Genomic DNA, 71,811 nt, shown 5'->3' with positions numbered 1-71,811 from the left:
CAGGGGAAGAGAGAGAGAGGGGGCAGAGACAAAAGAATACAGATAATATCCTGGATCCAAAGAAATTCGGGGAGTTCAATGATCATATGTTCAAGCACCGTTGCTAGATTACACTTTAGATGGATTGGTCACGTTCGCCGAATGGATGAAAATACTTACCAAGAATACCTACCAAAAATCCTTTTCTATGATGATTTTACATCTGGGCTGGTCCTATTTGCTGAATGGATGAACATACCTACCAAAAATACCTACCATGAATCCTTTCAACGGTGAATTCACATCTAGGCTTGTCACACAGTAGTATTAATATTAGCTGCAGCATTACTTTAAGTGACAATATTGACTGTAGTATCAATATTAGCTGCAGTAATAGAGAAAGCAGACAAAGACAGACAGACAGATAACAAACAGGGAGAGAGAGGGAGGGAGAGTGGGGGGGGGGGTAGAGACTGGGAGAGAGAGGCGGTGAGAGAGAGACAGGGGAAGAGAGAGAGAGGGGGGCAGAGAGAAAGAACATGGTACAATGCCTCGGGAGTGTCCAAGTTGGGTTAAGGAGGGGGGGGGGCATACCACATTACAGTGTAGAGGGGTTGCAAAAGACCGAGAACACGCTTGGATCTGGAAACAACCGAACAGCAAACGAATACAACGCTTTTCAAAATTTCAAACTCCTGGAGGAAGCGAAAAAGCCTTGAAACAAAGTGAATACACTGGTTGCCATCACATGGAGAGATAACATCCTGGATCCAAAGAAATTCGGGTAGTTCAGTGATCATATGTTCAAGCACCGTTGCTAGATCACACTTTAGATGGATTGGTCATGTTCGCCGAATGGATGAAAATACTTACCAAGAATACCTACCAAAAATCCTTTTCTATGATAAATTTACATCTGGGCTGGTCCTATTTGCTGAATGGATGAACATACCATCAACAATTAGCTGTGAACTCTATGAAAGAATGTTTCACAGATGACTTGGACTGCAGGCCATCTTCACCATAGGCATCCAGGTACCAAAGGATGATATTTCAATTTCACTAGACCAGACCACCCTGTTGAGCTCACAAGCCTCCCGCTGCCAACGAAGTCAAAACACAGTATACCGGACTGTGATAACTGTAATAAGTTTGCAGTACACCTGATTGAAGGCAACATTCTGGTTGTGATATGTAAATGTGATCAATCAGTGTCTGCTTTTCAGTCGTTGCAGTGGAGACAAGCTGGCTATAGCCTCTGGACTGAAACAACTCCTGTATGGCTTTCTTTCCTCTTGAGAGCAGGTCTTCATTGAAGTCTCCACAAACAATGATAGGCTGGCAATTCATCATCTCCAAGGAGTCCAAGAGGCTTTGCATGTTTGGAAGAAACATGTCAAGACTGAAATTTGGTGGTCTGTACACAGTGGCTATCAACACTCTGACTGGAGTCTCAACTTTGACGACTGCAAATTCAAGATTGGGCACATTATGAATGTATCTCCGGGCCTCTGCTTGAAGACTGCTCCTGTAGTACACTGCAACTCCACCTCCATCTTTCCTAGCCATGTCCACTCTGTTTGTGTATGAGACGTGTCTGTTGCACGCAAAGATGTTGTATCCCTCCAACTGGAACTTTGGGGAAATTAATGATCCAGACAAATGGGTTTCAGTTACGCATAAAACGTCGGCAAGTCTGAATTCGTGGTGAGATTTCATGTCCTCAATGTGCGATGGAAGTCCTTGTGCGTTGTGATGGACGATCGTCAACGTTGGACCACTGTGGTCTGCTGATTTCACAAAGTGCAACACCGGTCTCGTACTCTGGAATGAAGCGTGACTCATATTCTCCATTGCTGTTGTGATGTTCGGATCAGCATAAATCTTCTTTTCTTCAAAGTCGATGATCCTTAGTCCTTGAAGTGAGGTCGTTCGGCTTAGGGCAACATAGGCCATTCCAGATTCAAAAACACGCTTCAGACACACCACTGCAGACTTCATAGTCATGCCTTGCACTTTGTGAGCTGTACATCCAAAGGCCAGTTTCATTGGGAACTGCCGTCGAACCAGTCCTCTTTTGCTCATTCTTTCCTCGAACCTTTCGATGTACACCAAGTTATCAGTTGCCCCTTGAATCTTCCTGCGGAATTTCTGACCTGCTGTGGGACTATCCGATTCCAGTCCGATCAGCTTCACGGTCATTGGTCCAGTTTCAGTGGTGGTAACAATGCCGGCGATTGTTCCAAAGGTCCCATTTACAATCCCATCCTCGATATCCAGATTCCTAATCACCATGACCCGTGCTCCTTGAGCAGCTTGTATGTTGTCCGGTAAATCCCTTTTGTTGCCCTTGAGGAAATCCGTCACCAAGACCATCCGTCCTGTTCGGGGATCCTTTCTGTAGTCCTCTGCTGGAATGTTTACAACTTGTAATTGCAGGGCAGTTACAGTTGCAGCATTGTGCGCATCAACCTCTTTGTTTGTGGCAAAGATATGAAGGGCATCAGGTGGACAGTCTTTGACTTCAGCGACAGCCTGTGTGAGCAGAGCTTTGTCTCTTTGTCTGCTGTCCATCTGTTGTGTCGGCAGTGGCTTCCATTTCTCCTTCTGGGTTGCTGGGCTCCCCAGGCTGTGCAGCATCTGGGTTTTCCTGTTGTGCATCCTCTTCATCAACTGGCTCATCATCTTGCAGTCTTTCAAATGTAGCGCTCTCATCTATCACTACGTCACTGTATTCTGGATGCGTCTCTTCATCGACTGGCTCATCATCTTGCAGACTTTCAAATGTAGCGCTCTCATCTATCGCTACGTCGCTGTATTCCGAATGCGTCTCCTTCAGTTTCGTGAGTCCTGCTAGCACATTCTTCATGTTCACCGTGTAGAAGTGCTGATGTCCCTTGTACTTGATGTTCCGCTTCAACTTCACCTGCAACAGCTGGGCTTCAGTGCTGGGCCTCGGGAGAGAGTTCACGGTGGCTTCCACCTCTGACGGTACACACACAACTTCACCGTGTACTGCTCTTTGCCGTCCTTTGGGCAACGCGACTATTTTAGCAAACGGCAGGATTTTCGCGATCAACTGCCAGCTCTGGGGGAATGGGTGCTAGCTCCAAGTTATTAGCAACCACGATGGATGGCATCCCTCCTCTGAACAGGCGGTTGTCACAGGTGTGGCAGATCCACTCCTGCATCCTCTCTTGCGGAACGGTACATGGGGCTGAGCATTTACCGTTACATACATGGACATACTTACCTGTCAAGCAAGCAGCCACCACGCAAATGTTTCTGACATACTTGGCTCTGTTGCAATACTTTACCTGATTGGGAAACAGAGCTCTGTGGCACACTGTGCAGACATGTGTAGGCCCATGTCGAATCCTTTCCCGGAACAAAGATATAGCAGCTTCCATTAGAGGGTTGACCACAGGCTGTGGAGTTTCCGGGCAGCGGCTTACGATGTCTAAGTATTTCCTCTTTATTCTCAGTGCACAGTGCAACTTGTGACGAATATGACGTGCAGCATCTGTCGCGAGTCTATCCTTTTTGTTCCGGGTGCAGTGTCGTACATGATGCAGCCTGAATTCTGGGTCGTTGTGATATTTTTCCCTCAGATACTTTTTCTGTTTGGTTTGAAAAGCAGCGTCGGTGCTGTACCTCTCCCTCACGTACGTTTTCTGTTTACTTCGAAAAGCAGGATCCAAGTTGTATCTTCTGGTGATGTATTCCTTCTTTTGTTTTCGGTGATGACAGTCTCGTGCATATTTGGTTTTCATTGCCTGCACATTTTTCAGCCGCAATTTCAAACTGCTGGCATATTTCTGTTTTTGATATTGTCTCCTTTTAATGGTTCTCCGGCCATTGTCTTCAGTTGGTACATGTTGCTTTTTGCACTCACTTGCTCTACGCATAGCTTTTCTTCGCATTTCTTTGCTCAGTTTGGAAAAATCCTGCACCGTTTTTGTTGTGTGATGTGTTATGTTGACTCCCTGATTGTAGTCCAGATTCTTTGGTTGTCGGTCATCAGTTTTTCTCCCTGGGATGTTGGCTTCCACACACATTTGTGCTTCTGGTACTGCTGTTGTTGGTTTTGTGATTGTCAAATGTGCTGACTGTCCAGGGGTCTCACTGGAACTGTGGTGACTCTCAAAGGAGACAGGCATAAACTCATAGCTTGCATAAGGACCGCAGTCTTCAAAAAGCTCATGCAAGTGGTCAACCATGTCACTCAGGTCACAGAAAGTCAGCATAATTGCAGTTCCACTAGGATGTGGCAAACCTATTGCAGATCTTCAGTGGGAATCAAACAATCCATAGCGTCCTGATCTGTCCCGAAACACTGCAATGCACTCGGGAGTTACAATGAGAAAAGCACGGCTGACATCTTGTGACAGGCACTCCAGTTGTGTGGCAAGGGGCAATCCTCTTCTCCTTCGAGGGCTGCCTTCTTCGACTGTCAGGGCACCGACCCTCAGATCCGACATGTGTACACTATAAGTATTTGAATCCGTGAAAACCTGTTTTGGCATCTCCTCTACGGTCAAGTGGTTACTTTGGAATGTTTTGTCCAACAGAAGCTGCCGTTTAATACCTACATAGAGTGCATCTCCCTGTCGAAGCACTTTGTCAAGGGAGTGTGTGTTGAAATGCAACCCCTCATTGTGGTAGGCCAGAAAGGTGAGAGCCATGCAGGTGCACTGATGGTTACGAGAAAAACTTACATACCTCTTATCCCCCTGAGAATGACTCGCCCTCACGGATTGAATGCGCTGACTCGGTCCAATGCTGGAATCCTGAAATTTTATGAAGGAATGTTGTCATTTTTATCATTTTCATTCTGATGCACATATTTCTTTTATAAGTGACAGTTAAATCATTATTAATATCATTAATCACAATTATTTTTATTATAATTATTTTTATGGTTATATTCTGTTATATTCTGTTTATCATACATTACATGCCTCCAACATATGTAACCGGACAAGGCTAAGCAGTATCTTTTCCTATCCATCCTTTGACAATAAATGTCCTACGGACAGTCACCTTTATGAAGAGATTTTCACATGTTATGTGTGTACAGTGTGCATGTAAATTACCTGGCTGGTACGCTCTGTAAAGGTGAACTCCTGTGGCTTGTCAGAGCATGATGCACCGAGCTCCTCCGAGGCGATGGCTTCGAAGACTCCTCCACGGCGCTCGCTGTTGCCTCCACCTAAAAAAAAAAATTTGTATGAACTGCATGAACAAAATGAAGCCATATATTTTTACTTAAATTTTTTGCTAATATTTTATGGATACAGCGCCCCCTTGTGGCGGGAAACTTTGAACTAATGTTTCATTAGCACTCACAATAAGCCAAAATTGGTCACACATGTGTTGGTGCCTGTGTATTTTTATTATTGTGTTTTAACACATACTATATGTGTATGTATTAGTTTTTACATACACATATAGCTATGTATTAGTTTTTACATACACATATAGATATGTATTAGCTTTTACACACTGAGAAGTTAACTGTCGACCTAGCCAATCACGGGCAGGTGTGAGAATTTCTGCCCAGAGACTGAGTCACCAGTTGCTATGGATACAGGGCCTCCCTCCAATAAGCCAAAATTGGTCATCAACAATTCCCTATATCTCGAAAACTAAAACTCGCATCGAAACTGTTTTTTCACTTTGAGCATCCCAAGACTTCACTGGCGATACTGATGTATGACGTGTCCGTATGATTTAAAAAAAAAAGGAGCTGTGATAAAATATAAATCACCTCCTTCTCACTCTGGGTTTGAGCAGTCAAATTACATGGAAGCGGATGGGAGTATTAGACAGCACTCCCTGCCCTTTTGGGCGATTTATTCAAAAACCGTGGGTCCTATTTCAATGGAAGTAACATTGGGTGAGAGAGGACAAAAATGCCTACAACAGTATAAATCTTGCTTGTAGAGTGGAAGCTGTGGGACTAAGATGATAATGTTTGGAAGATTTCTGATAAAACTTGAAGGCGTGGAGCTAGAGTGTGTGATGACATCACGTGCTCTAGGTCTGAACATTCCGCGCAATACACACCCAATATATAATCTGAAACTGTCCAAAAATCTTATAAAACGTAAACTGCGATTGCGTAAAAACCGTAGTAGCTATTGAAAAGTTTCTTTAGACCAACAGAGTTCAAAGTCTTGTGACCCGTGTAAACTTTTAATCATGTTTCTGCAACAAAGTATGACCAAGTGGCGTGGCTCCAAAGAGGGGCCGATTTGATGAATTTCTGCGACTTTACATGCAATCTCTAAGAAAAGTCATAGCACTTGATTCCCGTTCAAGGCGCACGTTTTGATGTATTTTGAGGGGTGTCGCGGCTACGCCGCGAGACTAGTTACACAAGTTTTGCAAGGAAGAATAATAATAAGTATAAGTATGAGCATTGCAAAGCAGGCACACTAATAAAACAAAGGAACATTAATATCCTAAGAAAAATTAAACTGAAAGAGAAGGGGTAGAGGCAACGCACCTACTGTTCTATTTGGGGAATTCCCTCAACTTTTACCACTGCAGACCCTTCAAGGTAAATTTTTACCTTGAAGGGTAGGCAACAGAGAAGCTCACTGAACTTCCCACTCCACAGGTCTTTGGGGATGACCACCTGCTCTCCCTCTTTTGTTATGATGACCAATTACAATTTACAATTTACAATTTCACATTTGGCAGACGCTTTTATCCAAAGCGACTTACACATGAGATTTGCATACAACACAAGCAAGTTTCTAGATAGGAGAGAACAACGAGAGTAAGTGCTATAGAGCTAAGTTCTGGTCCAACAGGACAAAGGTGCTACGAGACAGTGCAACAAGCTAAGTTCTGGTCCAACAGGACATAGGTGCTACGAGGGAGTGCTACAAGGCAGTGCTATGAGGTAATGCATAGAGTGCATCAAAAAAAAATTTTATGTTTTTTTTAATGAAAGGAGGTATTCGCTAAAGAGCTGGGTCTTTAGCCTTTTCTTAAGGATAGAGAGGGATTCTGCGGATCGAATGGAGTTTGGCAACTCGTTCCACCACCGGGGAACCACAGAAGAGAAGAGTCTGGCTAGAGACTTAGGGCCTTGCTGTGGTGGCAGCACCAGGCGCCGCTCCATGGCAGAGCGTAGTGAGCGGGAGGGAGCATAGACCTGAATGAGGGAGTTCAGGTAGGTCGGAGCCGTTTTGGTTATTGTTTTGTAGGCGAGCATCAAGGACTTGAACTTGATGCGGGCAGCAACTGGGAGCCAGTGGAGGGATATGAATAGCGGAGTGACATATGCTCTTTTGGGCTGGTTGAAGACCAGACGCGCCGCCACGTTCTGGATCATCTGCAGAGGTTTGAAAGTACAGGCCGGGAGCCCTGCTAGTAAGGAGTTGCAGTAGTCAAGGCGTGATATTACAAGAGCCTGTACCAGGAGTTGTGCTGCATGCTCAGACAGGTAGGGTCTGATCTTCCTGATATTGTATAGAGCAAATCGGCATAACCGAGCAACAGAAGTCACATGCTCCTTGAAGGTTAGCTGGTCATCAATCATGACACCCAAGTTTCTGGCAGACCTTGTGGGTATGAGCTCAGTTGATTCGAGCTGGATACTGATTTGTTGTTGTATAGAGGGACTGGTTGGGATGACAGGAGCTGAAGGTGGCGTTCCTTCATCCAAGCCGAGATGTCGGCGAGGCATGCCGATATCCGCGCCGAGACTGTGGGGTCGTCTGGCGGGAACAACAGGAGGAGCTGGGTATCGTCAGCATATGAATGATAAGAGAAGCCATGTGAGCGGATCACTGCACCCAATGAGGTGGTGTATAATGAAAAGAGAAGGGGTCCAAGCACTGACCCTTGAGGTACCCCTGTGGACAAGTAGTGGGATTTAGACACTTCCCCTCTCCAAGACACTCTGAAGGATCTCCCTGAGAGGTAGGACTCAAACCAGCAGAGGGTAGATCCTGAGAAGCCGAGCTCAGCGAGTGTGGAGAGGAGGATTTGGTGGTTCACCGTGTCAAAGGTGGCCGATAGGTCAAGTAGCAGTAGGACAGAGGACTGACCGGCAGCTCTAGCTGATCGCAGTGTTTCTACTACAGACAAGAGCGCAGTCTTGGTAGAGTGTCCGCGTTTGAAGCCAGACTGGTTGGGATCATACAGGCGGTTCTCAGAAAGGAATTCAGAGACTTGATTAAGACCAGCGCGCCATTTTCAATACTCATTCCATCTATCTCCAGCTTGGTCACATCTGTAGTCTGGTTTGCCTGTAAGTAGAGAGAGAAAGAGAACGAGAGCGAGAGAACAACAACAATAACAACAATAATAATAATATTCAGGCTCTCTAAAGCACACCACATCCTTCAAATTAGAGGCTCCAAATGGAACGCACATACTGGTCCTGCTGCCATAAGATGGCTGTAGGGATTTAATCAACCAAAAGGGACCCGCATACTTCCAGTTGTTTTACAGACTGTTGTGCAAAGTCTGTCATTCAGGAGAAACTATATATACAGTATATATATGAGAAACTTAGACTAATTTATGTGAAATTAGTTGAAGACCCTTTAACACCATAGTGCTTGTAGTCCTTTACTGTCAGATGGCTGACAGTGATGTTGTCATTAAGGTTAATTTTTGTTAGAGCCGCTTCTCGCCAAAGGGCGAGATTGGCAGAGTGCCCTGTTCTGCAGGTAATGGTTATTTCACGGAGGGGCAGCTGGACCCCTCTGAAAATGACACTGTTGACCTGGGGGAAAAAAAAGATAGACAAGGTCATATGAATTGGCAAATTTGTGACAGTGTGCAAGAACAAAGCAACCATGTAAGAGATGGGAATATAAAATGTAATGTAAAGAATTGATGTTTGGAGCACTCGGTTAGTGTAGTTCTCGACTACGCTAAGCAATCTAAAGCAATCTAAAAGGTCTGAGTTACCAAACCAGCTTTGAATCTGGTTTGTTGCGGCTTCCAAAAACAAACCTTTTTAGCTGTTGAGAGTATGAGGTTGGGTCCTGGGGTTCGCAGATTTGTGACACGTAAGGAGGTTATGGTGACAGATACGCTGAGATCCAAATATGCTTTTGGTGTATTTATTGTAAAAAACCAGCACAGAGCTATCACAGCGCAGCAAGAATGAATGAGTAGCGGTCAACAAAAACTCTCTTCATCTGTGTGACAGGTGAGTGAGCACCTTTACGCACACACTTCCGTACATGCACACGCCTACTCCCACGTGAACCACCACCTCTGCAACACACACACTCAAGCGCACCGTGAACCTCATCTCCACCCTGTATGTCTCCTACATGGTTCATCATGGTTCTGGTACTGACTTGAAACAATGTAATACATAACTTTAATCAATTGAAAACACCCTAAAATAAAGCTGACAGTTAGCACTAAGAATAAACAAAAAAAGTATTTTGTTGTCCAAATAGTATTAAAGCAAACTGTAGAGGAGGCCGTGTCTATGTAAATAATATTAATAATAACTGTATTTGTATAGCAGTTTTCTAAAAACAATGTTTACAAAGTGCATTGCATACAAGAAAACTGCTGGAGTTACTAGTTACTTTGCAGAATAAGGTTTTACATGCAAAACATACGATAAGCTCATAAAATATTTTACATTGTTAGACTTTAAACTCCCCAACAGTATATGGATTAGTAAGACCGACAACATTAAAAAACTCTTACAGGTTAATGCAGCTATAAAGTAACACTCTGAATGTATGTTTTGCATGTAAAACCTTATTTTGCAAAGTAACTAGTAACTCCAGCCGTCAGAAAAATGTAGTGGAGGAAAAAGAACATTTCCCTCTGAAATGTAGTGGAGGAAAACAAAAAAGTCTCACAAGATGGAAATACTTAAGTAAAGTGCCACTCCCACAAAATTGCACTTGAGTAAATGTACTTTACTTCAGTAAAAGTATAGAAGTATTAGCAGCGAAATGTACATCAGCATCAAAAGTAAAAGTCCTCATTCTGAAGAATGGTCCCTTTAAGAGTGTTGAATTGTAGCTGCATTAACCTGTAAGCGTTTTTTTAGTGTTGTAGGTCTAACTGCTCCATAAACTGTTGGAGTTTAAAGTCTAATAATGTAAAATATTTTATGAGCTTATTGTGTGTTATACATATTTATATACATACATACATACATACATACATACGTGCATGCATACATACATATTTACATAAATACGTATTTATTTGATTGATTCATTGTTTGTTTTGCTAACATTCGTAAGTTCATATATTATTAATTAGGCTGTTTCTTATTATTTTATTAATGTGTTTTGCATTTGCTTTACATGGTAATAAATCCATTGATTTGAATCCCTTTGACTATTGTACATTATTGACAATACAGAAGTTACAGTTATGTAGTGACTGCATCCATTTTAGACGTATAGAATATAATAACTATTTTTCCCAAAGGTACTTCAGTTATATCAGTCAGTGTGAAATGGTGTATTTAGTGTGAAGCAATATTTATTGATATACATTAACAATAGGCCTATATAAATAAATTATAGCTAAACATTATATGTCAAATTTGGGGGTTATTTGAGGAGTGGGGGCAGTCAAATGAACTGCAAAATCAGTGTGGGCCCTCTGTGAGCCCAGTGAGGGCAGCCCACACAACATTTGGGCTTCTTGAGGGCCAACAGTGGGTAGCCCACACTTAAGTGAGGGCCGCCTGTGGGCTGCCCGCACACGGCCAGCACTGAGGGGACAACATTTTGTCAGCAAATTCTCAGGGGCCCTGCGTGGGCAGCCCGCTGGGGGCCCTTAGGCCAGCCCTAAGTGGGCCCGTGCAGGGCCAGTGCAGGCTTGTTTGCTGGGATGTGAATATGTGTTTTCCTGTCTGTCAGTATCCACGTCCATCCTCTTTTTCAGAGCCAGAAGTTAAGTCTTTGCAGACTACGAAAAGTGAGTAAGCAACAACAGTTTTAACACACATTTAAATGTCTATTTAACATGGGCTGAGGGTGCATACACATGTGAATATGCGTTTTCCTGTCTGTCAGTATCCACATCCATCCTCTTTTTCAGAGCCAAAAGTTAAGTCTTTGCAGATTACGAACAGTGAGTAAGCAACAATAGTGATTGGAATTTTCAGTGGAGCCAGTAAGCCTAAATGTTTGGATGAATATTTAAACAGTCTTGTTGCAGAGATTAAAACCTTACAATCCAAAGATTTATTTTCAAGGGGAAGAAGTTCCTCTTACAGGTTTCGTCACTCATATGCGATGCCCCTGTGAGGGCATTCATAAAAGGCGTAAAGGGCCACACTGGCTATTTTGGACGTGACAAATGTGTCACTCGTGGCAGCCGAATAAATGGGGCCATTGTGTTTCCAGAATTGGACGCCCAAAGGAGAACCGATCAAAGCTTCAAATCTTCAATTGATGATGAGCACCACATGAAAACGTCCCCACTCACAGAGACATATCTAGGCATGGTATCCCAATTTCCTCATGACTATATGCATTTGGCATGTTTAGGCGTTATGAGGAAGTTAGTTATGTTGTGGTCAAGTGGACCTCTTAGAGTCAGACTGCAGTCGAGACCGAAACAAGGTGTCAGAACTCCTGAAGAAACTCCGGAAAAGTATCCCTGCTGAATTTGCGCGTAAACCTCGTGGACTTGACGAAAGTAACCGATGGAAGGCAACTGAGTGGTGTCAGTTGATGCTGTACACAGGGCCAGTTGTGTTGCGTAACATACTTTCCTCAGCTTTGTTTAATAACTTCATGCTGTTCTCAACTGTCATGTTTATTTTGGCGAGTCCATCTTTGTGTCTGGAAATGAATGATTTTGCAGAGACTTTGCTAGTAACCTTTGTTTCACATTTTGGTGATGCATACGGAATGCAGTATATAACATACAATGTTCATGGACTTGTCTATCTTTCAGATGATGTCCGAGAACATGGTCACTTAGACATGATCTTGGGGTTTCCATTTGAAATTTTTTTATTACAGAGATTACAGAGAAAATGTCAGTCAACTAACATTTCCGTGTTTGAAACAGGAACATAATTGTGGTCCTACTCCCTTTACTAATGTTACTCACCAGTATAAAGATATTTTGTATATTTAGTAAATACCTGGGCCACTTTTCAACTTTGATTGTAAAGACTCCTTACAATTGCCATGCATATTTTGTGTTTTCAATAACTTTGATCAAAAGTGTTTAATAATATTTCAACCATTTACACATGCTATTGATAAATATGGCACATTGTTTATACATTTTCCAAGCATTTCTGTCACTCTTTCAATATTTCATATGCTTTGAAAATTAGAACTAGTTATTGCAGCATACTGCACTTATTATACCTAACATTGTTATGGATTCTAATTCATTCTAATTTATATTAAAGAACAATTATTTTACATGTATACAGATATCGTTATTTGTTTCAGGCAGGCTGGGGTGGGGGGTGCAAATGAATAAAATAAAACACTCGGGCCAGTTCTGGTCCGGGTTTGGCCCAAATCTGGCACGGATGCAGCCCAGGTGTGGCACAGTTACGGCACATGTGGCGCAGATCCAGCCAGCCGGACTCGGGCCACATCACTCGGCCCAGTCTCACGCCGTAATTCACAGCCAAAACTGAGCTGAGTCGGACTGCCGGATGCGGGCCGGATGTGAGCCGGAGGTTTAGCCGTACTCTGGCCAGATCTGGGCCAGACCGATTTTGCTAGCTGGGTGTGTGGCCATCTTTATGGGTTATCAGTCTGTCTCGCTGTGTGTAGGCTGCTTTCAATCTGTGTCTGCCTGTGCATGTCAGCCTCAGTTTGCGTCTGTCTACGACCACTACCCTCAGAGAGGACGACACTGGCTAAAAGCTGATCAATATTTGTGGACTGACTAGTAAAAACACCTGTGAAGCCCTGCTGCTGTGTTATTGTCATTTTGCACATTTGCATAAGGTTGCACTCACAAATAAAGATAAACTTTGAGTGTGGGATGACATCGCCACAAAAATCACTTTTATTCACAGTTGCACACACTGATACATGTACCTGGCGGTCACTCCTGCATGTGTTTGGGTTTGATAAGAAGCACCTAGCCATCTATGAGTGGTCAGAAGTAATCGTAGATCTACAATCATTTTCAAAAGCGTCTTATATTTAAGATGGTTTTGGAAAACACCTCATAAACTTAATAAGCTTCGTAGGATGGATTGTACCATCATCTTAGCCTTAAGAGCCTTTCTGGAAACAAGGCCTTGGTCTGTGTCACATGTAGGCTAAATAAATATTTAGCCTACATGTGACACAGACCAAGGCAATAATCAGATTTTGGCCACTTTAATTTGTAGTGTAAACATACCCATAACATGAGCAGTGTTCAACTGTCTTCATTAACCTCTTTATGATCGAGATGTAACTTTGTTTGTTGGTTTGCATTCAAGCGTTCTTACTGCTCTGGGGAATTCAGTTAATTAAAAGAAACATATCCACAAGCAGCTCACATGATTGGAATTTTATCTTTTCTCTGAACAGAGCCCTATGTCCTGCTGCAATCTGTTGCAGAGACACAGGACAACAAATTTGGGGGAGATGAGTGTTCAAGAATGTTGGTATATATAAGTAGTATGTATGGTATGTATGTCCCCCCACTCATCTCTGCTGTGTGCTGTACTGTATATGGTTGTGATGACAATAAAGCTCTACTTGACTTGATTTGACTTGATATTGAAGGCGACATTTCCCCCATCCCATATTACACTTTGTGTACCAATATGACTATTTTTGTTGAAAATTCTAAATAAGAGTAATGACAGCTTTTCCAAGACAGATCATTAATTTTCAGGGCATTTTGTGCAAATTTCTCATTTTACAGGACTTTTCTCAGACTGGAAAACTAAATGAAGACATTACAGGTATTCCAGGACACATGGAAACCCAGAAAAACATGTTAGTAAATTATGATTAGGTTTAATGAATTGGCAAAAATCCAATTTTTTCTTCTAGTAGGTACGATGTAGTATCACATTGCTATGTACCGACATTACTTACCGACATATGTTACATAACAGGTAATCCCTACCCTAACAACATTTAAGCAAGTACAGAGCTCTTTCTTTCTAAAAATCAAACTGTGGTTTTAAGAGTGTGGTAGGCAGTAGAGTATACTCACTGGTTCTAGACTTAGATCTTTCTGCAAAGGTCTAATGTAGATAGTGGAATTGCCAATTCCAGCTTCTGCTCTGCGAAGGAACATGGGGGAATACCCGTTTTTTGGGCAGGGCACCACCTCAAGCATCTTGCTTCTAGTTGGTCCAACAGTGTGAAGCAGTTCATAACCACCACCGTCCTTGAGTTTGGGATAGTGGTGGACCAACTGTACGGAGAAATCCCCAGCACTGCAAAGTTTATCTTAACAGAAAGAGGTAGAAAGGTTATGAGTGGTGAATTATGTTTGCTTTTTAACTAAAGATTTCCTGATGGACTGGCTTTATTCTAACAGTAGCATGATAAGTAATAAACTTCAATAATGCTGAAAGACACAAAACCAAAACTAAACCAAACCTCTCCTGAACACATACGGTACTTAAGCTTAAAAGTGGCTTATTAAACTTACCTGGGAATACTATTTTGCACTCCCCCATTCCAGCAGCTGTAAGTTCCTCTTTATAAGATGATGAGGGCACTTTGCAATCCTTTCTGGTACTCATACAGAAAAACTTGTGTGTGTATGTGGAGGTACTTGATGCTTTGGTTGACCATGGAGGTGCTGGCCTCTTTTTGGCTGCAGGTCGGCCATCTCTGTATGGTGCAAATACTCTGGACACCTCTTCCAGGTTATGATGCACAACAAGGACACACAGTTAATGTATATTTAGTTATATAGTTAGTTATCATTTGATCACAATAAAGTTTTTTGTGTTTAGACACCATCTTCTAAATTTCAACTCATCAGTCCCTCCTTATTAGTGTTCTGACAGTATCCAATGAAGTACTGTACCAGTAATTATATCATGGCAATAGAAAATAATTGTCAGTAATTGTCCCCCCCCCCCCATATAGATAGATATAGATTACAGTGACTTTTCTAGAAAGTTTACCCATTCTCTCAGTTTGTGAATGCTGTGCTGCTAGCGAAAGCTCATAGTTACATTCCATTCCATTCATTTACTTTATCCAAAGCGACTTACAACACTAGAAATGGGGACCAATCCACTCCAAATGGAACGAAAACGTGCAATGTTTTCAAAAACGAAAACATGCAATGTGAAACACTCCTGAAACATGCTCCTAAACACTGGGGGAATGATATTCCCTTGACACTTAGTGAAATTTAAAAAAATCTAAATCTGCCAGGGTTATGGATACGTAATTTTTAACAGAGACACTTTCTCATAACTCCCAAACCGTGAGTGGTACAGCCACCAAATTTGGTGTGCGTGATCATCTCTTCCAACTGCCCATGTGTGCCAAGTTTGGCGCCCCTAGTGTCTTCCTTTGATATAACTGCCATGGACTCCCATTCAAAAATGTTTCAAAGATTGTAAAAAGTTACAACTTTTTTTTATATATCTCAGGAACGGAAGGTAGTACAACCACCAAATTTGGTGTGTGTGATCATCTCGTCCCACTATTCATGTGTGCCAAGTTTGGCGCCCCTTTACTTTGATATAGCTGCCATAGACTCCCATTCAAAGAAAGTTTTGAATATTTCACAAAGTTTCAACATTTTTTATACCTCGGGAACGGAAAGTCCTAGCAATACAGGACAAAGACCGGCGTGTTCAGTGCATAGGAAAACCCCACCCTAGGAGTTAGTTTCAAGTCTGTATCACTTAACGTTCAGTTATAAAATTAAGTCCTAGAGAAATGTCATGTAGGTTGGCAAAACATCAAGGGGCACACTGGTAGTAAATCTCATGTATAAATTTAACTGCCAGCTTAATGACTCTGTAAATTAAATCATCTTGGTTTTATCAAACAAAAGGTTTAGTACTATACGCTACCAATCCCAGCTGTGGAGACATTGGTACAGTTGTCTCTTTGTAAGACATTAATATATATTTTAAACCATGATCTTTTATTGATCCTTTGTATGTAATTCATTGTATGTTATGTCCTGTTTGTTTGTTCTTTTTTTTTTATCTGGACCCTGAGTCTGAAATAAAGTTTTGAATGAATGAATGGTACATTTGTCAAAAAATCATATGTTGAATAATTTCCATGACACACAAATGAATTAAATGTATGAACTGCCCCCCAATATACCACCATTTTGTAGAAAAACACCTACAATCACATGTAAAGGGCGAGAATGAAATGAATTGTGTGAACATCCTCCCTTTTAAAACAGATAAATAAGGCTTCACTTCAACACTAGCCTCAGTGCAGGAACAGCAACAAGAGACATCCAGACAACATGGCATCCATTCATACACTTAACATCTGTGTTATTGATTTGAATTTATAGGGAAAACCACAACAAAAAAGTACTTTAAAAATTCAGTGCATTATTTAGCTTATAAGAGATGTGCACTATTTCCTGGAAATTGTAGCCATACCTCAAGCATTTTAATTTGAAACTATGAAACTATGTTACAAATTAGCTAAATTCTTGTCATGTCTTGATAGCCTTGACTTTATATGAATGGGTAAAACATTTTTTTTTTAAATAAACAGCCAACAACATCGATCTCCACCTTGACCACCTTGAGAGTCCAGGAGAGAGGACTTAGTTGCCATATTAGGGATTTTGACAGTGGGGGTTTCCTTGGCCTGGGTTAGACCCAGTTGTGGATCCACCGCTTGGATGTTGGGCAGGGGGGATTATCCTCCAAGTCTGCTGAACTCCCCAGGAGCTTGTTTAGGGAAAGGGTAGGCTTTGCGGGTTGAGTTAGTGCAAGAGGACTTGTTTAAATAATCACAAGTACAGTAGTTTCCATATGAATACAAAATAACACCCAAACAAACAGTGAAATGAACAAAGAATCCATCAAGTGCTTTTGTAAGCAAAAATGTTGTCTCAGGGGTGCCCTGGTGGCTCACCGAGTAGGGCGCATACCATTTGGCTCAGGCCTTCCCGCAGCGACACGGGTTCGAATCCAACCCGTGGTCCTTTGCTGCATGTCCTCTCCTTGCTCTCTCTCCCATACCTTCCTGTCTCTCTCTCACTATATCTCTCAAATAAAGCATAAAAAATGCCAAAAATAAATCTTTTAAAAAAAAAAAAATGTTGTTTCACATCTTCAACTGACCGAAATCAACAGCGGTTAATAGAGGCAACAGCAGTGAGAATTTCTCACTGGTTTAGCTTAGTCTTCAAGCTTTGAGCCTTTTTTGACAGTGCACCCCCATCCAATTCCATATTTATCTTTTGAAGCACCTCAAATGTGTAGCGCAGCTTTGTGGAATACCTCATGTTCAGAGCGTAAATGAGCCCAAACATCATTGCAGATGCAAAGGCCTCGTTCTCGAGATCCTGAAGCACTTTCACACCCTCGAGAACAATCTCCACATCGTTGGGTTCATTGCTGGCAGCGTCTTTGATTACAAAGATCCCCATGGTGGTCTTCTCTATGGCCTCATCCATGTTCTAGTGTTAAGAAAAAATTATTAATTAGTCCAAAACAGATTAAAGCAATCGTCAGGGCCAGCATTCAACCTGCAGACCTGCCAACATGTAAGCATTTAGCGTAGCAGCTCCACATTTTGACATCAAATTACGCTGTTAGGAGTTGTTACTTAAAACAACACCAAAGCGTTTGGTTTTTTTACTGCTGTTCGGGTCTGAGAAAGCAGACAAGCCAATCACTATGAAACTGGGTAATTGACAGACAACTGTGTAACCAACCATTCACCAAAAGTCGTGTGCCCCCCCCCTCCCCCCTCCTCTTTTCTTCTAATCTTGGTCTTCTCCTATGGTATTGTCACGTTCCTCTCCCTCCCATTCTGTCATAGTGGTATTGGCTTTGCCAACGTAAAAAGGTAAATGGAGGACGTGTTGAAACATTAACGTGTGATGTTAGCTACAACAGGGCTTGATAGTAAAATACTTCTGTGCTTGAAACTAACGCGGTCCCGCCATAACAATGACTACAAAATCATTTTAGATTTGAACCAACAGGTACTGTACTAGTAGTACGGTAGTACTAGTGTAGTACGGCTTGCTCTTAAAGGGCCAGCGCACCACAACACAAAATTTCTAGAAACCACATACTGTATAGTGGGGGGGGCCAATGTAACACATTAAATTGCCTGTTGGGTTTGCGTGTTTTTTGGCAACCATAATAAATGCATTCTTTGGGTTGTAAGAGTGTTTGACCTTCAGCGACCTTGATCTATTGTCATAGCTGAAATGTTTTCGCTGCAAAAATCCTTTATCACAATTGGCACCTAGGATGTGAAACTGAAAGAGTATGATAATGATACAATGCATACTTAAACTTTATTTTTATTGCACTTTTACATTTTCAGGTCCATGATTTTCTTTTTTCCAGGTTGTTTCTCATAGTAGTATACCAATATATTCAGATATAAAGGTCCACAAGGAAAAAGCATCAATCTGCACACTGAAACAAAACTGACTTCTGGATGTCTAAGATGTTTTCTTTCTTGTCTTCAGGGTATAGGTCAGTGCTGATAGCAATGAAATGCATATATACTTTGTAATTGATAGTTAAGGTCTTAGAGATAAGAATTACACATCTGCACTTACCGTAGGGGACCTATTAACTTTGTGTTTTGCAAACTTGTGATCCCATGGTGTAGAGAGCAGCATCAAAAATGGAGAGTGTTTTTGGTAAATGCCACACACCAACGTTTTTTTAATGGACCTCAACACAGAAAATAAAACATTGTAAGATGGGAATAGAATAGAATATGGGACCTTTAAGCCACGCCAAATTGCTGTGCACAGCCTATTCCCAACTCCGTATTACACTTGAAATCGTTGTAACATTGGCCCACGGGTAGGTGTAGCACCAATGAGCATGTGTTTGCCGTTGGGAAACTGGCCAGTCATCTTCTGGGTGCAAAAACCCCAGCGCTGGCTGCACCGTAAAGCCCATTGCTGGGACTCGCTGGAGGCCTGTGGCAAAAATTAGGACACACTCTAGCATGATGGAGCTGGCTTGTCCACCTGTAGAAAGAAATAAAGAAAGAAAGTAATTCATGTCCATTCAAAGTTTGAGCTTCAGCCTTTGACCTTCCATGTCAAAACGAGTGGCCACTCCTAGTGCAGTCCAAACCAAAGGTTAGAGCATGTTAAAGTATGTGACAGTTGTGAAACTTGCCTTGTCCAGTTTAGTCTGTAGACCATGGTCTACCACTTCCTCTGTGGTTGCTGGTCCCGATGGTAAACCGCAGACTTGGCTGTAAAGCCTTTTTGAGAAAAAGTGCAGTGTCGTCCCTCCCCTGGGTCAGACAAACGGCCAACATTTGGCCCACTATTCTGTAGGTGTTGTTGTGAAAGGCTAAAAAACAATACAAAAAAATCAAACTTAACAACAGGATAATTGATCATTCATAGTGATTTCAAAATAAAGCTGTGTTGGACATAGCCTACATCAACTCAATAATCATTTTCCAAACGTTATTGTAGATATAAAATCCAATTAGTACAGCATTATCAGTGGCTGATAAATCAGTAATGTATATGTTCTTCGTCTTTACACATACCAACACTGTCAAGGGCCAGGCTGGTTTCTTCCAGAGGGCCTTCAAATATGTTGTGTCTTTGGAGTTGTCCCATCAGGAGTCGGCAAAACTCCCTGGTTGGCCCGCCATCATCTATGGCCCCCTCACCTTGACCATCCTCATCAATGAAAATAACATCCAGTTTGGACTCTGGGTCAATGGCTGGCACAATCCATCTCTTCGTTACGCAGAACATTTATGTGATTGGCCTTGGGACCAATCGGCAAACCCTTGACCTCAGAGTCTTAAGTCTGGCAGCAATGTCTACAGGTCTGTATGGAAACAAAAGACACAACTAAGTGTAATTTGTTGTGCTCACACTAATTACATTTCTGAAATCTTACTTAATTCCATATTTTACACTGGCTACTGTAGGCAGAAGTGCGTTTTCCGTATTTTCCCCATTGGCTAGAGAATATTGAATATCTTTTAAATATAATTATACAATTATAGTAGCATTTGATATATAAATACATAATATGTCATCACAAGGCAAATTCAGGTCAGTCAGTTAGCTGTCGCTAAAGGGAAAATTATACTTGTGCGTGTGCGTAGGTATGGCGTAGCCTATGTGCATCTCTCCATAAATTTAACAACAGGTGGGTGACGCAAGACGCAAAGACTCTGATTGGCCTCTTCGCATTTCCTGGGCATCTGCAGGGGGAAAGGAAGGGGCTGTGGTAGGGCGACCTGTCCATCACTGGATAGGCGATCTGTCAATCACTAGAAAAACAACCCTGTTTTATAACTGTTATATCCCATTAATGACACAATTATTTTGAAAATCGCCATAAAGAGACACATTAGAAGAAGTTGTCAAAAAAAATTACTGACTTTATATTTTGAACAAGAAGTTAGGTTGTGGATCCCATTGACTTGCATGGAATTGGGCCAGGTTTGGAGTCTTTGGAGCCAGCAACTAGCGGACGTTAGAGGAATTGCCACCTGCCGCCACTTCCTTATTGGCTTCAAAATTCTTAAAAAGTGTCAATTCCCTTTGTCCAAGTTGTACTATTGAATGACTATCAGGAAGAGGAGGGACTCTGAGCCACAACTCTACAAAATAAAACTGCTGAATGTTTCTTTTTTCTTTCCTTTTTATTTTTACCTTGCTCAATTAATTGTCTATACTCTTATATACATGAAATGTTGGTATGCTATTGTTCATCTAAGAATTTTAATTCAATGTGTTTTACTTTTAATTCATGATTCAAGGTCAGGCGGCATTTTGCATAATTTAATTTGAGTTGTGTGAATTATTTATTTTCCGATTTTTATGGCCAAAAGAGCAAAACGGCTACAATTGCAGGAAATGTGTTTTGAAAAACATTTCTATTCTATTCTATTCTATTTTTTTTTTGTCCATGGGGATAGTTGAGTAGGCGTGTGGCAAGATCTGAGATCGCCATACTGCAGTAACAATAATGGGACACTGACTTTTTGGACCCATGTTGGTTTGAACATTTACACTACCTTTACAAATGAGCCTTATTCATAGTAGTGTTGACTGGAAACAGGAAATAAAATCACCTGATGTCCACAAACCTTCTGTTCACTGTCAGTGGAGCAGCTCTTCACATCCTGACCAGCTCATTCTGTTATTCACAACTCACAAGCAGAACAAACCGGGCCAACACTGGCATCTCTGCAACATCTACAAGCAACCACAAGATGTCACTTCTGTACCTCTTCTCTCCAGGAGGATTTGGTCTGGGTTTTCACATCGATCTGACAGTGTGATTAGAGCAGGATGTCAGAATGTCTCAGGGAGGGCCACACAGTTTAGAGGGAACATTGGTCCTTAAAGGTCCCATATTGTGAAAAACACCAAAATTACATGACCTGCGACAGCTTCAGTTGCTAACCTGGATTAATTTATTCATTCATTCACGGAAAAACCCAGGTCCTATTTGCTGTGAGGCAACTTCAGGTCTGGTGATATATATTGTTATGCAAAAAGTGCCAATTTGTATATTATTTGCAAATAGTCTGCTGTCTCTCAGAACAAGTAAAAAAAAAAAACAGTAAACCTCCTGTCCTCTCGGTGGGTGGTATCTTTCCCTTAAGGTGATGATCAGGGCACAGGGACCAAAATTTATGGGCTAGAAGGAAAAAAATTAGTGACAAAATTATGTTGATTACAATTATTGGCAGGTGTGAAAAGAGAACACAGTTATAGACACACAGTACTTATCACCAGGTGCCTCAAGTGGACTAGATTAAACACTGACGCCTAGTGGCCATTGACAGAACAACAGACAGTGAAATGGTAAATATCCTACAGATACAGATGTACTTTATTAATCCCCATGGGGGGAAATGGGGTGTCACCCAGCAGCATATCCCAAAGCATGCTGAGAGCAGGCTGCTGATGTTCAGTGTTTTCAGGGAGCTTTTGTTTTTGTTCTTTGCTGTCCCTCTCCACGCCCACCAAAACATTTTGTGACTGCGGTTTCGGCCATAAACACATTTTATCGTCTCTAACCTATTATGTAGGCCTCATGAGATTTTCGCATCAGGTCTAGGCCTATATAATTTTGAATATTAATTCCAGAATTGGGAAATAGAAAACAATGTTCATTTTCACACTACAGACAAAAATATAAACCTTTTTTTCTGTTTTTGATGTTACCACATAGGTGGGAATTAAGTAGCCTATAACTAGTAACTAGTCATTTTACATAGGCTACACTGATCCTGTAACTCCAGGGAAATTTAAAAATGTCCGTAAATCAGAGTCAAGAGGAGAGAAGACAGGAAAGACGTACGCTTTTATTTTGAAAACAGATGTCATTTCGGAAGTGTTCTTTTTTCCCCTGTAACTCGGTCAGCGGTCAGGGCTAGAAGGCATTCACAATCTGGCAAACAGCCAGGTCAAGTCTCGCGAGGGGTTTGCGCGCTGTGTCACTTCATACAGCAAAAGTATTGAAGTAGCACCATCAGAACTTAAACTTCACTTGTGTCCAGTGCTAAATTTGTGCCGGATCCTGCCGGAACAGGATCCGGCACCTCGCGGTTTTGGACTACCTGCATTCCGGTACCTATTTGCGTGGACCCAGCACCTGGTGGCATGATATCAAACAATGTAGTGTTGCTAAAGGGCCTTAATGAGAACTTAATGAACTACAGATGATAAACTGAATTGAAAATAGCTGAGTTTCTATTTATGATTTCATTGCAGCACGATTAAATAGGCTTACTGTTCTGTTAAAGGTGTAATAAGTAGCCAACAATTTGTATTGTCTCATATAGCAGAGGTTCCTGGTCCAGCAATGGTTGTTTCACATTTTTCCAGGTCAGTGAGGAATAAGGAATAAAAAAAATAATAAAAAGCTAATGTGGAATGTAAGTCTATTGCTAAACTTGATAGCTTCGCTGCAGTCCCTTGTTGCCACATTAGGGCCACCAGCTGATCTATTTCAAGGCTTCAGTGGTGTGCTGTTTACTCGTCAAATTTGTATAAATATTTGATAAACTAAAGTTTTGGACTGCCTCTAGGCCTCATTGCTGTGGATAAACAACTCCGTGTAACCTGGCAACAGTCCGCAAATATAATGGAAATACTGCTGCCTTCATGTGCTGTCGGAAACATGGTATTACGAATTGAGCGCACATTAACCCAAAGTAGTGAATACTACTGGAAAGTCGCAATTACCCGAGTTGCCGAGATGAGACGTTTAGGGAGTCGGAGTGTTATATATATACATTTGGCCTATATAAAATAAAAATAAAAATATATTGTTCAGCATTTTGTGTAAATATTCCGTACTGTTGTATATCTCCATTTCCACTGTATGTTCAAATATTTTGCCATGCATTTTTGTTTTTAATTAAATTAATAAAACGTCAATTACATGCCTGAGGCACTTTTTCTCCACTTCAATGTAGTTATGTGCCTCTTGATAAATAAAAGGAAACAGTCGTCAAAATCTACTTTTGTTTCGGGAACCATCCTGTTATTTCAAACAAAAGGTAGTTGAAAGCGCAACAAGTCGTATTTACGACATAAATAACTGATTTAGGAGCTTATTAAGAGCACCTGAAGGCAGCATGGGACGTAACATTTGACGAAACGCGGATCCCTTCTAGACCGGAGCCGGCGCCTCCCACTCTCTACTGAGCAGCTGTAGAGTCGCAGACAGCGGAGTCAGGTCCATCTCTACCCGCAGCTAGCTAGCCTCACAGCAAGGCCACTGCGGGAAGATGGCGACGGACAAAACGAAACATGAAGGAAGAGTTAAAATTGGTCATTACATTCTCGGAGACACACTCGGAGTGGGGACGTTTGGAAAGGTTAAAGGTATGTATCGGGATCTTTGTGATTGTGCATTGTGCCAACTCGGAGATGGTGAGAATGAGAGCTTTTAGCCTCGCTGCTAATATAGCCTGCTAAGCATAAAGCTAACTTGTCGCAACGATAGGTAACGTTAACACACTTGTTGTCCCGGCTGTAGCTAGCTTAACTGACGTTAGTTTGCGGCTAACGTTAACGTTGCACAACATGATTTTTGGATGCAACTATAGCTGCAGACGACAGCGACTACAAGACCTTTTACGTAGATAGTTTGTATTTATACTCTTCTAATGTTAGTTGCGTTGTGCGCTAGCCAGCGAGCTAGAAGTCACTTGGCAAGACAGCCACCGGGAAGTAAAGCCTCTGGACTGATGTTAGCTGGCTGATTAGCAAGACCGTAGCCCGATTCGTGCCGTTTCCTCTTTCTCTCTTTATTTTACAAATCAAGTGGGAGTCCCACAGAAAAAAAGGGGAGAGCGGTACGAATCGGGGAAATGCGTTTGGTCTCAATCCTATCACTCCTTCGTATCATGGGGTTGTGTTTGCCTGTCCATTGGTAATCGATTGAGAGAAACTCCAACGGTACTAGGTGTGTGTGTTTTTTGGGTTCAGGGAGTGAGTTCGGCAAACCGGACAGACGCCCGGCCCAGTGTAGCTGGTCCAGAGGGCGGTACGACCAATGTGTCAACGTATTACAATGCCTGTGACTAGATGTATTAGTATAAAATGCGACTAAAGAATGTGCATACGTAAGACCTTCCTAGCTACATATTATCCCAGACGCTTACTAGCCATTGACATACCTTACCTCATTTACCCCTTATACCCGATTTGTAGGCTGCTTTTCACCCTGCAGTGTCATCTACCTTCTCGCCACACATGATAAGGTCCAACATACCTGAATAAAGTGAACCAGCCGGCCTCTCTTAAAAATAAAATAGTTAGTACAATCACTAGCCCTATTATAATCAGTTAATGACCAGTGAGTCATCTCTCCACACTCATTTTCTTTGTTGAAGGGGAACAGGACCACACTGCATTGGAGTTTAACTCAGTGATTCATTATGATCTTGATTACTGGAGACTTGGTTAATACTGCACTACAGACACAACTGTGAAAGTGACACCAGCTATTTGCTAACTCCCTCGTGCAAGCTTCCTGTCTTTTTACATCATCCAGATGTAATGTGACAGTTTCTCACTCTATTTCATGGTAGTTTGTGCCAATATAATGTTTGAGAAGGACCATACTTGCATACTTTAACCCAGGCTGCTGCTATTGCATATCCCTGTTTATATTTTCTCTCTTTATATTTTTTTCTCTTTCATTTTCATCTCTTTTCATGTGTAGGCTATTATCTGTCATACGTATTGTGTTCTAATTGCTGTTCCTTGTGTGCTGTCGTTCTCTCTTTTTCCTGCAGTGGGTCAACATGAGCTGACCAAGCACCAAGTGGCAGTAAAGATCCTGAACAGGCAGAAGATCCGCAGTTTGGACGTGGTAGGAAAGATCCGCAGGGAGATCCAGAACCTCAAGCTTTTTAGGCACCCTCACATAATTAAACTGTAAGTCCTAGATTACACCCTGCTCGCTGCTCCATAATCCCCCTGCTGCCACATTAGTGCCACCCACTGAGCTATTTCAAGGCTTTAATGATGTGTTTTAGAGTACATCCATCTAGGACAATATCTGCCTGACCCAGTCTCCTTTCCCTTCAGTCCTTTGCTCTTTTTGCCTTTTGTTTGTTGTTGTTTATCCCCTCTGTTGACCTTTCTTTGTGAGTTACACAAGTGCTTTACAGATTTAACATCATACCCATAAATGTTGTTCTTTGTCTTCCTGCATGCCTTGCAGTGTGAGCTTTTATTGAGTTCAGTACAAATCTATATTTGCGACATAGCTTACAAAATCATGGTTCGGTATGTCGGTATATGCCTCGATTTTGAGGTTGTGGTTTGGCGCGATTGGAGAAAATTGCCACTAACAATCCAAACTTGCTGTTTTGTGTTTTTGGTAAGACAAACATGCTACCTGTCCAGGTTTAATTTTTTTTATGGCACTGCTGCCAAGCATCTGCATGTTCTGATGTTAGTTAAGTGACTAGGATTTTGAGTGAGTCATTGTTGAACTGCAAGTCTGAATTGACTCTGCTAGACTATGAGGTGCTTCTCTGCTGGCCCACAGATGACGCCGATTGACTACTAGGGCGTTACATAGCCACTGTTGAGTGAGAGAACCAGGGTGGGAAATTAACGCACGTCACCCGCCAAATGTGGGTGAAATGTGGGTACATTTTATTAGGCTCACCCGCCGCTGAGGCGACTGGCGAGTGAACAAAGTTTACCCAAACAGGACATAATCACCAGTTAGCAGACCCTTCAGAAAACCTGCTCCCACAGTGACCCTCATGTACTGCCCTCTGGTTACAGCTAATATGTCCCTTTTTTTTCTTCCCATGACCACTCCCGGCACCAGGCTTAGCCATGTAGTTTCAAAACAAATCGTTGTGATATGAATCTCGTTACCAAAGAAAACATTAAATAGGGCAGCCTCACCCGACCGCCCACTACGTCAGTCCAGCTCGGCTATCCGGAGGCCAGAACGAGTGTCTTTTTAGGTGCTGGTGGGGGGGGGGGGGTCTACCGTACTGCCTGGTGTATGAGTGCACGCTGTATTTCCCTTATGCAGGGACAGCACCTTGCTTGGCAGAAAGCATTCCACACAAACAAATGCACACACAGAGCCTGGCTCTTATTTATTAGGCAATACTCCTGATCACCTAACAAATACATGAACTATAGCCTATAATATGTTTTTTAGTCATATTTAGCCTTTAACATTTTAAAAAGTATATAATTTAGGAATCTACCAGACACAATGGCTAGTGGATTGAAGAGTTAATTTTCCACCCTGGATAGTGCCCCAAAGTGCTGAAAGTAATTGGGATGTGCAAGCTTTATATACATTGCTTTCTGTAGAGGAAGCACTTCCATGGTGTTTTAAGATGGTAATGGATTGTACAGTGTCTTTTGATAATAAAAGTTCTGTATTGTTTGAATAATTTCATGATAAGAATAAAGAGGAGTTATCTTTGCTCCATGTACTTGATTTTTGCAAGGAATCATGAGTAGTGTTACATAAAAAAACGCTCCTTGGAATGGCCACTTGTTGTTCCCATTCCTAGCAGTAGCCTATTTGTAGTTGAGATAGTGTGAACATTTTTGGATTTTGTATATTTCTTAAATGCAAGTGCATTTTGTTGACTCACTGAAGAGCAATGGAATTTAATGTGATAGAGATGTTTTTATTTTCTGTTTCTTCAATAGATACTAGACAGTAGGGTTGTGCCCATGTACGATGTCATCGGACATCAGTGATGGTGCTGATGTGACTTTTTCAAGTGGCGATGTTGAGGTTTTTTTTATCAATATACCAGTAATATAATTTGAAAATAACATTTTACTTTTGCAAGGTAGCCATTAGTCAAAACAGCAAAATCATTGTAGAGCCTAAGTGACGTTGCATGAGAACAATGCTCAGCTGAGTCAGTGGAGGAAAGAGACGAGACACACACAGCCCTACAGCGCGCACACACACACACACACACACACACACACGCATACAGGCAGCTTTCTCCTCACTTCTAACATGTTTCAAGTCACGAAAAAGTGTGGCGAGGCTTAGGTCTAGCCTGTGTTTTTGAGTGCAGTTTGAGTAAAGTTAAAGTTATGAACTTTAAGAACTTGTAAATACTTGTTTCTATTTTTTTCGGCTGATTACTCACCAGCGGACACCCCCTTATTACACACTTTATACTGAACCAATTATTATTCAGTTATGCCACTTACTGGCAATTGTTGTGTGGATTATTTCATGTGGCTATGACTTGTTTCTGTAACATATGTTGTTATTAGGGTGGATGCAATTAGAAATCTCATTATGGAACATTTGTCCTTTATGTGGTTTGACCCTAACTTCTGATTAAATTTGTTAGGCTCAAGGACTGACTGGCACCCCCGACACACTAGTCAAACCATTACAGTGTGTATGTGTGTGTTTGTGTTATTACGTATCTTTAAAATGCTTCCAGCATTAGCTGTTGCTACACTGCAGAGATTGTTGAACTGTATTTAAAAACTAACTCTATGGGATGAAAAATGGAGAGAGATGGGGACAAATAGCAGTTTGACACTGGTGTTATCTCTCTGTAGTCTAGGCCTATACTGTATCTGTGATACTGAGATTGTATTTCTGTGAGTGATCTTTCACCAGTGGTTGCTGTTGCTGGTAGGACAGTGGTGGAGATCTGTAAAGTCAGCATCCTCCTCCAATAGATGCTTTTCCTGGGGTTTGCAAACGTGCTGATGGGATTATGAAATAATATTTGCATGGATAGGCAGTGAAACTTAATTCAAGGCCAACTATAAAGTCAGGAGGGTTTTCCATAACTCATGTAAACTAAAGAATCTGTAGTTTTGGAATATGGGCTTTGTCACACTGGCAGTCTATTCAAAGCATGATAAGCTGTAAGGCAGAATATACTGTAACCACAGTAGCCAGGTAAAAATAGCCTCATAGTTTGACTTAAAGTGGAAACCTCTAGATTTAAGAATTAATATTATATTATCCAGGACAGTCTATTTATGGACATGAACGTCTTGCCTAAAGCCAGAAAATGGAGAACTAAAACTTGTGAATGAATTGGTTCGCTCCAAAGACAAAGACATGGTATTTTTCCCAATTCATTCTCTATGGAGCAGATGTTCCGTCTTGACAACAATACAGGTTCAAGTCTCATGGTGTGTTTTCACAGGGGCATCATTTCACGCGAGTGATAGGCGTGTTTCCTTGCTGCACCTGATTGGACGAACGCTGTCACTCGCTGGGCCTTCTGCCCCCGGATTTCAAACTGGAAAAACATGGCGGCTCGTTTGCAAACTTTCTCTTATATTAAGAAAATAGTTCACCGAAATGTGTTTCTGAAAACATTTGAGGCGCCCCATCTCTCGAAACACACCACAGTGCTACCAGAAACGTACCATCAGGTCTCTGGTAAAGGTGACTGTCAGAGTCAATGGGAGGCCGGCCCGGGGATAAGGAGACATTTTTTTGGTTCCAAAAGAGCAATACTGCACAGTAAAGATCATTTGGGTTTAAAAAGTAAAACACTTGAGTGCTTTGTTCATTGTCGGTGCATGCAACATGCTACTTACGTCCTAGCTTTAAGCCATAGTTCTCTGGTTCCTGACTTTGAGAGAGAGAGAGAACATTCACTTAATGATTTGACTGTTCTAGACAACAGAAATAACATGAAGTCTTAAATTCTGTGGTTTTCACTCACCAACAAACTATGTTTTAGACCGCTAGACCATATTACATTCTTAAGCAATTACACTGGTGCATGCCACATTTGATGAGTAATAGCTGATGAAAGAGACAGAAAACTGTAGTTGGCCAAAAGACACAGTGCAAACTACAGACCTGTGTAGGTCAAGAGTCACTCATGGAGTCAAGATGTACAATCTAATCAGAAACTCATCCCGGCCTGTAACACCCTTAACTAGTCAAACATATGACTATTAAATAGAAATATTTTTTATTACTGTAAATATATACATGCAATCTATTTTTACTACTGTAAATGTAGGCTATACTTTGAATCTATAAGTATAGGATATTTGCTTTTTCTAGGAAGCAACAATGTTGGAAGTAACAATGTTAGATTTTGTATTGTGTGGCTGTTTGGTCTCTAAGGAATCAAAAGTAGAGCAATCTGCGCTCCATCTAAGACAAAAAAGCCACATTGAATCGGTACAGATGCTGAGATAAATGCAAAATTCTTCTTTTTGACACAAGTGCCAAAAACAAAAAGTGCTTGGGTGTACAAACAGTCAGTACAAACACGCAAACAGAAGCACTGATGATGGAGTGAGGACTGAAACGTTTGCTGCTTCTACACATTCATTCATCTTCCCTCTAGTGAATCTGGTGTTTTTGAATTGTTGCACAAGTTTCAGGGTCAGACATTATTTTAGCATGCAGTTGTTGGTACAATGAGCGGCTTCAAGCCTGCAGGGGTTAATTGTCCAATTAGTCTCTGTTTGTTTGTACAATACGGTTTCTGTGCTACCAAGAGAGAGCCATTTCAAGCCAGCAGGGTCAGCTGTCCCTTTAGCTTGTTGTTCAGCTTGATGTTGAGTATGACACTCATAGGGAGATATGTGGTATATGTTCAGGTCTAGGTGCGGTGCCAATGTAGTGTGGAAGAACGTAGTTATAATGGGTGCTGAGTGGGTGGAGATGGTGAAGAGAGGGCGGTTCTGGGGTGCGAGAGTGTCCTGTTGAGCCTTGGACTTGTAGTACAGGCAGCAGTGTTTCCCACAGGTTGACAGTTTACTTTGGCAGCATTGAGAGAGGGGGTTATTGGCGACTTGTTATTGCCGTTTTATTTAGTTTGCGCAGTGACACATATTGTTTCAGGCACTACATTCTCTCAATCTAGTATAAATTAATGGAATTGCAACATTAGCTGACTATTATAATTCCATCTGATTATTGAGGCTGGGTTTCAAACTGTCTCTCCATTCTGTTTGTGTCACCACAGATGTGTTGTGTCATAGGTGCAGTGAATTGTGGTCATTGTAGTTAACTAACATGCTTTTGGCCAGCCATAAATCTTGATTATTTGAAAACTACATTGGTGAGAACCTCCAGCTTTATGTATCACAGCACTCAAAATGAATCCAAAACCAAAATGACATGGCTGGCTGTTAATTTACTTGGGTGAGCCACCCAAATATTATCATTGTATTTGAAACACTGGGCAGCATGTGTCAGGGTTTGTTTATGTGTGTTTGGTCTGGTATTGAATTTATCGTCACTCGTAAATGCTCTAAAGCACTTTGTAGATTTTTCTTTGCTGCTTGTTGAGCAAACTGCTTTATAATGTTGGTGCTCAGTACAATAATTATTAGACTTATGAAACAGCCTAAGTTGCTGGGTTGCTCCAAACGCATCTATGATGGAAAACTGTGATGTGGTTTTCCATAGAGCTTTTCAAAATGTTTGTAGAATGGCCTCAAGTGGTCACCATCTTGTAGTGCCCACCTCGAGTCCCTTTGCTAGACATTGTAGTAGGGGAGTTGGAGAACACTCTTACGAAACCTTCCCTGTTGCCACTTTTGATGTTTCCATAATACTTAGCTATTAGATATGTAATACAGGAAAATTAAATCACACATCACCCCTTTGATGATAATTTTTTTCCTTGGTTCAAATCATGAAATCATGAGTCATAACCCTCTATATTTGAGTAGTATGATCTCAGCTGATTATTGATGGGTTGCGTGATGTAAACCTTGTGATTGTTATTCCTACAGGTATCAGGTTATCAGCACCCCTACAGATATCTTCATGGTGATGGAGTATGTCTCAGGAGGAGAGCTCTTTGACTACATCTGCAAAAATGGAAAGGTAGTACAATATGATACTTTGTCCTGAAAGAGTCTTATAGGCCTATGCCCTCGTATGATTATGTCCCACCTTTCTTTCGCTCTTTCTGTCTGTGTCATATATGTCATATGCCTCTCAGTTATTCTGTGGGGACTTGAACATAGAAGTGCATAATTTTCTCAGTTTTGCTGCCTACCTATGATGCAGATCATCTTTTGATGGCATAAAACCAGCAAAGTTTTGAAATTATATGAGGAACACAACACTCAGTCCTGTTTAGTCAGCTCTGATGTGCTGACTAAGTCACAGAGAAGATCACACCTAATGGACCATCTCTGTTTTGACAGTTGGATGAGAAGGAGAGCCGTCGGCTGTTCCAGCAAATTATCTCAGCAGTAGACTACTGCCACCGACACATGGTGGTGCACCGAGACCTCAAGCCAGAGAATGTCTTGCTTGATGCCCAGATGAATGCCAAGATTGCAGACTTTGGTAAGTCATCTTCTTAGCCCCAAACCCACACACTTCCTCTTCTTTATGTGGTTTAGCAACAGACAAATGTTGCAGTTATGAACTCTTCACAGGTGATATTAATAGAAAAAGATGCGCTAAAATCCAGCTTTTTTCAGCTTTATTGGAGTCTGAATGGTTAATTATTCATAAATCTACATTGGTGAACAAAAGTGGTTCTTAAGCTGTATGAGAATGTTAAAGCTATGGTTGTTTGAACTGAGCATAGCTTATGTGTATGTTGCATAATATAACACTGTAAAATTTTGTGCAGGTTTATCAAACATGATGTCAGATGGAGAGTTCCTGCGAACAAGCTGTGGTTCTCCAAACTATGCTGCTCCTGAGGTCATCTCAGGAAGGTAATATGTTCTGTCCTCATTATTAGTTAATACAGGGTCTGCAGTTGTAAGCATTCTCCCATCATGTTGGGAAAAGGTATTGCTTAATAAACAAAACCAAGCCATAACATTGATTTAATAGGACCATTTCTCTTTACTGTCTGTGCCCCATGAACATTTTCCTCAGGTTATATGCTGGCCCAGAGGTGGATATCTGGAGCAGTGGGGTGATTCTCTATGCCTTGTTGTGCGGGACGCTTCCCTTTGACGACGACCATGTGCCAACGCTCTTTAAGAAGATCTGCGATGGGATCTTCTTCACACCGCAGTATCTGAACCCCTCAGTAATAAGTCTCCTTAAACATATGCTGCAGGTAGACCCCATGAAAAGAGCCACCATCAAAGAAATCCGGTGAGCTTGAGGAGATCAAGTCAAACTATTGCTACAATCATTCAGTCCTTTGTGGCTTTGTTGTACAGTGCATTATCTTCTTATAGACGACCATTGATGTAAAACTATAGTCCTATTTAAACTGTTGCACTCATGATCTGTGGTTTGTTGTGTCTTTATTTGCTTGGTGTATGCATTTTCTCTTCCCACAGAGAGGACGAATGGTTCAAAGAGGACCTACCCAAGTACCTGTTCCCCGAGGATCCCTCCTACAGCAACAACATGATTGACGATGAGGCTCTGAAGGAGGTCTGTGAGAAGTTTGAGTGCACTGAGGAGGAGGTCCTGACCTGCCTATACAGTCGCAACCACCAGGATCCGTTAGCCGTTGCCTACCATCTCATCATTGACAACCGTCGCATCATGAGTGAGGCCAAGGACTTCTACCTGGCCTCCAGCCCTCCTGACTCCTTTCTAGACGACCAGCACCTGACCACCTCTGGAGCGGCTGTGGCCGGCACTCCCAAGCCCCACCCCGAGCGCGTGCCCTTCCTCGTGGCGGAGACCCCTCCCAGGCCTCGCCATACGCTGGACGAACTGAACCCCCAGAAGTCCAAGCACCAGGGTGTCAGAAGGGCCAAGTGGCACCTGGGTATCCGCAGTCAGAGTCGACCCAATGATATCATGTCGGAGGTGTGCCGTGCCATGAAACAGCTGGATTATGAGTGGAAGGTAAGGAGAAAGTTCATAAATGGGGTATAAGGGAGAGAGCAGATAGGCCTAAACTGGCATTTCTCATGTTGTTGTTGAAAGACGATAAAAATGAAAGGGGGTCAGATAGTTATAAATGAAATGGGCTTTACTTTTCTTTGCTTTATAGCCTACCTGAGCAGGGCTACTGTAATACTCATCTAGCCCATTTAGAAACAGCAAAGTGCCAGCAAATGTCAGATGCTGAAGACTAGAGGATGAATTTGGGATTAAACAAAACAGTTGTACAATAAGGGAGATGAAATGCAAGAGACGACTCACTAAATATGAACTCAAAAACATTCCCTTCATTTTTTTCTTGCAGGTATAGTTCTACTTGACCTAGAATGGAATGTTGTCTTTAGACCATCTTGATTTATTTTTAGATAAAAAACATAGGTTGTTAGAATATACCAGTTGACTCATACTTTTTAATTATCTTGTGAGAAAATGCAAGGCAGTTTCCAAGGGAAATGCTGTGTTTCCTGTTTTTGCTCTGGCTCTGATATGAAGCAGCTATTTTAGTGTTTGGGGATACACAGTAGTAAAGCCTGGTAATTTAGATTAGACTACACAGAACAAGAAAACTCTCTGTGCTTAATCGTCCCTGTGAGCTGAACGCTTGCCCAAAAACATAAAAGTGCTTCTCGGCGGTCACATGACTTGTTTCTTTTGTTTGTCAAGCTGTTGATAAAAGTTTGTTCTTGATGTTATCACACTCTGTCTGATAATTCATTTAAACATTTTTCCCTGACAAAGGCTGCTTTTTCAAGACTTGAATCTATAGCCATTGTATCTATTAGGGATGTTCAGAGATGTTACTATTTGTGTTTGTATCTGTATTCATCAGCCAACCAATTCGGATAAATCCAGATGTGGGCGGAGCTTAAACTGGAAATGGTTGCCGTTTAGACTGAAATGTTAAAAATCCCCCAAATTCGTATGTTTTTTTTTCTCCCCTTGTAATCATTGCCATTGTTATTGTTGAGATATTAAAGCTTTAAACTCTAAACTCTTTACAATGACTTATCAATAGTAATTAAGTATAAAAACAGCAACCTAGATGTTATGTAACCATAAACATAGGCTTTATAAGCACAGCCATAAACAGTGGCTCTCGCTCTCTCTCTCGCTCTCTCTCTCTCTCTCTATTCTCTATTCTCTAAATATTCGGGTCAAATGCATTATTTGTATTGTGCCGAATACGGTCCTGGGGAACATCCCTATAGATACAATGGCTTTATATTGTCTCAGTTTCTTCACCCTTCTTAACTCTTCCAGGTTGTGAATCCATATTATTTGCGTGTGAGAAGGAAGAACCCGATCACCGGGATGCAAACCAAGATGAGCCTGCAGCTCTACCAGGTGGACAGCAGAACCTACCTCCTTGACTTCCGTAGCATAGACGGTAAGTTGAAACCACACTTGGTTCTGCATCATTATTTCCATTTTCTAACCTCACAAAGATAGATTCTTGCAGTTGACACATGAAGTATACTCTAATAGTGAAAAGGATATTGGGGCAGAGGCATTATCCAGCCTCTTCAAAAAGGCTGTGTGTTTCAGGAAAATTTTAATTCAGTAATAATCTCAAGCCATTGCATTCAATTTCAAATTGCACATTACAAATTCAATTAATGAATTAATTTATTCAGCAAATTTTGAATTCAGAAGTTCAATATGAGCATGAGAAATTAAAATGTTTGTCATTTAAACACAATCTCTGCTGGCAGTAATCTCTTTCTATAATGATGTCACTGATCTGTAGAGTGAAAATGATTGTCACTGAGCATAGATGTGCATGCACAGGAAGAATTCATTATTTGATATGTTGTAAATGTATTGTAATGTGAAAGTGACATCTGTGCCGAGCTAGACTCATTTTTGAGGAATGTACTACTGCCGCAAGTAGGCCTACAGAATTGTAGAAATCCATTTGATTGTTGCCAAATATGTAATACAATATTTTGGAATTATGTTTTTTAGAGCCAGAACAAAAGTACCTCAGAGTCTGCCAATAAGCACCGTAGCTGTATTCTCACGAAATTAGCATTTTTGATGGAAAGGTGACTAAACCTAAAATGATTCAGTGATGAGTTAGCTCTGCATAGCAGGGATTTAATTCCAAATCTGTGCAACCTCAGACTTATCCTTTGTATTAAGCACTGTGGGTTAGATCTACCATTACAAACTAATTTCTACAAATATTTGTATCGATAATAGTCATGATAGGCATAAACGTTAGGCAGGGATGGGTAGAATCTGATGGTGAGAAATAAATTGCTAAAAATCGTTTGGCTATTAATCAGTGTCTTTGTTGTATTTGTCTGTATAAACTAACAGTATGCTTGTCTCATACTCTTCAGTTGAGCAGTGCAGACCAGCCAGTATTAAAATGAAACAAGTACTTCTTTAAAAAGGATGCCCGCGGTGCGTTGAAAATCCCCCCAAATTTCAGATGAGAAAAACTTGGTAACGCAGGGTTGCATGGTTGATTTCAGTTATTTTGGATGTGCGACTCACTGTGCAGCCAATTCTGAAAACTAATAACTTTCCCCACATACCTCCGGTCTTCTCCGAAGAACTTAATGCCCATGAATAGAGTCGGCCAACTCTGAATCAAAGCTTTAGAGTGGAAATACACTGTTAGGGTTTTTTTTTTTTTTTTTTTTTTTTTTTTTACTATTTAATAGGTGAAAGTTACGAAAGATACTGAAAACAAGCAGCATTCATGGCGGCCTCCCACCCCAACTCTTTCAACTGAACACAAGGACCGGAAAAAAATTCACCCAAGGTCATTACGTGGTCACATACCACTCACACACAATGTTTGTATAAAGTTTGTGACCCATTAACATTACCAGACATTCTGGCAAGCCCTGAATTCAGCCCCCCGTATCTCAGCGGTATTTACTTGGATTCTGTCCTATAGTACTCTGTTTCAGTGGGGAATACATAAATGATTGACTCGGCGTTGAGGCCCTGAGCTTTTGCACAGGGCCGCTCACCAGTACTTCAAAGGAAGATATGAGATAAGATGGGTCATTAACTTCACACAGGCATACAATGTAAAGGGTATGAGACGACATTTTGACTTTAGATGAAGAAGTTGATTTATGCTCAGTCCCTATATTTATACTCTGGGAGGGCTGACTGAATTAACTATTCTATATCATCAAAATCAATCGCTTATACTTAACTTGCACTCACCATCATTTATCAAGAATGAATCCTAGTCATTGTTTCTTTGTGTGTTGTTTCAGATGAAATGTTGGAAACTAAATCTGGGACTGCTACCCCTCACCGCTCCGGGTCAGTGGGGAACTACCGCACGACCATTAAGAACGATGTAGACGGGGGAGAGGGGAAGGGGGACACTCCGGCGGCGTCGACCCCGGTGCACCCCGCCAAGGCCGCAGAGGGCTCCTTAGCGTCGTCGCTGACATCGTCCGTGGACTCGACGGGAGGCGGGGACAGCGCGTCTTACCCCCGACCGGGAAGCCACACCATAGAGTTCTTTGAGATGTGCGCAAACCTTATTAAATTACTTGCACGATAGCTCGCAAAACAATCGCTAGCCTTTTTTTCCTCTCCGAGTGTCTTTATAGCAATAAGCATGCAACTGATTCATGGCTCAGTTCATCTCCACTGAGGATGAACTGATTGTTCCATGGCACTGATGCAGGTTGGAAATCCCCTAAGCTGATGGGTTGTATATCAAGCTGGCAGGGGATGTTAGGGGTTATAGGGAAGGATGAATGACAAGCTACTTAATAGTTATGACAGAATAACATTTAAGAGATGGTTTTACATTTTCCTGATCAATTTTTATTAGCAAATGACCACATCCCACCTACACACATAAGTCCTGAGTGATTACACTGAATTTTCTGTACTGTAGCCAGTGAGCACTGCTTTTCAGTACGGAGAACAAAAGCAAGTTTTTGCCTGCAGAGAAAGAAGCCACGAGTTGAGGTTTGGTTACTTGGGTGGCGAAGGTATAGGATGCAGGGAGCACTTTTGCACATTTTTCTTTTCTTTCCTGCTGCTCTGTTTTTCTCTCAGTGGAGATCAGAGAAGCGGTGCAGGTGTCTCGGGGCGCTGCACTGGCTATAACGAGGGTTGTCATGCCAATCATGCTCATTGGACTCTGAAGAAGTGCAATGACCCCTGTATTTCTCTCTTGTGTCAGGGACAAAAGAGTGCTTCGTCACAATTATGTTTGGTTTTCTTTTTTGTGAATTTGATTGAGTTTTTTTCAAAGACTAAATTTTCATGGTTTTGTCCTTGTTGTAAAGATTTCTGTTTGAATTTGTCTGTCCCCTACATTTTTATATATAAAGAATTGAATATATTTATCAGTGCTTTAAGTGGGAGGATTGTAGGTTATATCAGAAACGGAATTATGACCTTTTTTTTTTTTCTTGCATTAAGATCTATTGCTGGATGATGATATATTCTTTTTTTTTTACTGGTTTTCAAATCAATATCACAGTTTTGTTTCCTTCAATCACAGTTATTCTGATACACTTGATTGTCTTTCCAGATAAACATAGCCTACTTTCTCCACTTAAGCAAGAGGTATTTGCCATGACAGTCAAAATTTAGATATATATCATTTTCAGTGTCTCATATTGAAATGACAAGTTGATTATTATGTTTTTGTTGTAGTATTTTCTTTATTTCTTGTTTTTCAGATTAAGGATAATTACCGAGTGACATGCCTTTTGCCTACATCCAGTTTGTAAATGCCAATCCATAACAAATGTATAGGGCTCAGGGCTCAATTTGAATATGATTAGTAGCAATTACATGCAGTGCATGGACAATGTGTATTGGCAGGTGAATACATCCAAAATATTGTCATTGTTAGATATGCTAAGTTTATTTTTTGATGGCCCATACAGTACATTCCCCCGAGGGGTGACTTTGGAGAAAGGTTTACATATTTGTCTAAACCTGAAACAACCTTAAAGAAGTGTTAGATATGTCTTTTAATAATGAATATGATGTGTCCCCCTCCATTACCTGTCCAAAGTCTTTTTTTAAGTCTTAAGTAGTGTCTGTCATTTGGCTGCCTTATCATTATCAGTACTGTTAATCAGTTTTTATATCAGTAAAAGTTGAACACAGTTGTGGTCAGAATTATTGGCACCTCTTGCAATTTTGTCGATTCAGTTTCTGTGAAGTAAAAAAAAAAAGATTTTCATACACTGATTATTCTGATTGTCAACATTACAGAACAAAACTTCTGTATGACTATCAACTGTGAAATTTGAAAAATGATTTCTATAATATTGGCAACCTAGACCTCAGTAACTGCTAAAATCTCTTAATAGTGGCGATAAGATAACCGGGCAGTTCTGTAAATGTGAACTGGTCTCACAGCACTGGCAGAACTTCATCCTCAGAGGTTTATCTCATCCTGTTGCTCAGAAACTGCTGAGGGAGTGAAAGTGCATCAGGATGTGTTGGGGGTGTCTGGTGTTTCAGGACTAAACTGGGATTACAAATATCTGTTAGCATGAAGCTCACAGTATTATGAGAGACTAAAAATTAACAGAATTACAGTTTTAGTTTTTGTGATTATTAAGAAGTGTCAGCAGTTGCAGAAGTCAACATTGCCAATATTGTTGTTCATGTAAATTTGTTTGGTTTTTTTTATTTTTGACATCGTGGAGACCAAAAGTGTTTTTATATTTCACAGAAATGATTAATCTTTTACAAAAATTGCGAAGAATGTCAATTGTGGCCATGCCTGTTTCTCTTGCTGTCCTGTGTGTGTGGGGCAGGTTTGGACTGAAATCTTATGTATTGATATTTGACCGATATGTCTCAGTTTTAAGATATAGTCTATGAAATATTATAGTGATCATGGTAAAGAGACATACGCTATGGTCTTTGAAATATTTGTAGAACTAAACATTTTTAGTTTTGAAGGGCAGATGCAAGTAATGATTAAAATTTTGTCATAGGGTAAATCATGGGTTTTGTGGGGAAAATGTGTGTGTGAAACCATGATGTTTGGAGAGCTTATGGTGTTATGAGTGGTGAGTCCCAAGAGTGGACTGTTTGCAGGAAAAATAATGTTGTATCTGTCAGAACTGCTTCAAAGAAATCTTGTTCTATTTTTCTTTGGTGTGTAAAGGGACCCTACCAGGATGACCAATGTAAATCTCAATGGACAGTGTTGAAATCATTTGTATACACAACTGCCTAATAAACAGCTAAATTGCACACACTTCCCAGCAAAGCTATCCTGTTTGTTTCTGGTGTTGTGACAGCCATGAGGGGAAATTATGTCTTTTTAACTTGAAATGACAATATGGACACAGATATTGTAGCAAATTACTTGACCATTCACTGGTAATTACTTCTGTTTATTTGTAAAGAAACTTACATCAAACAAACCGAAATTACTCAATAATTTAGAAGTTCTTAGTAACTGAAACTATAATGCAAGGAGATATAGCCTAAGGTATTGATTATTTAGTTTTGCAATAACTTAGATCAGATATGTCAGTTGTTTCTGCAACGTCGAGGTGATAGAAAGAATTGAACAATTTAGGTTAAATTTGTGTTCAGTTAGGATTCAACAGTAGACAAATTTAACAGCCTGTGAGCTGACATGTTACTGGAAATTGAGCTGAGACTTGATGTACAGCAGAAGGCGCCTGGTCGACTCCAACTGTGGCGACATCTAGTGAGTATGAACGGTTTTATTTCCACGAATATCGCTAAATCGCTAAATAGGCTGTTATTTGATGACACTGTTATTTTATCTAAATTCTGTTTCATTTTATTTTTATTTTTTGTCTGTTTATTTAATCTATGATATCTATCGACCCCCCTGTGCTTCCACCTGTGGAAACCAATTGTGATATTGTTTTATAGACCTGTGTAATAATGTTATGAAATGTGAGCTGAATGTAAAAACAGCAGCAACAGATAAAACCTTAGTGTGCTACGCTGCCACACGAACTTCTGATTGAGATCGCGTTGTGCCACATCAAAAAAGATCGGGTCATTTAACTGAGGAAGAGTTTAAGGTAACTATATCTATCCATTTACTTGTCTATTAGTTTTTTGTTTGTTTGGTTGATTGATTTGTCTAAAAACGCGTGAATTTTCGGTTTCAAATAATATACAGTATGCTCATCACACAAAAAGATCAGAACAAGAAAGAAAGAAAGAAAAGCCAGGGGTGGAGATTCATACAGATAACTTTTACAGTAAAAGTGTGTGTCTTTAAGGGACGTTGTCGACATTTCCACGGCTTCCGGGTCAGAGAGGTGAAAGGTCACCAAATGGCTACTGGCGTCTGTTTCGCTACAACACGGACAGCTGCAGAAGACTGTGCGTATACCTGCCTGTCTGACCGTGTTTTACTACTCTAAATTAACACTTTTTTTATCGCCATTAAAAGTAGCTGTGTCATTATCAAGTGCAATGTTTTTCGTTATCGATTGTGTCTGAGGTGTCAAGGAGCTTAACGTTACGTAAAGGCTAGCATCCTAGGTTAGCTAACGTTAGCAGAGACGTTATAGCTAGTTGTTACGGGGTAACGCATATAAGGAAGGCATACTAAAACTGTTACGTGCCGTAAAGCTAGAATTACAGACTGGTGAATCTATCTAGGTGTCTGATAGCATGCAGTTGGATAGTTGCATGCAGTTTTCTGATAATTGACAATAAAAGTCTCATCACTGATTGCCCAGTGTAGATTACAGCTCAGCGTGGATTGCTTTCCATACAGTCAATGATCCCTCTGCTTTAAATTAACAGTGCATCATTATATTGTCATGAAAGGCGGCATCATTATCAAATGCATTTTCGTGCTGTACTAGCCTGGTAAGACCATCCTGATCACGTGACCTCACATTCTGTCGTGGAGCGAAACAGAACGTGAGGTCACGTGATCAGGATGGTCTTACCAGGCTGGTGCTGTACCGCTTGAGGCTGAGATGTCTCGAAGTTAGTCAGGAAGGGGTTAACGTTACGTTATAGTTTTTAGGTTATTTCGTGTACTTGACAGGTACACATAAAGCAGCCATAATCAAAATGTACCTTGCTGTAAAGCTAGCAGGCCAGGTTGATGCATAACGTTAATTGCATAGGCCAGTGATTCTCAACCTTTTTTATACCAAGGACTCCTAATTTAGTCTACATTAGAGCCACGCACCCCCATTTGATGAGATCTTGTCTCTCGGACCCAAATCTGAAAAAACTTTTATTGTTTGATATGATTTTGTCCAGAATTCCATGACTATCTGTATTGTAGGTAGAGAGATAATAGTGAAAACTGTGATCAAAATAGTCATTCTTCTACATTCTCTAATTGTGTTAACTTCTTGTAAATGAAATAATGGTGAAGTTTAACAATTCATCAATTTGCTGGGGACCCCCTGGAACCTTCTCAAGTACCCCTGGTGGTCCCCGGACCTCATGTTTAGAACCACTGGCATAGGCTATATCTGGGTGTCGGATAGAATATACTGTAGTTGGATAGCATGCTAAGCAAAAAATAAAATAAATGCTCATAAATGTTAGGGGTCTATATGTGTCCCTTTTCTGATATTTGACAGTGAAAGTGTGTTACCACTGTTACCTCTCTCTCTCTCTCTCTCTCTCTCTCTCTCTCCCTCTCCCTCTCCCTCCCTCCCTCTGCTCCCTACAGGATGGCTTCATTTGGGTGGAAGAGGAAAGTCGGTGAGAAGGTTTCAAAGTCAACAGTGCAGCAGTTTGAGGCTGAGGCAGACAAGGCTGACGCTGTAGCATGTAAGGAAGATGAGGTGGACTGGGTGCATGCGGTCAAGCGGCGGCGGGAGGTCCTGCTGGAAGACTGTGCAGCCAAGAGCAAGAGGCTGAAGGAAGAGGGGGCAGCACTGGCCGAGCAAGGCAGGTAAGGGAAGAAATTTAAGTCGCCTGTTTTCTGTGCTCGGTGTGCACAAGGCTGTGACAGCTTTAGCGCTGTAATCCTAATTCTCACAGCATACAGAGATAACACACACACACAGACAAATCTCAGTCACTGCTCTCTCTTTGAAATTGGTCTTTAAATGCCTGTAAGCAGAGGTATACTGTAATTCTGTATGGCAGTATTGATTCTGTGTGCAAACGTGTGTGCGTGTTTATAGGGTTTTTGTCGATAATGGATACATATTTGCTGTAATATTAATATCAAGTTGAACTGATATCCTGAGATGCTAAATATTGGTTCAGCTATTGTTTTTACAAAAAATACCTTTATTCCCTTAAGGTATTTTTTGTAAGGGGATAAACCTTTGCCACGCCTAAGCTGCCTCCGCTATAGTCAGTACCTGCTTTACAGTAGTCAAGTATTATAATTTGAATCCTTCTATGCACTGCATGCTGGTATCAGTTGTTTTGGTGGACTGCTGCACCGGACAGAAAGGGCTTACTTTCACCTTCGCCTGTTGCCCAGACACATTGTCCAGAGACATTTACTGCCAGAGCCTGTGAATGAATCTGTTCTACAGTGAAGCCTCTGCTGTTCGTCTCCTGAGAAAGGATTCGGTAAAGACAGCCAGGTGCCCTTTCAGGAAATTTACTGTTATCCTCCTTACCATTTTCTCTCCTTCCTTCCAGCTTTTAATCAGTTTTATACCCATGCTTTTGTTAATTATGTGACAGACTGTTAGAATGGAGTAAAGGAGCTTGGCTTTGGCTATAAACAGACACATGTACCATCAGAAATCCTCCAGAGGAGGGCGTCATTGTACAGAACACACAGCTCCGTCTGTAACGCTGCACTGGCTGGGTTATGGAGAGAAACATTCAAGAAATCCAGAATTATTTGAACAGAAATATTTTTTGTTTTTGATCAGGGTCTTTTTATTGTAATTTTTCACATTATATCATAGGTCCGAACAGGTCCAACAGAAAAAGAAAAGGAAACTTAATCGAATCCCCCACCCACCTGGAACAGATATTTTAAAGACATTAACAACTGAAAGCCATCTGAACTTGAGTTTCCCCCTTTGAATTTGATTTAACTGAGTGTTGTAATGCTTTTGCATGAAACTGCAAGGTGAGACGTTTGACTCCAGGTGCAATTCAAAAGCTCAAGAGCTTTATATCTCAAGATTAGAGGTGCTGTGAGTGTAAATGGCATAAAAAAACATTATGTCTTGTGACCCTGAGAGGGGCTGGCCTTTAGTCCAGTCAACTTTTATTCAATGTTAAGGAAAGACATTTTGAAAACATCATGCAAGATGATAATGAAATTGCAGTATACTGTAAGCCTTTCAGGCAGAAGATGCTAACAAGGATATGGCTATAGCAACCTGCACATCTCTTCATCCTATCTATGATAGATAGTCTAGTCTAGGACCTACTGAAGTATACTCATATGGAGGAGGGATGTGCAAAAGTCAGTTTTTTCTAGGTCGACTAGTCGGTCAGTTGTCCGAATGATTAGTCGACTAGTTGGTGTCAAGAAAGGCCTATATTTAAATTAGGCTATAATGTGGATAGGCTTTTTGAGGCAGAATGCTTAGCAATTTCTTCTGGGAACAGGAAATATAAATGATCTTTCTGGTCTGTCTCTTCTGTTGCAGCCTTGGTCTGGTTTGCAATTTCTGCATGATGACAAATTCTACATGAATGATGAAACTTTAATACAGCATATTTAAAATAGCTTTCCACAACCTTTATGAAACTGGTGGGATTAGGCAACTTTGGTGTCATCACAAAAAAAAGGTGAATAGGCTAGGCTGCATGCCACCATGTGTGCCTTTGGATTATAGATTGATGCCTTATTGGCTTATATCAATTTAGTAGACATTAAAACATGAGTAACAAAGTGTAAATTGTACTTGACATGACATACTTTGGTAATCAAAATAAATCACAATTCCATGTCAAGAATGGAAAATAAAAAATCAATAAGCCGAGTCAAATAGTCGATTGTTGACTATTATGGCCCATCCATGATCTGCAGAGTCAACATTATGAATGAATGATGATAAAAAATACAATTATTTTTAAGTGGTAGCCTATGTAGCTGCATTTAAAAATAAAAGACTTGCAGCAACCTGTTGAGTCTCACATGGTGAGACATTGGAAGAACAAACCATCCAGTTGCCTGTATGTAACTTTGTTTTCTATAGACACTGAGAAAATGAAAAAGCTAGGCCTCATTCAGGAACTGTTATTTGATATTTCTTCCATGATAATTGACCTTTTTAGCCAAATCACAATCACTTTGTGAAAACCCTAGTCCAGTAGATGTAATGTTGTTGCCCTCAGTAACTGCCTGTAATTGTGTTTGCGAGTAGAAAGTGGATTCTGCTGCGGAAATGATGTCTTGCTGGTCTATAATGGCTGGTCAGGGGTTTGAGATGGTGTCTGGACACGGATGTCAGCCAGGGCTTTTTCTGCTCTAACCACATTGACCTCTGATGTCAGTCTATCATTACCAAGGTTTAGATGCTCCTGATGTAATTGAAGATCTCCTCCATTACCTGTTTTGTGAACCGATTCCCCCTTGAGTCACCGCTTGGGTAGGTGGCCTATGAGGGTAGGCTACGATTTCCCGTAATGTTTCGCCTGTTTTATTGCATTTCTGTCCTCATGTCAGTGGACATTGTCTTATGTAAAATTATTAGGATTAGGAGTCACAGTTTTATTTTTGTGCACTATATTTCCTTAGGCCCGTGGTCTCACCAGCTACAGTCAACATTTTGGTAACATTTGGCTGGTGTTCATTTCCCACCCTGTCTAAGATTGTGCCCCATGTATGGGACAATTTTATAAGCACTATTTACAGATACCTACACAAATCTTTTTGGCACAGCTACTGTATTTCTTCCTCTCGCCTTTAAACCATGAAACTATCCATCACTGTCATGCAGAGAGGAATGTTAACTGGGTGGAATGACCCCCTGTCATTGAAGAGAACATTTCCACAGCAAAAAAAACGGAATGCTTAATTTATAGGTTTGCATAGATTGCAGATGTAGTTAGCCTATATATTAGTGTGCCCTACTTATTGAATGAGCGTTGACCAAATGTAATTCATATCTAGTTCAACATCAGCCTTTGGAGTTCACATAGATTTGGGTAATATTTGTAATATCCAATATCTTCTAAAGGTCAAAATGTTTGTTTAGGTTTTGTGGTTTAGGCTTATGACTCTGCTCTGGTTTAGTGTTGTTACCATAACTATGTATTGGGGATGTTGACTTCTTTTTTTTTTGTTATGATTTATAGTTTGTTAAACTTTTCAAAACAAAAGTGCAACAGACATATACTCCCATAACTAGAGATGCACCGATTGCAATTTTCTTGGCCGATTCCGATTTCCGATTTTTTAAAAGTCTGACCTGCCGATTCCGATTTTGGCCGATTCCGATTTTCTTTCTAAGAACTATAATTGACAGCACACACAAACATTTTTGTAACTTTTCTTTAATGGAAAATTAAAATTCAATTGTATGTTCATAATAAAACGTTGACTATTAATAACTTACATTTTCTCCAAAACTGCACCAGGTTACAGGACCTTCTCTCACTCTCACTCAAACAAATCTCAAAATAAAAAAGTGCTCCAGGTTACTGGACAGAGCTTTTTTGAACAAATAAAATCCAAATGAAAATGATTTGCAGTATATCCCACTTAATACTTTCCCGAAAGAAAACAGGTGCAACAGATCTATATAACAACACACGGACTATTACTATTATGGACTATTATACAACAGGTAGTTCCGACCAAGCGATCTGATTGGTCAACTAGACATTTAGAACGTGCTCAAATCAGCATGACAGCACACCTAGCTGTGCTCATCACTAAATATTACTCCGCCATATTATCATACAATATATTTAAATATAACGCTAAGCTAACTTTGTTCAGCCTTGATGTTACCAGACGCTCTGCCATCCATCAGCTGTGCCGGTGAGTCGGTGACACGGCGCTACTAGCTTAAAAATACATGTGAAGTTCGCGGAGATAGTAGCTGAATCTGTCAATGGAAAAATTATTTTTTTCAGCAGATATCTTAGTTACAACAAGATTGAGCTAGCAAGGCAGTTTGTGTGATGCGGTCAGGACTGAGGCGCTTGCGCCGAGGTCCGTAAGCATCACGGTAACGCACACCCTCTCGTGTACGTTAATATTGCTTAATTACAGCGGAGTTTTTACCGTTGTCTTAAATTTGACCGGCACAGAATCGGATATATGAGACTGATCGGCCGGTCAGCTGAAAACCGGCCGATTCCGGTCACCGGCCGATCGATCGGTGCATCTCTACCCATAACAGCAAAATACAGAAGTACAACACAAAAAAGAAGGAAAAAAGAAAAGGAAAAAATGAATAAATAAATAAAAAATACCATACCAAAAAACCATATAATATAACAATAATCAGCCGCAGTATATATACTTGCATTTGCACATTTCAGAAACCTACATGGGGATGTTGACTTCTTATGCATAACACTGTCAGATGGTATTACCACAATATGGACACCTTTCAACACTAGACCACAATGCACATATGTTCATTTCCTTTTTTTTTTTTTTTCGTTGCCTGTATGACATAGAAGTGATTGCAGCCTTTCTTTCTTTCTTTTTCTTTCTTTCTTTCTTTTTTCTTTCTTTCTGTGAACCTGTCAGCCTGTCTGTCTCACTGTCTGTCCTTTATCTTACTGATCAGTAGATTTGTGATGTCAGGGGGGAGAGTCCCTTTTTTTAGCTCGTAGGCTTCAAGCTGTACATTGCTTAATTTCCTGACATGCTTTAGCAGTGCCTTTTGCCTCGCCTGTCGTTGTTAAGATTTCCACACTACCCCAGTTCCATTTCCTCACTTGTCTTGTTTGTCCAAGAAGGACAGTGTACAGTTTGCTCTAGTTTGATCCTGGGTCTATTTTTAATCAGAGCATAGTTTTACAACTAATCAGTGTTGGTGTTATTGGTTAATGATCTCACCCCCTGGCTTGAATTACTCTACAGTTCTTCAGGATATCCGTCTCCATAAAACTAGGATGTACACATGACAAGCACATTGATTGTCGAACACAAGATTCATCAGATAATCTTTCCAAGCTCTCTGACTAGGTCAGTTATTTGAAATGAGTCTTCAGTCAATATTGACTTGAGGAGGAGATGGTTGTTAGAGTGAAACAGAGCATAACTGTGTGCTCGCAGTGTGTTAAAAACCCCAGTGTGGGCACAAACCCAAAGAATATTGAACCATCCAAAAAAAAGGTTTGCACGATAGGTCAGTGGCCTTCACTGGTGACAAGTGTTTGAAGTGAGGTTGCAGCGTGACTCACATGTGACTCCTGCCCAAATATATGCAAAATCCTGTTTATTTACCTCTGTGCTTGACTGGGCGGGAGTTGGTAGCCAATCTCAGTGCGTCGCTACAGCTCTCAGACAAGTCACAGACCAAATGACTAAATGGGTTTGATTGCCCAACCTGTGTATTCATCTAAGAGGACCTGCTTGCGTTTGGATGAACTCCTGCTGGAGCCCTGGCTTGCTCTGTGCGGCCACTCTGACAGACAGCTGGAGAGGATTTTAGAGCACACTTACAGCTTTATAGCCTCAGGAGCGAAATGTGTTGGGAGCCAATTCTCCCTTTTCTCACCCAAAATCAGCCAATAGAACAAGACCAGTCAATTTGATTTTGACTGGCTTGTATTAGCACTCTTTTTCTCAATGGAAAAGAAGGAAAAACAAAGGTAGGATGAGTGATGGTAAAAAATTTATTGAAATGTGAATCAGTCAGATTCCACAGAGTTTTCTATTTTTCTCAGCCTTCCAAACATGGAGTGCAAGAATGTAAAGGCATCAGGGCGGCAGCAGTGACCCCTCTATAACAAGCAAATACACATTACCATGGATGAGCTATATGATATCCACTGAACACATATTATATTGATCTCAAGACAGAGACCATGAGACAGGGAGTGTTTAATTTCATGATTTGATGTGATTCTTTTTATGAGTTGTTACTTCACTTCACAGTGTTTGCATGCAACCACAGACTAATAAAAAGGTAAGTGAGGCTATTCAGTGGTGCTAATGTAGAATGTCACCATCCAAGTTATGCTCTTTACCATCCATGCAATGTCAACAAAATTGACTGATTCAAGGTCAAAGCTAAGCCTTGTTTTGCCCTAACATACAGAATTTGTCAATGTTGGGGTCAGTGGTTTAGCAACAGTCTTCATAATATTGCAGCCAGCAGATATTCAAACACTAAATAATCACAATGCTTGGCCAATTATTATCACCTATAGCTCCCCCTCTGAACAATACACCTGTTACAAGCCGAGCCCCATGATCACATAAACAAAAAACTCAACAATCAGATTTGTTAATGCTGCCAGCATATTCTTCATCTATCATCTGGACTGCAGTTTATGTACTCTGTGTGTGTGTGTGTGTGTGTGTGTGTGTGTGTGTGTGTGTGTGTGTGTGTGTGTGTGTGTGTGTGTGTGTGTGTGTGTGTGTGTGTGTGTGTGTGTGTGTGTGTTTTCTGCAGGCACTGGGAGGCCGTCAAGAAGTGGGACGAGGCCATTCAGCTGACTCCAGACGACCCGCTACTGTACGAGATGAAGTCTCAGGTACATTACAGAACAATACTGTACTATTTATCCTCTCTACTCCTCCTCTTCTCTTCCTTTAGCTCCCAGTTCTGGCGTAATATGGGTAAAATTGCCTCTAACCATATGACTGGAACAGAGTGTCTCATGTTTCTCCATTTTCCTGGTGCAGCACAAAGTGTGTCAAAAAAGGCCTACAGATAGAATCCAAAAGCTGCCGTCAGAGTTTGGGTGTATAGTTTTGCGTCTGGGTCTGGGAATATATGTGTCAGGGGTTTTGCGTATTCAGGATGTGCCCTGGAACGCATCGCCGGCACAGATCAGTCACTTGTGGCAACTTGTTTTGAGAGCAGAACGTTTGCAGCTGGAGATTTCAAGATAAACTCTTAACTGAAACTAGTAAGTGAAGTTGAATAAGTTGTTTTGGTGAAGTGTGTGTGTGTGTGTGTGTGTGTGTGTGTGTGTGTGTGTGTGTGTGTGTGTGTGTGTGTGTGTGTGTGTGTGTGTGTGTGTGTGTCGGCCATCATGGTCACCAAGACCCTCTTCCAGCTGCCACATCGGTATGTGTTTAAGTGAGAGAGCACGGTGCTGACTCCACTGAAACTCTTCAGCTTGTTCCCATCAAGTTAGGAGCTTTGGATTTGTTCTGCTTCCTTTCCCTCTGTCTGTCTCTTTCTCTTAGTCTGTTCCTTTCACTTCCTCTTTGTATTACCATATCTGTCTGTCTTGTCTCTTTCTTGTCTTCTATTCTCTCCTCTACCGTTTTTTCTAACACAGGCATCACTGAGAACATGGATAATCCCATTTTCAGATGGGAAAAGTAGGAGATTGAGAGGCAGCTAGATAGCCCTCTGATCCACATTGTCTCTCATTCATTCACTATCTGCTGCACAGTTAAGTCTCTCCTTATAGCCCTAACACACACATTACATTTTTCTGCCTGACATTATCCATTATGGGATATTTGAGAAGGAAATCATTATAGGACCAGACCCGGAAAATCAACACTGCCGCTTCATTTTTGCAACTGCCCAATGTCATGACTGAGTTAGAAGAATGACAGAAACACACGTCTGTTTGTAGGCTGTTCAAAACTACATGTCCTCTCTTCTTATTAGATTATGTACTAATGTGTTTCATTACACATGAATAGCCTGCCTCACCTCTTGTCTGTCGTCAGTCAGATTTCTAGTGTTGGATGCTACTCACATACATTAGGCTGGAGTGGGGCGGGTCTCATCAGATTCCCATCACTGGATTCATCATCACAGATGACGAGGACGGCGAGGCTGACATCGGCTGTTTACTTCCTGTCATCACTTTCTTCCGATTTAACTCAATCAGCTTGTGCGTGATGCGCCCAGCCCCCTGCCTGTCTGTCTGTCTGTCTGTCTGTTAGTGGGTGTTGACTGAACTCTGCTCTGGAAGAAATGAGCTCCATTTGCAAAGCTTTCATCACCTCTTACTAGCCATATGAATGATGTCAAGCTGAAGGAGATCATTGAAGATGCTGTAGATTTACCCTAAGAAAAGTTACATGTTCATCTTCGGCTGACAGTATCGTGGCATAATTTTCTCAGAAATTGATCTCCAGCTGTTTCATAACACATTTCTTATCCCGTTTCTGTTGTGATATGGGATATTTGTCTTTGAAGATCCTTTCAATTTGAAACAAACAGATACTCTGTACTTCAAGTGTGTTACAAACTCTACAGCTCTCAAGCCGTTGTGTTTGTTTAGTGTGGAGATGGACAGATGGGGCACTGGTGGCATATCACCGGAGATCCATGTGTGTCAAGGCCATGATAAAGCTTCTACCAGGATGCTGCTTGTTGAAGTGTCCTGGACACTGACACGGAACAGTCTAGGGTCATTTTGTGTTTGGTGATCTCTCTGGTGAAAAGTGTACATGTGTCAGGGATATGTGAAGAAACAAATTCCTGGGAATTAACGGGAATAAAATGGAAATTATGGGTGTTATTTGCACAGGCTGTATTTACCATGTCAAATGCAGACAGAAACAGAAACCGTTTGCCTTATCATAAGCAGGCATAAATGCAAACCCTTCTAATAGAAATCAATAAAAAATAAAAATCGACAAATTAGTTCTGAGATTAACTTTAATTGAAAACACCAATGCACTGCCATGTACAGAGAGATAGATAGTTTGCTAAGCACTTTGATTAAACAAATTGAAGCAGATTCTCTCTAATGCGTGTGCTGGTGTAGGTGTAGGAATAGTTGACCGCTTGCAGTGCTAGGAGGCAGTTCATGAAGTTTATATGCAGTAAAGTTCTCCTCGTCTGAGGTCACAGATAGACCTCCCACATGACTTTTGGCCTCTTGGGGGCTAGACTGGGCCTTCTTCAGCATTGGAGGAACATTTCTAGATTTGGGTCTGACCACTGGGTCTGGTGAATGCACAAGACTGGATTGAGGAGTGGATGTTCCCACAATGCAATGTGTATTGGGTTGATTAGGCTCAAGGTGTTGACAGGGGTCACTTATAGGGAAAGATATTTGCTGACACACAGCCTGATTGTCCACCAAATCTTTTGCTGGTGGCTCAATACCACCCACTGCCCCTTGTGATTCAAGAACATTGAGACTTAATGGTTCAGGAATAGATTTAGAAACAGGGTCAAAGGGATGAGAAACAAGGTTAGCATTAGTAACAGCTGTTGAGTGATACATTTCTGCTGGTCCTTTAACCATTTCAAGGCTGCTGGGAAACTCATGGTGAAGGGAAGGTGCTCCCTGTTCAATGTGGTGGGAATGTGCTCCCTCTGGTATTTCAGGTAGCTCATCACTTGGACCGTGGGGATAGCTTATGTTCTGTCCCCTGCCCTGAAGTAGTATGCTAATATGTTCCAACAGTTCCTGTCTCTGTTTCCCACGCTTTCCATATTCATCCAGTTTGCTTTTCAGCTATTCCATTTCAGCTGTGTCCTCTTTCTCACTCTCTCTCAGTGAGTCCATCATATCGATCAGACTCTCTCTCTCCATGCAGGATGATCTCCCGGGGCCAGCTGGCTCTGTATTATCTCTTGTATCTTCAGTAAACTTGACATGGGTTTGTGCGGTGGGGTATTCTTCTCGTTCGTTCAGGAAGAATCCTCTTCTCCTTTTCCAGTGGTATTGTCTCCTCCATAAAGCTTAAAGCTCTGTATGCATTCCCTTAAGTCTTAAAGTAGTCAACAGGTTCCGGACCATGAAGCAGATTCTCTCTAATGCGTGTGCTGGTGTAGGTGTAGGAATAGTTGACCGCTTAAGAGCCTCAAATAAAAGAGTTCTTGACAGGGAATGCAATTTAGTTGTCCATTTATTTCCTCCATTCAACTCATGGTTTTCTGCAATATAATCAAAGAAACAAATGCATAAATCAATAATCAATACAATAAATTAAGCTATCCATAAATGAGGTAGAAAATGTAATCAAACATATGGTCACAAACATAATTCGAACAGTAAACTGTCAAGAAGGAAACTCATTGTCAGTCATGAGGGAGGCAGGACTGGAGAGACCTGAGTGCCAGGTCTGTCTGCTCTGAACTGGCAGAGTGTTTGGTCTTCACTTGAGTACACCTGAGCACACCTGGAGTCACTTACTCCAATCAGGGGGGTTATAAGAGGTAAATTGTCTCTAAGCCCTCTAGGGGCAATGTTCCTCAGCAGCACAGAGGGAATTCACAACACAAATCCTTTTAAAACAAAGTTGTACAATAAAAATGAATGTAAATACATGAATTAACACTCCTCAATTAGCATGCTACATCAAGCTACAACCTACCGATCTTGTATGGTAGCAAAAAATTGGCTCATAGAAGGTGTTAACAAGTTTGTCATGTACAAATACATTCATCAATTTTTTCAGAACATTTTCCAGGAATTTACCATTTCGACCCTTCACAACCTTTATATACATGTGTATGGCCTTATGCAGACTTGTTAATGTGAATATGATGCACATTTTCACATCATTCGCTCATACTCTCTTTTCCCCACTGATTCTTATTACTTTTGGGTTTACAGTACATCATATGTTATGTGCACAATGCGGGAAATGATTGGAGAGGGTTTTCTTGGTGAGGCTGTCCATTATTATTTTCTGCAATTGACCTGCAGAAGTCTTTTTGTGATACTCTATTGTTCCCGTAAGGAAAAATATGTCCTTTTGATTGTGTCCTGCCAGCGAGGTCAGAGGTCAGGGTCAGCTACAGAAGCTGCATCTCAGTGTCCTCACAAAATATAATATAGTGATACTTTATTGTGCACATAAAAGGTTGATGTTGGGAATCCCATTTTTTTGTCCTTTTTGAAAGTAACTCCATACTCACCATGAGCACATACAGTCACACACACACACACACACACAGTCACACACACACACACACACACACACACACACATACACACACACACACACACTCAAATAGCCTTTACCCTTTGTGCTGTGTCGGACCTACAGGTGCTGACCACCCTCCAGGAAGTGTTCCCGGCTGTGAAGGCAGCAGAGATGGCAGTGAAGCTCCGCCCCCTCTGGTGGGAGGGCTGGCAGACTCTGGGCCGTGCCCAGCTAAACCTGGGAGAGGTGGACCTGGTGAGTTTGGTTGCTACCGCCTGAACAGACTGTCCCAACAGAGACTCAGTAGTGTTACCTAACTGTTGATGGCATGTCACACAGTGAGTCGCTCATGATGTTCACATGTTCTTTTAGGTGTTTGCAATTGTAATGAACTCTGCCTGTTTTCGTGGTGGATTATAAACCAGTAAGGTGGCAAAGTTTTATTGTTTTTTTGTCCTGAAACCCATTAGGATGTGTCAGTCATTTCTATGGAAGCTTATTTATCTATGCATTTTTTGCCGATTCCCTGCCTCTGAGATGAAGTGCCTCTTTCAAAGCACGCCCAGGGGCCCGGGGCAAGGCGGATTGCTTAAAGTGCCCCAGAACAGGCCAGGACGTGTGCGTGTATGAAACCTGCTGATCATAGCTACACTGCTCACCCATTTAGAGCAGAGCACAGAAAGGGTTGAACTCAGAAACCCGATGGCTAATGGCACTGTGTGTAGATCCCACATGTCCTGGAGCTAGAGAGCTGTCCTCCCCAAAACAACAATGGGAAGTGTTGAAAGTTACTTGAGCTCAAGCTAAGCCAAATATAGACACACCTCCATATATAATGAAGGTATTGGAGAAGGAAGAAAAAAAATGCACATCTATTTTTAGCGAGGCTTGTTCAGTCGAGTCTCAGAACTCTGTGTGCATCAACATGTTTGAGTAGAGCCTGTTTGTGCAAATGTGAGTGCAGTGATTCCCCATTTTCTCTTTTAGAAGTGTCTGTCTATTCTTTTCCCTCCCTTCTTTAATTTCCCCTTCGCTCCCTACTCTAGGGAGATGTGGAAAGTACCTAAATAATATATAGCAGACACATAGCTTGTTATTTTATTGTTTGTCACTTATTTCTGTTTGTTTTTTCTCACTTGTTAAGGGTTAGGGTTACTTGTTAAATGTTGTGAGAATACTTGAAACTGCCATTGACAGCATTGCAGCATGAGGGCTCGATCATTATTAATGAATCTGTTCATTCTTTTTACGCATGATCTGCATCAGCCTGAAGGGACATTTTTGTCTGTTGAAGGATTGCTTTCAAAAGGACGAATCGGTGCCCATTCGGTTTTGTTTATTTATGCTACAGTTTGGGAAAACTGGTAATATCTCACATCGAGTTGAAAGGAATGTTGGCTTGATGTGAGGTGTCCATTAAGAGTTTTATGGAAAGTGATAAAAGAGAGAAACAGCATATGGGAAGGCTCAGTTTTTCACATAGAAACAACCATTAAAAATTTTGGCTGCGTTTAATGAGTCTTTCAATGGCTGATACACTGCATAAATGTTTAAGAAGAAACACTTTCTTGAATGAAGTGACACTGATACCAGTGGTGTGATTCACTTTATTTCAAGATATTTTCACAAGAAATATCTCAAAATATGGAAAACTGAATTGTAAACAAGTGATGTTATCTTGCACCATTGGCTGATTTTTTCCACTTGTTTTTACAACATCTTAAGACTTGATTATAGACTAAATGACTTGTTAAGATGGACATTTTTTGCAGTGTAGTAAAAGTCTTATCTCTGTTAAAGCCATTGTGGTCAAGCACCAAGAAGTGACTAGAGCGGAAATGACCACATCTCCTTTTTACTGGTCATGAAATGCTTCCATGTTTGATGCGTGACACTTCCCTGGCCTGGTTTCAGCTGCAGACTGGCCAGAGGGCTTGGGCTGACATTTGACTGGTTTTCATATAAGGAGTGGCTCACTGCATCACAGAGGACAGGTGCAACTCCTGAGAAGCTAAGCTTTCCTCAATGCTATTAGAGCGTGAAAGAAAGATTAGGGACTTGTCCTCTCATCTGCATCTAGAGTCTTTGGATGGATATCTAATTATCCTAAATTGTAAGGTTCTTTGTGGTAGGATTGCTTATTTCAAGGCTTTCAAAGGTTTTGTCTTCATTGGACTATCATGGTTATTTAATTGATTAGACCTAACAGTCATGTCATTAGCTGCATGATGTGGTAATGTATTGATGAAAATTAGTGTTGAAAGGCCAGCCAAGGCCAATTGGATCACTTTTGTGCCTTGACCCTTGGAGGTAAAGTCAACTGCTCACATATCTCTTTGAGATCACTTATTGATTGGCTCCTTTACCATTTTAACATTCATCTCCCATTACAAGGAGCTTATTTCTCTGTCAGTAAAGTTTGGAATTTGCTTGAGAGATTTCAGACATCTATTTTTAACAGCATCCAGCTCCTTTCGGTTTCTATTAGTGGTGATTTATGAACTAATCAGTCACTATGAGCAGCACTTAGGGGAGGATTAATTTCACAATTTCCCTGGCAGAAAATTGTCATGGTTCAGGATTGACATATGGTCCCATTACCGATCGGAGGATGAAAATTGTATTTCTATTCCGTGAGCTAATAATGTAAAACTCAGTCTACAGATGCACAGTCAGCTGAATGACATTGAAGTCTTCTTAATGAAACGGTAAATCCTCTTGTAATGAGGCATGAATAAGGTTAGGCTTTTTGACATGCTAGTAATAGACTCAGCAGCTCATTCAGCTGCACCAGTGTCAGTGTCATACTATTCATCTGTGAGAATTACAGAGAATACACAAACTTTGGGCTATAACCGTTAAGAGAATACTGTTATAAACTTCTCCTCACTTACAGTTTGAGTGAGTGCTCAGATTCTTTTATGACCCTCTTAACTATTACAGCTACAGCAACAGTTGTCTCTGTGATTTAAACATTCATAAGAGGGTTGAGTGATTTCTAAGAGAAGCATGGAACATTTGGTTTGCCCTGCCAGAGAATTGTGACTCTTTTGTGTTGTTCTCATATATTGTTAATAATAAAAAACACACACAGGAGGACTTTTTTTTTTATTAAAAAAATCTGAAATAGAGAGGTCAATGCATTCCCCAGTTTATCGTATAAAAATCAGATGAAAGATAGGCCAGTATATGGTAAATTTCCCTTTTTATTCATTTTGATGTAGAGATCTCCTGGGAACTATACCAAACCAGAAGTTTTTTCATGGCTTTACATTCTTTATATCAATTCATGTGTGTGTAAATCAATCAACAGTTGAATCCTGTGTGTGTGCTGTGCCTGCAGGCGGTGAGGTCCTTCCAGGTTGCGATCCACCTGTGCCCCTCGGAGCGAACCCTGTGGCAGGAGGACTTGGCGTGGGCAGGGAGGTTGCAGCAGCAGCAGTGGGCCACGCAGGAGAAGAGACGGCAAGAGGAGAAGACCCAAAAACTGATACTGAGCGCCCCCGAGCTGGAGCGGGACTATGACTTTGAGTCGGACGAGGTGCTGGACGCCTGCGTGGCCATGGCCGAGCGACAGACGCGCTACGAGGAGCTGAAGAGGACGGCTGTTGTCGTAGATGCTGATGGGAATATCAAAAACGTGCTGATTGAAGAGGAGGGGTCAGGGGCCGCGGCGTCCTCGTCAAAGGAGCAGCTCGTCAAGGCACGAGGAGTTTGAACTGGGCTCAGGGGATGAGTCGTCGCTCCTGGTTACTTTGTAATTTCAGGGCTGAACGATCTCATTTCTGAAGCTGCTCTTTTTGTGAGCCGTGCTTAAAAACTTGCTTATTCGGAAGCCAGCGTGAAGACCAAGTAAAGGACTGTATGCCAGGTTTTGGCTTAAATGAAACGGTCAAACCTTGCTAGCTCATTAATTCAGAATAGTGATCAAACGTTTGTGTTGAAGCTATTTAGTTACAGTGTAATTTAAATGAATGAATCCTCCGGCCAATCAGAATTGAGTATCCTCCTGTATGAATCTGTATGAATGTTGTGTAACTGTAAATGTATGTATGTATGCTCATCTTCCCTGGATAAATAAAGGTGAAGAAAAATATGCATCCATTTCAAGATTCTTTGTGTTTTGTACAATTTATTTTTCCCTCCAGACTTTTTAAGTTCCATGGTTATCTTGTACCTCTGTGTTTTCTAGAGATAGATTTGGACAGGACAGGTTTTTACCAAGCTGTCCTGAGATTGAACCTGGCACACCCAGATTTGACCATTATGGTGTAGAAATTAAACATGTTCTAACATTCTTAGTGGCTGATTTGTCAAGTGGCCCCTCGGAAAAATCCAAAACACCAAATGCCTTAAGCAAATACAAAATGATATATAATTTCAAAACAGTTTTCTGCACATCAACTTGCTTTGACAGTCGAGCTGCAGTCTGCAACCTGCAGCAATTTTTCATTAAGAGAGAGGCAAAGCGAATGTACACTGCACAGACAATTTTTCTGCCCAAAATTACTGTAATGTACAGTTGCATGGGATTAGTGTTATCAGAGCCTTTAAATATGATCTTAAAAATACAGTACGTAGTTTGCCGTGGAAAGTTTTACAAATAAAGGACACATTTGCTATTCATTCAAATGTAATATGTCTAAGGATAAGAATAATATGCCTCATGGAGTAATTGTAAATAAATGGTTAAAAAGAGCTATTATTCGAATTAATCTAAAGAATAAATGCTAACATGCTGAACAGCACTGGATCGTAATTGATTCAGATCCACTGAGTGGCGGCAGTCCAGAGGGTGGGCCAGTTCAAATACTGCATCAAACATACTATCTGTTTTAATATCAACTTTGGTGTTAGTGGAACAGGAGATTAAATTTTTTTTATTTTTCACAGCTTCACTGCTCAAGCAGTTGGTGCTCTTTGGCTTTATATGAGAGTATAAATATAGAAATAATTGGATTTCTGTAACAGGGGCTCTGGATGTCCCAACAAAACGTTAGCTCTGTGTGAATAAGGCTAAAGACCGGATCTGTCCATATGTGATCAGTCAGCACCCTTAAGAGGTCACGTAAGCATGCAACACTGGTTCATTTTTTTGCTTAAGAGGATGTCCTGACCTGTTTGGAATATGTCAGTCATCAAAAGCACATGCTCAAGAGCAGATGACCAGAGGAAGTCTTCTGGAAACTCCTTGCTCTGGAGCAAACTAGCCTACTCATGATATAGCCAGTAAAGATAAAACCTTTTCAGTTGCATAATGATGCAAGACTGAACAAAATGTACTCCATAACAAGCTGTTTAGAAAAGGCTATGAAAGAGTCAGAAGAAAGGTGAGATATTAAAACATTAACCATGGCCTGAGACAATACGTGAGTCTGATTCGCTGGAGGCTGTCCATTCATTAAGAGATAATACCTGACGACCTTCTCAACCATATTCATTAATTGACAACTTAAGGCAATGTTAAGACAGTAAGGTTTACTACCTTAATATTAGCTTGCTGGCTCATAGGGATTTGAAAACATCTGCTGCCAGGTCATTACAAAGGTTTATCCTCCTTGCTATAGTGAAGTAACATTTCCACTTCATGTGAATGATTCACATGAAATGGAAATATTAATTCACTATGAGATTCACAGTGATTCTCATGTTGATTGTGGGACAGGAGTGATGTTAGTCATTCCAGATGTTAGACAGATCAGATAAGATATTTCTCAGTGTCTCTGAGCTTGGTGGACAAGTCAATTTCCCTCTGTGAGTATTTCTGAGAGTAATTGTGTGTGTGAAATCTGTGATGAAGTGTATCTCATCTCATCTCATCTGATTTCCAGATGCTATAGTGCAAGTACAAAGATTTAATTTTGAATGGCAAAAACCCTAAAAGTGTCCTGACAGTGGCCGTCCTGATAAGATCTGTGTGATATGTTTCAAGTGTAAACATTACTGTCACGTCATTATATCAAAGGTATTTGATAATAACAGCCTCCATTGGCATGAATGCTATCTTGATTTTTCAGTTCAAAATCATTAGATAGGTCATAAACAACCATGATTGTGAGTACAATGGTGATGTTCGCTGCATCAGCATCACTAAATACCAATCATCATTCTACAGTGGCAACAACACTGTGTACAGTCTGAAGTTTCCTTCAGAGTAGAGTTCATAATGAATATTATACAATGGTCAAGCAATCTGATTGGTCAAGTTTAGATTTTATTTCTAAAATTGATACAGATCTCCAAAATAAAGTAATTTATATGTATTTTTTCTGGTATCATTTCATCTCAAAATGATGATTGTAACTGTATTTTTGCTTTGACTTCAAGGTTCTTTTTTGTTTTTCCCATTTCAGAATGCAGTAGTAAAACTGATGAGAGATCATAGATTTCCCATTTTAGCTACCTTACATTAGCTTAGAGTTGAATTTAGACTTTCATAAGCAATAAATGGCTTGACCCCAGCTTATATTACAGAGCTTTTAACTCACTACAGAAGCAGTGTCGCAGATCTGATGTTCTGTTAACTCTTACAAAATCTAGATTACAGACAAAAGAGACAAAAGATGGTGAATTTTGCAGAAAGATCTTTATTAAGCTACAGGCCTTAATGTAGCCAGCATTACGAGTTTTTCCTTTATTATAGCTGATTATTAAAATGTTTGTAACTAAGACAAGCACAATACAAATATAGTTATTATTTTATATCCATCTTGTTCTGGATTCCCTGTGCTAAAAGTCCCATGCTCTTAACTCCATGGCTACTCTGACAGGCAGCAGCTTGAACACTCATTGATTTTTGAGTGGCATCTAATAACCAATTGTTTTCCCAGGCTGCTGGTGGAAGCGGTTCATATGACTAAAACAGGCTATCAGATATAGTGTAATGTTGGCGTTAGCTGCAGAGGTGGTGAAAGAGGAGACAAGTTTCCAAGTAGACTCATTTTTTCTTTGCCCTCTATTAAAACCGTATCACGACTGTTTAGTCATTCCCTCCTGCTGGTCCCACAGGAGACTGGACAGCTGCAACAGACCTCTTCGTCTGAGGTCACGACCCTCTTTAGTGGGAGATCTCTCAGAGAAATGGTTTTTGGCACAGTAGGCTTTGGACATCAGGCACATTGTGTTGCTGGAAATCATTAGATGTGAAGAAACGATTGGCTACAAGAGAAATCTGTAGCCCTGTGAGCAGTGCCATGCCATCTGAACTGAAATGTGTTTTAGCCATCAGCACTAGTAGAGACAGGGGCGGAGATGAGGAGGACAAAAGTGTGCCGTCTTTTCTCAGCAGCAAAATGGCACTGAGAGTGACATGTTGGCTGAGCAATTGTTATTGCAGAGCACTTAATGTCTGAATGCCTGAATTTCACTTAGGTTCTGTTTCAGGTATCTGAGGATCTACATCTGTTTTTACAAGGAAACTGCAACTACTGCATGCCACATTGTATGAATTATACACCCATTCAATGTCATTTAGTAATATTTTCCTTGATAATACTAGGAAATAAACATTTGTTTGAGATGAATTGGACACAATATCTGTTACTTCTTAATGCCTTTGTCTCTGCTTGTTATTTATTTTCCTGGCAATTAGCAAAGATTTCATGAAAAGCATTCCAAAAATCTTAGATCATTTCTGTGCATATTACTCTCAAACAAGTTTAGTTGTTATGATTGATGATAAGTTCACTTCCATCCATTTACCTCCAGTAATCAGTATTGATTTTCATTCCCAGCATCAAAGCAGTTTTGTTCTGGACTGATCGATATTCCATCTACAGCAAAGCCTCACCCAGGTGGTCGTTCAGAACGGCCTCGTTCAGGTTAAATAGGTTTTGCTGACCCAAGACAGTGCTGAGCGAGCGCAAATGCTCTTATACTCCTGATATATCCCTCCTCTTCCTTTTATAGCACACTGTACAAATTATATTCACCATGCATATTTAACTGAATATGATGTCTAAACACAAACATGGTGAAATGAGATTACTATTCTTTTAATCTCTGTAATGTTTTCTAAATCAGTGTTGGATTGTGCAAAGTGGTTGTAACAAGGTTTGTGCCATGACTGGTTAGCAGCTGTGCTGTGCCTCTCAGTTTCAAGAAGAGAAACATGTGCTTAATGTGAATATTGGCTCACTTGTATTTGAATTTTTATTCATGATTTTGGTACAACACAAAGATTGTTCACAAACACTAGACGTTTTAGCGGGTAACAAACGTACTGATACTGGTTGTTGACAGACTTTAACACGGAAATATGAACGTGTTTCATATTTGTATCTTCAGCAACATTTTCATAATGCCATGTTGAACCATGAGATCCATTTCAAGAAGAAAAGGCAAAACATTCATGATGTACCCCTAAATTTAATTTAATTCTTCAATTTCCAATCCCCATTTTAAGGTTCCCAATAAAATCTGATTAGACAAGAGGCAGTGGGAATTAAATTAAGGTCAGCTTATTGATCCTAAAGGGGTAATTGTGTAAATTTGCTAAATTGGAAAATTAACCTGTACTTATAATAACAGATTGCTTTTTGAGGCCTCTTAACGTTGTTCAGTGTCTGTATTGTGAGAAATATCTTATAAGTCACAGTATAGCTGCCTTTCACTATTAAATCCAATTTAAGGGATGATATTGTTGTAGCTTTGTGGTTAAACCTCAGGCAGTTTGGTAGAGCGGCTAACTCAACCAGTATGATCAAATTGTTTGCAAATGTTGAAAAGTACCAATGAACATATTCATCTTGTACCAATTTGAAATGGATAGAAACTATCTGGACCTTCTCACAGAGAAGACAATAAAAGGTATTTTCATTCTTAAAATAAATGAACATTATGGTGGACACAGTTCACATTTTAACATCAACTCTTTACAGTCAAAATACTACAACACAAACATTACTAACAGCCTTGCAGTGGTTTTATGATTCAAAAAGTGCAACAAAAGATCTCTTCCAAAAATGTCATGTTGTTTTCTGTTTTTGTTGATATAATTGCAAATAAACGTAACATCTAAATTTGAGTGTAATTCTACTGCGGTGTGTTTAATGATGGTGGTTTTTGTGGTTGGCTATGACTGAGGAGTAATACATTGATAATGGATATTTAGTTCAGCAATACATCTGTCAAATGTCATTTTTTCAGCAGTCTACTATGGCACACAGATTAGATATCTACAAACTTGATGAATTCTTCAGTCTCCAGACCCTCTCCTGCTATTATCAAGTCTTTGCAGGGTTCTCATCATGTCCTATCTTCTGTCCTGACACAGTCCAAACACTTCTCTGATGAGTTCAATATGGAAATTCGCGCTTTCTCATGTGATTCCTCACAGTCTTGTATAGTCGACCCATTATATGCATTTTTCCTGTATGTTCACAGTCTCATCTGTGAAGGTTACATGTAGAGTCTGGTCCTTGGGACCCACTGGAACCACTTTCAGTGGTGAAGCTTGATCCCTGCCACATGTCCTGCCTGGTGCTGTGGCCTCTAAAACGGCCTGTGAGTTCTCCCTCCGAGGCCCCTCTGCGTCCTGGGGGTCCTGCAGCAGAGATCTCTCTACAGCTGGTGGACTGGAGCCACCCGCTCCCCCTGCTTGGAATGATCCGAGCCTCCCGTCACTTCCCTCAGATTGGTACAGGAAAGTCTGTGACGTGCTCACAATTTCCCTCAGCTCACGTGAGACCAGTGACGGGGAGTCCCGGGACACGATGGAGGAGGAGAGGCGACCGTCAGCACAGCGAAACTGCCCCCTGCTTCCTTGCCCTCGACCACCCATTTTGCAGAATAGACACTTGATTTTCTCCATCAGCTTAAGGACCACTGTCTTTCTGAGCAGGATGTAGATCCACGGGTCCAGGATGGGGTTGACAGAGGCCATGCGGATGGCCAGCAGGTCTGGGTTCCTCTCTATAGGCTCAGCTACCTGGTTTCTGTATAACTGGTTCACAAAGATCCTCAACTGAAAGCAAAGGAGAGAAAACAACAATTCTCAATTATCAATTGATCATATATGAGTTCATGAATTTGTATTGACTACGTTGGAATTATAAGAGCAGTAAAATCTATTGTTTGTTGTTTTTACCTATTCAAACATGGTCACATGGAATGCTCAAATCTAAATAGGCACTAGGCCGCACTGTAACGTTTGTGCAACCACAGCACAGAGGCAATGGCAAGAGGCCAATAAAAACAGTATTACATCTCCTAAAAATCATCCATCACAAGATGGCCTTTGGCTGTTGGGTTTCCCAAGGGTCTAATCAACAGCAGTCTTCTCACGAAGAAGAGTAAGTAGAAGAAGAGTAATTTGTAGTCACAAAAGGGGAGATGACAGAGAGGTCACAGTGGGTGACGGTAGATATTTTCCTGGAATATGGGAGTGAGGTTCTTGGATCACTGACTTTGGCCACATACAGTATATCCGAGAATTTCTGCTTTTCATTCTTCAGTATATTGTCTCTCCTATGGGGATGGATGAGCAAGCATAAGGAAATCTCTCTACAGTCTCCAGTGAACCTTGCTTCCAATGAATAAACTAGTAACGAGAGCTCAGAAGAACCAGGTTGTCAGTTAGTCCTATGTGTTATGTTTCCTATTAGCTCCACTGTGCTATTTTTTTTTATCTGCGCACATGTTGATCCTGTAATCTGCTGAAGTGACGTCATACTAATTAGTCAGCACAGTCTCACTGACGGCGCTGCATCAATGAGACTAGAAAGATCTAAAACATCAGTGCGGTGGCTGGAAGAGAGGATGTATGCACACATACACAGGTGGCATATCATTACCTGCCTTCCCTCTCAGTCTCTGTCTCTCATTTACTTCATGAAGTGAAACAGTGCATGTGGTATAAGGGTGCGTAACTGTTGTCTCTTCCTAATAATTTTAACGAGGTTTCATTTCAATTTGCTATTGCATTCTATTGTATTCTAATTTGTATGTATTCGTATCGATTCAAAGTGAAGTCTGAAAACTTAATTAGTAGTTAGAACTACTCTATCCTCTGATAGTAACAGTTTTACGACCAGGTGACCGGGGCAACACCCACTGCAAAACAGGCACTGGACTGACTGTTCGGTTTATTGTTGCCTATACTCACCACTAAAGGTATAGAGCAGATGAGAACCACAGCAGAGGTAGCTATGAGCAAGATGACCATTTGGATCTCTGCTCCAGCCAAACGTCTGAAACTCCGTCTGCGCCTGAGATCCGCGATGCGCCTCTGGTCCGTGCCCAGAGACGTGCGGCGAATGAAGCGCTTGTGCATCAGGATCAGAGCTCCGCACACCATCACGTTGCATATGACTGTAGCGAGCACAATAAATGAGTTCACACCTGCATACATCAAGTTAAATGTGGCAACTGTTGTGTGGTTATTCTGCCAGTCGATGAAGCACCAGGTCTTCGGGTACTGAAGCTTCACCTGTCCGAGCCCCATGCTGGGCAGCGCGCAAAACACAATGTTGGAAATGTAAATGGCCAAAAGAGTCAGCGCAGCGAGTCTTTGGTTGACGTACTCATTGTAGAAATATGCATGGTTTATGGCCAAGTATCTTTCAACTGACATGGCAAACACGATGCTGAGCTGGACCAAGAAGAAGAAGAGGAGGATGAATCCAGAGTACTGGCACAGTGGCTCTCCCCCAGGCCACGAGCCCTTCATGTAGGTGGCGATGGTGACGGGGCTGGCCAACAGGGAGCCCAGGAGGTCCGTCACTGCGAGACCGCACACTAGTGTGTAAAAAGTCGTCTCCTTCTGCTCCTTTCTTGATATTCGGAGAACCACTATGGCGATGACATTTCCCGCTACCCCGAATATGAACATTATGACCGGGATAGTGGGCGGCTGAAACCTGCCGGTTGTTACCGTGCTGTTCATACCTGCAGCTATTTCTTTCACCCTTTTAAACGAAGCAAATGTCCTCTCCTCAGTTCGGATGTGGTAACCTTTTCCATTTCGGCTCATTCCTCAAGTTCTCCAACAATGCGCAAATCCATATTTTCCTAATTTCCATTTTACGCATGGAATCAAAACTTTATATTCCGCAGATGTCTTGCTGAAAAGGCGCAGATTCCACAGGAGAAAGTAGTTCACTCTGTTTCTTTTGATTTGCCAACGATGCTCTGTCTTGTATGAGCTGCGCTCTACGTTGTTCACATCAAACAGTACTAGTGACAGGGAAGTTTCTTCTTGGGACACTGAGAGCAGCTCCTCCTCCGCAGCCCATTTAGCCAGTGAGCGTGTGAGAAGCAGGCTAATCATATAAGTGCAGCCAAGCACCTATCCACGTTGAGAGCAAACGTCAGAAGCTACGGAACTGTGTACATGGTTACAGTCCTGGTTATGATAAGAACAGAGTAATCTACGATTTAAACTGTGCGTTTTGAAGTTCAGTTCTTATCACAGAATTTACCCAGACTTATCCACACACTGTCTGTAGTTCTGAGGATACTAATTCATTGACTTCATCAATCAGCTTTTCATCGTCATCTCCCACATGACAGAAGATAAATCGTTACTGTTTATTTGTTTAGGTAATAAGTCGTCATTTCTTTGGTATCACAAAACAAGCACCCATACAAATGCTGAATGAAAGTACAAGAAGATGCAGGGCAACATGTAAAACCGTGATAAACAGAGTTATTATTTGTTAATATTTAGATTGATTTTTGTTTTTTTAAGTGAACACATTCATTGGACAAATTCTAATTCTGGGACAAAAATAAGGTGTGAGGTCGCACGAGTTGACACGTTTATTAATCATGAACAAAGGAAATGCAGCAAGATTCATGAATACTGACTAGCCTATATGCGTTATGACTGATTGCTCTCTACAACAGTGTGAAAGGTGCAGACAGCATGCTGCAGGTGGATGTGGCGTCTGCTTCTAATCAATAGGCCTATCCAGATGATTATTTTGCATGCGCAAAGTCATCAATAGGAAACCAATGTTAATCAGACATTCTGGTAGTTTTCTTTGAATTGACCCATGTTGTAATAGAATATGTAAAATTACAATTACAATTACAATTTCACATTTGGCAGACGCTTTTATCCAAAGCGACTTACACATGAGATTTGCATACAACACAAGCAAGTTTCTAGATAGGAGAGAACAACGAGAGTAAGTGCTATAGAGCTAAGTTCTGGTCCAACAGGACATAGGTGCTACGAGGGAGTGCTACAAGGCAGTGCTATGAGGTAATGCATAGAGTGCATCAAATTTTTTTTTTTTTTTATGAAAGGAGGTATTCGCTAAAGAGCTGGGTCTTTAGCCTTTTCTTAAGGATAGAGAGGGATTCTGCGGATCGAATGGAGTTTGGCAACTCGTAAAATAATGGCATTATTTTGGAAGTATTCTTTGCATGATAGAATAAAAGTGGGACATACGTGCACACACACACACACACTCACACACACAAACCACAGAGGGGAAGTTCTGTGAGCCTCCCTCAAAGAGTGGTGTGATTCTCACCAAATTATACACTTATAATAGTCACAGTGAGCAAATGTGTCAATTCAACAACAAAGTAAGATGCTGTATATCTGATTAATTGAGAGTAGGCTAAAGGTTGCTTTGCTCTGAATAAATAAAATAAATCTAAACTTCCAAAGAGCATTCATTCTGTAAAAAAACGGTATTGTTCACTATGCAGATTTTAAGTTGTCATATGTTTAATTTGAGACATTTAACTTTTGTATCAGAAAATACTGTCACAAAATATTGTCGATAGATAAAATATCACAGGTTACATAAACCTGAGGTGTTTCATATACTTAAGTGAATTAAACTCCTGTTGTAGAAATATTAGCTCTCATTTAATAATGGCAAAATACCAAAGAAATAACTTTAGAGACATGTTCTGCTATATTTAACTTGATAACATTAAAATGGATGGCATGACAGATACAGTACGTCCGTTTGTTTGTACAAGCTAATTTTTGTAGATGCAATGATAAGAGAAAGCTATAATTTACAACATAGAGATGAATTTCTCACATACTGATTAAAATGCCAAGAAAGAAAACAATGTCAGACACTGCAATGAGATCAGTAAGACATGTGATCATTAAAAAATGGTGTACGTACCTAATGCTGTTTCAACGTCTTTGCAATAAATTAATAAATAGTCAAATACACATTACACCCAGACCTTCAAAAGGCATGTTTGCATACTACAAAATAACAAATAAATGATATGAGAAAAAAATATAGGCTACATACTGGGTTTTTTTTTGTGTGGAAAATATTTCTATGTCACAGACAAACCGCATTATAGATGTACGTCATGCAGAGGTTCACAAAGGTCACAAACATCCGGAACATGGACATTTCTTCTTGCCACTGCGTACTAATGAATGCATATGAAACTCGATGTAACCATTCTCCTTTACCACTGCTTCCTGGTCTGAAACACGGCGGTAACCCAGTGCAACACTTGGTTAAACAATACCTTACACAGGAAGTTATTTACACTTCTGACTACACAAAAACAAAAACTTGGCTATTGTTAGTGTTTACTGTAGTGTTTTCTGTATGTCTTACATTCATTATTCTTATGCCATACTTCCATAAGACTAAGCAGGAATAATATATTTGTCTGCAGTCACTTTCCATTTCACTTCGAGACGATCGGTTTGTTTTCATCACAACAGCTGCAACAGATAAATATCTAGATGTTTGTCAAGGAACTAGGGGGAAGTTGACAGTGTGTTCTCTGTATCAAACATACAATGACTAACCAATCAATCCTATGTTATTTAAACGAAATGGTTTTAGAGCAGGATGTTAGTGTAAATTAGCTCAAGTGTTTGTATACTATGTAAATACCACAGTAACATCTAAGAGTACAAAGCAGTATAGTGATCTTTGTGTGTTAAAATGTGTCATGTCATGTTTCCTCCACCAAACACTCTGCCTGTGGTCTTGGGGTAAAGTTCTTCTCTCCAACAAGGAGAAAAGCGAACATCTTCATGTCATCAATCAAATGCACCGTGGTACTTTGTTGTAAGCAATATTATTTATTGTAAGTGACATAGTGTATAATTCAGTATTTCTTCAAAATTGATGAGTATCCATAGAGTATCCTGTAATTAGAAACAAAAACGTGCTAGTCACCACAACTGCACTATAACAAGAGGCACTTCAGCTACCAACCAGCTATGCTAAAAAGTCACACGTGTGTAGGGGGTAGCTGTGGTGTAAGTGTGAAGTTTCTATCGGAAACGTCATTGGCCATGTTGTAGGCAAATGACTTGCAAAAACAACTCATTCACACCATAGTTGCCATGTCCACTTCTGATAAGCGACTTTGGGCTTTTTTTTTCTGAAAGTTGCTTGAAAATGGTGATTGACAGTTTTTCCTGGCTTGTTTTCAAAATTTCCTTGCTTTTTATAAACTTGTTTGCTTTTGGCCGACTAATGCTCAGAAACAAAACAGTATGATCTCAGATTAAATACAAGCTGTCAATCATCCCCACCTGCTGCCCAGCTAGCAGCTCTCACTAACCACTGTCACCCTCTCTCTTCTCTCTCTCTCTCTCTCTCTCTCTCTCTCTCTCTCTCTCCCTCTCTGTCTAACTTTCTCTCTCGCTTTCTCTCTCTCTCTTCTCCTGCTCTCCTATCCTAAGCACCACTAAAGGCAGGTTGATCAGGGGAGTATCCTGACACGCTGCCACAGAGCCCATGGCCACACTGAGGGTGCCCCAAGGAAGTTCAGCACTCTCAAGGGGTGGCCGACCACTAGCATCATCTGTGTGGGTGTAATTACTATTTCTTAACATAAATAGAGCACTTAGTGGCCGTCCTACTTCTTTCCCTTTCCTGATTACTTGCAGACACTAAACACATTCTTTAGATAAAATGACTTCAGATTAATCATACACAATTTTCAAACACACAAACAAGGCTGGAATTGGCCAAGGCCACATGACTCACCTCTCTGATGGTTTTCCAATTATTGGCCAGTACGGTGACCACCATCACAGACCCTTGCGGACTCCACATGCAACTGATGCATTCCTATTTCATGAAACATCTCTATGTTCCCGGAACTGGAGGATCTTCCAGAATCCAGAATCTCTATGGAGACCTGAAGATATCCATCTGTTCGGATGACAACGCAGAGAAATTTTCCACAGAAAGCTGACATTTAATAGTGCAAGTGAGACAAGCGTTTTCTCAGAAATGACCGGAACATACATGTATTTCTATAAGACAGAAACATCAACACAATGCTAGGGAAACGGAATCTGGTCTGCAGGTGTTCTCGTCCTTTCCAAAACAGGAGCCACACATCTATTTTCTCAGATGAATACCAGCCTAGAGGTCAATGCAAAACAATTCAGAGTCACCGATATTTATTTACACTTATTATTGTCTTGTGAAGCTCATATAATTGCCAAAATAAACTTCAACAAACAAACATGGATGTGTTGTATATGTAGAGATGAAATGCTGACTTAACAAGAAGAAATCCTGTCCCATCCTGGGAAAGCCAGAGAGAAATTGTTTTATTCCCGAGGGAGGTGTAAGCAGCAAGCCTACTACCACCCCCACCTCAACAACCCCCCCTCCTTTCTCAACCTTTCTCATCAGTGTGAGTTGGGTCATGTGACAAGGCCTGGGACCTCAGATTCCCCATAGTGCAGTCTTCCCCAGGGAACCAATAAAAACACATTAAACTTATTGGCTGCTGAAGGATGCTCACACCTCCGCCTTGTAAGAACACACTTACATTGCCCTAAGCAACATTTATTAAAATTCATATATTTAGATTCAGGAAAAAAGCAATAATTTATGTGTGTGTGTGTGTGTGTGTGTGTGTGTGTGTACCTGCGCCTGTGTGTGTTTGAGTCTGCCTGTGCCCGCGAGTGTCTGTTTTGTTGGTTATTTTAGCGTTGCGGTTTGTGACTGTGCATGTTTTTGCTGTGACACAGTGCTCAGTGCCAACTCTCTGAGAGGCTTGTTAAAACTTAAAGCCCCTCTTTGTTCTAAATATCCAAGATACGAGGGAGTCACTGAAAGGCAAGTACTGATTTGTACACGCTACCTTTTTCAATTCCTGCATTCCTTCAATAACTGAAATTAATTAATCCATAAAACACTCCTGAACCTGACAGCACAATTCCGAAACTGCAAGCAGAGAGGAAGGCGGCACAATGAATGGCATTGTGTGTGTGTATGTGTGTGTGTGTGTGTGTGTGTGTGTGTGTGTGTGTGTGCTACAGAGTAAATCCAGCTCATCACACTTCCCACACAAACTTCCCATGTCGTTAGTGAGGACTAAACCCTCGGGAGTCAAGTTTGAAGATAAGCCCCCAGTTCTGTGGGACAGCAGGGGCTAAAGGTGGAACACCAGGGTCAAAGATGAATTCTGGTTTTAACCCCAATAAGCATTCCTAAAATTATTACAGCAGTGGGATAAGTTACTGTTAGAGAGATTAAAAAGAGATTCCATAAACACTGAGAGTCAACAGTGATGGCAAAACTGTAAGCTGTTTGACGACAGCCACACTGGCCGACTTCTCCTTGATATTTCCAAGATTACTGGTACAAAAAACGCAGTAGTTGCAATCAAAATAAAGCTTAAAAAAAAAAAAAAAAAAGTTTATAAAAAAAAAACCATTGCAAAATATTAGTGGTGAACATATTCAAGATTTAGTATTTTCAATTATAGTTGATTCATTGTTAAAATATAATCCCTGAAACAAGGCAAGAGCCTTAGCCGTAAGTCATCCTATTGATCTTAAATATGCTTGTAATTACCAGTTACATAGTTGCTGTGGCATGATATCATAGCCCAATGTTAGATGTCTTTTTTAATGGAAACAAACTTCTTTAATGAAGGTGTAATGATGAAAGTACATATAATGTTTCAAGCCATAAATCAAACTCCACAGCTAAATCTTAATTTCGCAAAACATATTGGTTATGGATCTAATAAGAGAAAACTGTAATAACTGAGTGACCTGCATGTCTTACCAGCTGTCACAGTCTCACAGATGTAACGTTTCTAAGCCATGACTCATCGCCTAACAACACTCATGCTGTAGGTGGAGTATACTGAGTGTCCTGTGCTATCTGACAGCACACACTTCAAATTGAAACAGCAGCATTTTATCTTTGCCTCCAGTAGTTTGTAGAAATGGGGCCATTAAACCGGTGTGTGTGAGTGTGTGCGTGCGTGTGTGTGTGTGTGTGTGTGTGTGTGTGTGTATGTGTGTGTTTATTAGAGATAAGGTGCACCAGGCATTTCTGAACTGTCAAACATCTGACCTTGCACTTGTACTTGTACACCGAATCTGGATCACAGGATGTATCTGAAGACCACTGGGCCTTTCTCAGTGTGGCTGTCAGTGTGGGAGCTTGACTAACTGTTTGAACAGTAACAGCTCCTGTGCATGCTCTCTCCTTGTGTGTGTGTGTGTGTGTGTGTGTGTGTGTGTGTGTGTTTGTGTGTACATTGTGAGAAAACAAGGTAC

At 40.9% G+C, this 71,811-nt stretch overlaps 3 protein-coding genes across 6 annotated transcripts; 2 read left to right on the top strand and 1 right to left on the bottom strand.

Annotated features, from left to right (window-relative positions):
- The first annotated feature begins 23,326 nt into the window (after window positions 1–23,326).
- On the top strand, window positions 23,327–39,634 carry prkaa1 (protein kinase, AMP-activated, alpha 1 catalytic subunit). Of its 3 annotated transcripts, none has more exons than XM_071523328.1 (10): window positions 23,327–23,350; window positions 23,862–23,958; window positions 25,377–25,518; window positions 31,333–31,426; window positions 31,753–31,897; window positions 32,190–32,277; window positions 32,444–32,668; window positions 32,860–33,379; window positions 34,679–34,805; window positions 36,661–39,634. In XM_071523328.1, exons 1-10 carry the CDS (start codon window positions 23,327–23,329, stop codon window positions 36,954–36,956), a joined length of 1,758 nt encoding a protein of 585 aa, XP_071379429.1. In that variant the 3' UTR covers window positions 36,957–39,634. The 3 variants fall into 3 exon arrangements, with proteins under 3 accessions (XP_071379429.1, XP_071379431.1, XP_071379430.1); XM_071523330.1 differs by lacking the exon at window positions 23,327–23,350 and having other exon boundaries at window positions 23,811–23,958; window positions 36,661–36,746; window positions 36,810–39,634; XM_071523329.1 differs by lacking the exon at window positions 23,327–23,350 and having other exon boundaries at window positions 23,811–23,958.
- Window positions 39,635–40,690: 1,056 nt separating this feature from the next.
- ttc33 (tetratricopeptide repeat domain 33) lies at window positions 40,691–57,399 on the top strand. Of its 2 annotated transcripts, none has more exons than XM_071523343.1 (5): window positions 40,691–40,753; window positions 42,075–42,299; window positions 48,916–48,997; window positions 53,445–53,576; window positions 56,665–57,399. In XM_071523343.1, exons 2-5 carry the CDS (start codon window positions 42,076–42,078, stop codon window positions 57,037–57,039), a joined length of 813 nt encoding a protein of 270 aa, XP_071379444.1. In that variant the 5' UTR covers window positions 40,691–40,753; window position 42,075; the 3' UTR covers window positions 57,040–57,399. The 2 variants fall into 2 exon arrangements, with proteins under 2 accessions (XP_071379444.1, XP_071379445.1); XM_071523344.1 differs by lacking the exon at window positions 40,691–40,753 and adding an exon at window positions 40,897–40,915.
- Window positions 57,400–59,948: 2,549 nt separating this feature from the next.
- Window positions 59,949–65,548, bottom strand: ptger4b (prostaglandin E receptor 4 (subtype EP4) b). The gene is made up of 2 exons (XM_071523319.1): window positions 64,426–65,548; window positions 59,949–63,285 (listed from the first exon to the last, which is right to left on the bottom strand). The coding sequence occupies exons 1-2, from the start codon at window positions 65,290–65,292 to the stop codon at window positions 62,677–62,679; spliced, it is 1,476 nt and encodes a 491-aa protein (XP_071379420.1). The 5' UTR covers window positions 65,293–65,548; the 3' UTR covers window positions 59,949–62,676.
- Between the last annotated feature and the right edge of the window lie 6,263 nt (window positions 65,549–71,811).

Source organism: Centroberyx affinis, unplaced genomic scaffold, assembly GCF_046629955.1.
Source record: "Centroberyx affinis isolate AG114_WGS23_722 - 3 ecotype Tasmania unplaced genomic scaffold, CSIRO-AGI_Caff_v1 ptg001080l_1, whole genome shotgun sequence".
Lineage (NCBI taxonomy): Eukaryota > Metazoa > Chordata > Actinopteri > Beryciformes > Berycidae > Centroberyx > Centroberyx affinis.
The sequence above is the reverse complement of the archived record's forward strand: the minus strand, read 5'-3'. Positions and strand labels throughout refer to the sequence as shown.

What these genes read in the sequence shown, in the direction of transcription:
- ptger4b (XM_071523319.1), bottom strand. Translation starts at nt 65,292, where the DNA reads ATGAGCCGAAATGGAAAAGGTTACCACATCCGAACTGAGGAGAGGACA. An exon ending in TCTGCTCTATACCTTTAGTG is followed by an intron (nt 63,286 to 64,425) that starts GTGAGTATAGGC and finishes CTTTGCTTTCAG; the next exon opens with TTGAGGATCTTTGTGAACCA.
- ttc33 (XM_071523343.1), top strand. Translation starts at nt 42,076, where the DNA reads ATGGCTTCATTTGGGTGGAAGAGGAAAGTCGGTGAGAAGGTTTCAAAG. An exon ending in GCACTGGCCGAGCAAGGCAG is followed by an intron (nt 42,300 to 48,915) that starts GTAAGGGAAGAA and finishes TGTTTTCTGCAG; the next exon opens with GCACTGGGAGGCCGTCAAGA. An exon ending in TGTACGAGATGAAGTCTCAG is followed by an intron (nt 48,998 to 53,444) that starts GTACATTACAGA and finishes TCGGACCTACAG; the next exon opens with GTGCTGACCACCCTCCAGGA.
- prkaa1 (XM_071523328.1), top strand. Translation starts at nt 23,327, where the DNA reads ATGAGACGTTTAGGGAGTCGGAGT. An exon ending in CCTGAGGTCATCTCAGGAAG is followed by an intron (nt 32,278 to 32,443) that starts GTAATATGTTCT and finishes CATTTTCCTCAG; the next exon opens with GTTATATGCTGGCCCAGAGG. An exon ending in AGCTGGATTATGAGTGGAAG is followed by an intron (nt 33,380 to 34,678) that starts GTAAGGAGAAAG and finishes TAACTCTTCCAG; the next exon opens with GTTGTGAATCCATATTATTT.